The sequence below is a fragment of the Daucus carota genome, chromosome 1 (genome assembly GCF_001625215.2).
Source record: "Daucus carota subsp. sativus chromosome 1, DH1 v3.0, whole genome shotgun sequence".
NCBI classification, from domain to species: Eukaryota; Viridiplantae; Streptophyta; class Magnoliopsida; order Apiales; family Apiaceae; genus Daucus; species Daucus carota.
In genome coordinates, this window is record NC_030381.2 from 28,878,436 (window position 1) to 28,950,524 (window position 72,089).

At 35.4% G+C, this 72,089-nt stretch overlaps 5 protein-coding genes and 1 non-coding gene across 7 annotated transcripts; 3 read left to right on the forward strand and 3 right to left on the reverse strand.

Annotated features, from left to right (window-relative positions):
• The first annotated feature begins 4,067 nt into the window (after positions 1 to 4,067).
• On the forward strand, positions 4,068 to 6,688 carry LOC108192244 (receptor-like protein 46). The gene has a single exon (XM_017373256.2). It carries the CDS (start codon positions 4,097 to 4,099, stop codon positions 6,551 to 6,553), a length of 2,457 nt encoding a protein of 818 aa, XP_017228745.1. The 5' UTR covers positions 4,068 to 4,096; the 3' UTR covers positions 6,554 to 6,688.
• A 426-nt stretch (positions 6,689 to 7,114) lies between these two features.
• Positions 7,115 to 10,252, reverse strand: LOC108192737 (uncharacterized). The gene is made up of 2 exons (XM_017373258.2): positions 9,165 to 10,252; positions 7,115 to 7,477 (listed from the first exon to the last, which is right to left on the reverse strand). The coding sequence occupies exons 1-2, from the start codon at positions 9,545 to 9,547 to the stop codon at positions 7,417 to 7,419; spliced, it is 444 nt and encodes a 147-aa protein (XP_017228747.1). The 5' UTR covers positions 9,548 to 10,252; the 3' UTR covers positions 7,115 to 7,416.
• Positions 10,253 to 28,770: 18,518 nt separating this feature from the next.
• Positions 28,771 to 32,294, reverse strand: LOC108192506 (uncharacterized). Its single transcript, XM_017373257.2, has 3 exons — positions 31,863 to 32,294; positions 29,928 to 30,008; positions 28,771 to 29,311 (listed from the first exon to the last, which is right to left on the reverse strand). The coding sequence occupies exons 1-3, from the start codon at positions 32,025 to 32,027 to the stop codon at positions 29,102 to 29,104; spliced, it is 456 nt and encodes a 151-aa protein (XP_017228746.1). The 5' UTR covers positions 32,028 to 32,294; the 3' UTR covers positions 28,771 to 29,101.
• A 1,661-nt stretch (positions 32,295 to 33,955) lies between these two features.
• Positions 33,956 to 47,956, reverse strand: LOC108192300 (lysine--tRNA ligase, chloroplastic/mitochondrial). Of its 2 annotated transcripts, none has more exons than XR_001803594.2 (14): positions 47,646 to 47,935; positions 46,790 to 47,008; positions 45,269 to 45,377; positions 44,869 to 44,977; positions 43,874 to 43,931; positions 43,511 to 43,579; positions 42,089 to 42,196; positions 40,387 to 40,479; positions 40,147 to 40,251; positions 39,136 to 39,342; positions 38,574 to 38,668; positions 36,538 to 36,620; positions 35,324 to 35,500; positions 33,956 to 34,346 (listed from the first exon to the last, which is right to left on the reverse strand). XR_001803594.2 is itself a non-coding variant. In XM_017373259.2 (14 exons), the coding sequence occupies exons 1-14, from the start codon at positions 47,898 to 47,900 to the stop codon at positions 34,254 to 34,256; spliced, it is 1,788 nt and encodes a 595-aa protein (XP_017228748.2). In that variant the 5' UTR covers positions 47,901 to 47,956; the 3' UTR covers positions 33,956 to 34,253. The 2 variants fall into 2 exon arrangements, 1 of the variants encoding a protein (XP_017228748.2); XM_017373259.2 differs by having other exon boundaries at positions 36,538 to 36,628; positions 47,646 to 47,956.
• A 1,681-nt stretch (positions 47,957 to 49,637) lies between these two features.
• On the forward strand, positions 49,638 to 49,723 carry LOC135149969 (small nucleolar RNA SNORD34). The gene has a single exon (XR_010288324.1). It is a non-coding gene; the product is annotated as a small nucleolar RNA SNORD34 (small nucleolar RNA).
• Positions 49,724 to 67,020: 17,297 nt separating this feature from the next.
• Positions 67,021 to 70,010, forward strand: LOC108204987 (protein neprosin). Its single transcript, XM_017374720.2, has 7 exons — positions 67,021 to 67,588; positions 67,746 to 67,832; positions 67,916 to 68,173; positions 68,268 to 68,432; positions 68,557 to 68,610; positions 68,697 to 68,843; positions 69,226 to 70,010. Exons 1-7 carry the CDS (start codon positions 67,403 to 67,405, stop codon positions 69,601 to 69,603), a joined length of 1,275 nt encoding a protein of 424 aa, XP_017230209.1. The 5' UTR covers positions 67,021 to 67,402; the 3' UTR covers positions 69,604 to 70,010.
• Positions 70,011 to 72,089: the final 2,079 nt, after the last annotated feature.

Here is a 72,089-nt window from a genome sequence, read left to right on the forward strand (position 1 = left end):
CAGGTAATCATGCAACAATAATATCTTCTTTTTTTTTAAAAGCAAACTTATATTCATTAACTGCACTCTCCAACAAGAGAGAGCAGGAGGAGCAAACATAAGAATACCACTACTGGAAACTGGGAAACAACAATAATATCTGAGTAAATAACAGTATAATGGCCTGTAAAAAGAATTCCCACTTTGATGGCCATCCAAATTCAACGGTCTAATGGCTATATTTATTGTTTTAGAACACTTAAATGCATGCAGTGAAGACTGAAGTCATGTTAACTCTGTTACTTTATTAGGGGTGAGCACGGTTCGGTTTGGACGGTTTTAGAGGTCCAAACCGAATTTTTCGGTTTGGTAAATATACAAACCATAACCAAACCGAATGTTGTAAAAACCAATCCAAACCGAACCGATTCTTAACGGTTTGGTTCGGTTTGGTTTCGGTTTAATACCAAAATATTAAAAATATCATAAACTTTTATTAATTTAAAATAATTCCATGTGCTCCCTTTTTTTGTCAGTTAACAACATACTTAATAAAAGATAAAGATGAAATTTGTATAATTATTTGATATAAATAATTTTATATGCTACCCTTATACGTAGTTATGAAAACAAATAATTCATTTTATTTTAAAACTAAAAAAAATATTTTATTTAAAAGACAAAAAAAAAAGGGTCGATTATTAATGAGGAGTAGATAAAATAAGAATGGAGAAAAAGGGGAAGAATAATTTTAAAAAGTAAGAAATATCCATAATATTGATCAACACTTGAACACTTAAATACCTAAATTAAATTTATAAAATTAATTACATAACATAAGTGATAACGGTTCGGTTCGGATATTTCGGTCGGTTTGAAAGTGAAAATCGAAACCAAACCGAAAATTTTCGGTTTTCTAATTACCAAAACCAAAACCAAACCAAACCGTAAAGAAACCGAAACATTCGGTTTGGACGGTTCGGATCGGCCGGTTTGGACCGGTTTCGGATAATTATGCTCAGCCCTAGTCTTCTCACAAGTATAACAGCCAATAGACTATATAAATACAAATATACAATAACAAATACACGCCCACGTACTATTCTATACACGTGACTATGAGTATCATGTTAGAAAGCCACACGAATATGAATATTGTTAGACAGTATGTGGTCAGTGTTTTTGGCTTTCGAGGGGAAAAATATGGTCGGAATGATAATTTAAAACGTGAAAAATTTTAAAATTTTAAAATCAATTACAGAATTTATGAGAAAATTAATATTTACGTTTTAATTCTGATGTCTACCTTCAAAAGCTTTCTGAATTGAATGTCTAATCAAAATTTTTAGTTTAATCAATCATCACCTATTTCGCCAATAGACGATATATGTTTGAAATGTATGATGAAAGAGGCGGCACCTAGCACCAAAACACGACCTGTTTTTTTCTCTCTCACAATTCTATGACTACGAAGGTTTAGAATTTTTATCAAATAAAAATCATTACGCTATGAGTAGACATAATGATGTTTATATAACATAAGCCTAAAAAAGTCATGATTCTAATTCAATTAAAGAGGCGTTCAGTTCATGGGTTTGTGAAATGGAGTTTGTTAATTCCAAACCCATGAGAAAAATAAAATCTCAAACTCATACCTTAAACCTCCGGATTTTTGATCCCCAAGTGGGGAGGTGGGTATGAGATGCATTTATTTTTTATTTTATTTTTGTCTCTATTTAGGTAACGAAATATTAATGTTTGATACAAAATTAAATCAATGATGCAAAAATATATTACAATAATAATTTTATTAATATTTTAATTAATATATGTTAATAACTTATTTTTTACAAAAATTGTATATATTGATTCCAGCATTCAACCAAACACATGATATCAGATATGATACCTCAAACTCATACCAGATTATCCGATTCCTTATTCCAATTCGATACCACTTCTCAGACCAAACGACCTCTTAGAGTTTTTAACAAAATCTGAAATTTTATTCATATTATAATTAGTCTCACTTAATTGTTAAATATTAACTGGCTTTCTGATTTCGTTATTTATGAATTCCAAATTCATTTATCCTTTGAAATTATCTTTGTGATTACAGATGTTTGCTAGCTGTATGGTTGCAAATACGAACCATATTTTTGTAAAAAGAATTTAAGAAAATGATATTTTTATATTTTTTTGTTTTCAAATTGTATTTTTATAATTTTTTTTTTGAAATTGACATTATCTTACAATAAATTTTTTATATACGGGCATTTGTGAGAAAATTCCTCAATTTAATATAATCGTTGAGTATATCATAATTACACAGAAGCGAGGAAGAAGAAGGGTAGGAAAGTGAACATGAAAGGGAAGTGCTTGGAAATCGAATTAATTTATGTTATCTTGGAAGTTAATTTCTTTCAGTACATATTAGTTTATCGTTGTAAAAAATAAAAATTAAAATAATATTTTAAGTTTAGAGGAAAAGGACCAGAATGTTGCAAGTCAAAGTAAACACCTACAGTATGTGTTAAAGTAAACTACACGTCTACACCCGAGTGTCACAATAATAACGTTGATAGTAATTTCTTGCAATATCATGCACAACTAGGGGTGTTCGCGGTGCGGGCGGTGCGGTTTTTCTCTAAAACCGCGGACCAACCCGCATATGCGGTTTGGTTAAATTTTCAAACCACGACCGCACCGCGTAGTATTAAAACCGCGTAAACCGCACCACGTAAATGCGGTGCGATGCAGTGCGGTTTATGCGGTCCGTGCGGTCTAACAACGTCAATTTATATTTCACAATAAATTGAAAAAGTGAAGGTTAAAATAAAATTACAATATTTAAGTTGAACAATTCCTAGAAGTTAAATTACATAAGCAAGTGGAATTACAGGAAGCTCTGTGTAAGTTTTGATTAAATGACCAAATATAAAACAAATAGGTTGGTGCAACCTCATAAAACTAAACTAAATAGGATAAACAAACTAACATGACATTTGAACTGTGACTATAAAATATATAATGCAGAATAAGAATTATTGACATGGGACCAATAAATTTCCATAATGGGTGAAAACTAAACCCAACAAAAATTTCATATAACAATATACGAGAAAAGCTAATACATTATATTTTATAAAATATAGAGTATATATATATACCTATATATATATAAGAATAAAAAATTATATATTATATTATTATATGCGGTGCGGTGCGGTTTGAACCGCACAACTTAAATACAAAACCACAACCCACACCGCACCGCGCGGTTTGTCAAAAATCAAACCCGCGACCACACCACGAAAATTAAAAACCGCATTTTGTGGTGCGGTTTGGTGCGGTGTGGGCGGTTTGTGCGGTGTGGGCGGTGCGATGAACACCCCTATGCACAACTTCCACAGCCTACTGCACCTCGTTGACTATACACGGTCGACTTCACGAGTCACCCAATTTCATGAATTGATAAAAAAGATTGCTCCAACAATGTCCTAGTGATGCCCTATATCACTCGGACAACCCATTCAAACCCTATTTTTGAGGCACTCTCTCTCTGCCCTATCCCATATTTTATAATAAATTTTTACCAACACTCTCTTTCTCTCTCTATTTTATATTATGTTTTAATGATGAAAGTGAACTTTTAATAATAAAATATTAAACATATAGTGAAAATAAGGCACATTGTTGGAGTTGAAGTTACTAGAATATGTCCTAAACTACTAGGACATAATTTTTTATATTATATTTAGGGCTCCAACTAGAACACTGTTGGATTTGCTGTTACTACCTATGATTTAGCGTAATTTATAATTTAACGTAACTCATGTGATAAACTGAGGGTTTAAAATGTTTTAAGGCTTTTTAATCTGAGGATGGAGGGCTCGACACGTATTTTAAAGATTCTGTTAAATATAAATAATTTATTTATAATTTTTTCTTAAAAATCTAAATATTAATTTTTTATTTAAAAAAAAACTGTTGAAAATGAAACTGTACTTAACGAGAGTTTTAAAATATGTATCGAGATTTTAAAAGATTGTGGGACCGAAGCACTAGTATATATAGAAGTATATCCAACTCCACTCTCACAAAAGCAAGCACATCAATGGGCAAGCCACTGAGCCTGATCACACCACTAGTGCTTTCAATTTTCATACTCATGTTCATGAAATGCTCATCTTGTCCTGCTCATCAAAAACAATCCCTTCTCCACTTCAAAGCCTCCATCCTCACTATCTTTAATTCCTCAAACTCATCTTCAGAAACATCCTTTTTTAGCTTAGACTCATGGGACTCCACTTCTGATTGTTGTAACTGGGAGAGAGTTATTTGTAGTCCGCGTACTCGTGAAATAACAGCTCTCTACCTTGACTCTCTGCTTCTCATGCCTAGTGACCAACCCATTGTGGTGGATTCAAGAATCTTGGACCCTGTTTTTCGCATTCGATCCTTGATGTTTCTTGATGTCTCCTTGAATAATATACAAGGAGAGATTTCAGGGGAAGGGCTGGCAAATCTTAGTAAGCTAGTTCACCTTGACATGAGACAGAATGGCTTGGTTGGCTCGATCCCGCGACAGGTTTTTCACTTGAGGTTTCTGCGGTTTCTTGATTTGAGTAGTAATTCACTGAAAGGTGGATTGAGTGGTGAAGTTGGCAGGCTTGGAAATTTGAGGACATGCAAGTTGGATGAGAATTTTCTTGGTGGAGATATTCCTGCTGAGATTGGGAACCTGACAAAGTTGCAGCAGTTTTCTGTCAGACAGAACCAGTTTTCGGGTGGAATTCCAGATTCAATTTTGGATTTGAAGGAATTGGAAGTATTGGATTTGAGGAGTAATCAGTTAGTGATGCAGATTCCAAGGGAGATTGGAAGTTTGTCCAACATTTCGACCTTGGCATTAAGCAAGAACTTTTTCACAGGTGTCATACCGCCTTCTATACGCAACTTGAGCAAATTAGAAACTCTTCGGCTGGAAGATAATAGGTTTTCTGGCGATATCCCTGCCTGGTTATTTGACATGGAGAGTTTGAAGAATTTGTTTCTTGGAGGCAACCAGATGATCTGGAATAATAATGTCAAGATTGTACCTAAGTGTCTGCTTTCCCAGCTGTCTCTCAAATCATGTAAAATTGCTGGAGAGATTCCAGAATGGATTTCCACTCAAAAGAATCTTGATTTTCTTGAACTGAGTGACAATGAGCTCACTGGAAGATTCCCTCTTTGGCTTAGTGAGATGGAAGTTGGAAGTATTCTGCTGTCGGATAACAGGCTTACCGGGTCAATCCCATCACGCCTTTTTCAATCCCTGAGTTTATCAATTCTGGCTCTGTCAAGGAACAATTTTTCAGGGGAGTTGCCTGAAAATATAGGTGAAGCAAATGAGATCATGATACTTATGCTTTCTGGAAATAATTTTTCAGGGCCCATTCCTAAATCAATTGCAGATATTTATAGACTCTTGCTACTGGACTTGTCAGGAAACAAATTCTCTGGCAACACATTCCCAATCTTCGATCCTGATGGCTTACTTGCTTATGTTGATCTCTCCTCTAATGAACTATCGGGTGACATTCCCGTTTCATTTTGTACAGAAACTAAGATTCTTGCACTAGGGAATAATAAGTTCTCTGGCAAGTTGCCAAGGAACTTCACAAATATGAATCAGCTTGAACATCTCGATCTTCATGACAACAACATTACAGGTGAATACCCAGAGTTTCTTTCCCAAATGTCTAGTCTTCAAGTTTTGAATCTACGCAACAACTCTTTACATGGCTCACTACCATCCAAGTCATTCTCCAACCAGAGCAATCTTCGTATTCTTGATCTCTCCAACAACAATCTTGGTGGAAGTATCCCTTCAGAGCTGGGAAACCTAATGGGAATGATTGAAACCCCCTCTACATCTTCATTAACCACAGATATGTTCACCTTCTCAATTGAGTTTAAAGACTTGATAGTAAATTGGAAGAAGGCTATACGAGGTCTCTCAAGTCGTCGCCTTGACATCTACTCTTTGCTGGACTTGTCGAACAACAAGTTTTCTGGTAACATTCCATCTTCATTAGGAAATCTCAAGGGACTGAAACTACTCAGCATCTCCAACAACAGACTCTCGGGAAATATACCACAAAGCTTCGGGGACTTGGAGAGTGTAGAGACACTAGACCTGTCAAACAACAATATCTCTGGTGTGATCCCGCAATCATTCACAAGGTTGAAACAACTATCTGTATTGGATGTGAGCAACAACAAGCTGAGTGGGAGAATCCCACAGGGCGGGCAAATGGACTTAATGAATGTTCTGAACTATTTTGCTAATAACAGTGGACTCTGTGGGGTGCAAATCGGAGTAAAATGTCCAGATGATCAGCTAACACCCGAGGCAGACGAAGAGGGTGATGATTCTGAAAAAGAGCCGTGGTTCTTGTGGAAAGGAGCGCTGATTGGCTTTTCACTTGGCTTCGTTTTCTCAGTGTTGATGGCATTTCTTGGCGGCTACTTCGTTTTACCACCACCACCAAAACCAAAGTACCACTCTGTTAAGTATAGGTTATAAAGAGTGTAATCAGTTAAAGAACTCATGTGTTTAGCAGCTAGAGCCTTGTATCATCAGAGCTTACTACATCTTCAGCACTATCAATATATGCAACTCATTCGCTGCAACCAAAAATAATATCAACTATTGTACTAATATCATGTATTGAACAATCATGAAAACAATGTGGCATTGTCGTGATTGTCTGTGTGTGATCATGGCCATTCAAACCTTCTTAACTGTTAGACTGGGCTCGTTTCAGAAATCGGTTCTTTCCTCATGTCTTTATTTGACCTAGCTATGCATTTAAAGAGCCGAGCCGAGCCAATCAACTGGAGCAAACTTGGGGAACATTGCTTATGCATGCAGGACAGTCCCGAGACTGCTGATGGGTAACACAGTCCCGAGAGTGAGCTCTGTGGCATGCAGGATATTCGAATGTTCCATTGTTATGCTCCAGGGGATGAGACAATCTGATTGAACACTATAAGCTACCACAAATCTAACCACAGGCTTCAGAATAGTACTTTCATTAGTACTGTATCTATGCTAGAGTAAACAATATGCCAAAACAGACAAGGGGAACGATCAAATTAACTGTGATTCCATTATAAGTGTAAGAATAAAACACAAGACTAGCAGGAAACAGTATGTTCATATTCTCGTGAAGGCACAGGAGTACCCGGGCCTATTCTCCGCAGAAATTATTATATATGCCAGCCAGCAGCAGCAAAATAAGAAAATAATTTAATGACAGATTTCAGCTTCGATGCAACCCCAGTATATTCCATGTATGTGCTAAGTCTCCTTTTGTTATGCTTTGCATCTTCGGGAATTTTGTAACCGTAACAAAAAAATTGAAGAATAGGCCAATATAGCAGGCATCAAAGAATGACACAAACACAACCTCTGCTATCTTCATCATAGTCAATATCCCAGATTTCACTGTTTGCAAATACATGGCAAATTACAAAATTAGCATATGAAAGTTGGCTTACAAACAATCTAACATATTACAATACATAGGACCTTCCTGTACTTGCCAAATTCTTAGAGTTCTAAATGACGAAGAATGTTTAATGACCGTTTGCTATATATTTTATCTTAACCATTGCATCAGAACCAACGTATGAAGAGTCGACTAGAAAAATAGTCATACTTATATCCTTTGGAACTTCCTAAGATTATCTGGTATCTGGCTTTTTGAAAACATTGGATACAAGCTACCAGGTCGCTAAGTCACTAGCTAGAAAGCAGCTTCTCTTTGGAGTCTGGGTACAACTAATATCTTCTACATGATGAAGAGGATACCATTTTACTTATTTCCTTGCTACTTAAATTCATAATCAAACTAAAAGATTACACACTAGAAAATCAGTGTGAACATTACAACTGAAATTGTACCGTATACCAAGACCTTGTGTTGTGCACTTGTGCTCCAACTAATTTACATGTTAATAATAGTTTCAACTTCATAAGGCAGATCTTGACTCTTCTATAAAAAATTTTTGCTAAGTGACTCTTCTATATTTACTCACACTTCTCCTAGGTTTCCATCTTATGAGAGGACACTTGCTGTTTTAAAAAGTATGATAACATGGTCCACGCCATCTGCAACTCCATTAAATAAAACTTTCTTGGAAAGGCACTGAAGGGAGAAGCAGCTATATTAACTCTTTGGCAGCCTTGTCTAGCATGTTTCCAGTTTAGTTTTTCACATCTCATTTCCTTAAAATGAAGGTATATGGTTACTATTTCCTTGATTTATACAACAGTGCGCTAATTCTCATCCTTGCTCATGTCAATATAGTCAGACATATAATTCAGGTAATGTAACATAACTTGAGACACTGTCTAAATCAAAACAAAAGATCTTCCTCAAATCTTTATAACAAACATGACATGAAGAAACAAACTTACAAGTCAGCTTCTAACTTGCTGTTTCCAGTGAAATGAGTGACTTATAAGTTGATGTCACAGAAGTAAGAAATAGGTACTTATTTTGAATCTGCAATTTGACTTCATAAAAATAAAGTTTTTAAATTACTTTTACTTGCAAGTAATTGGAGTAACTTTAAGAGACAGATAACTTCTTTTAAGGTAAGCAAACAGGCCAATAAATGCTTTTCAAAAAAAAAAAAAAAAAAAAGCTTTTCAAAAAAAACAGGCCAATAAATACGTTCCACAAGAATGTGAAATGAGATACTAGGCGAAATGTGTTAAACCCATCTACCGAGATCAAATTGATATGGATTGCATTGCATACAGATCCGTTAACAAAGGTATCTCGACCTTAGGAGAGGATTTAACCAAGAAACATAGCACAGGCTTCTTCCTTGTCAACGAGCAAATCATTCAGAATTTTCGCATTGTAAGTGACATTTATCTTATCCTAATACGCAATTATATAAAACTCGTTAATCTCCTCACTAACCTCTTCCTTGAACAAATGTCCCCTTTACTTGAGAACATAAATTTCAATAAATACATTTCATTTGCAGACTTAAATTATAGTAATGAAGCTGCAATGCATCTTAAAAATAAAGTTGCAAATTGCAAATTGAAAGTCATGACATCTAATGTATATATATAACTAAGAACCATAAGCAAAAACATCGAAATGAGTACACACCTGGATTCAAACTCTTTGATATCGGCAAGGTCTTTGCCTATATTATCCACCCATTGCACACTCTTCTTTTCGACATCATGAGTTGGTTCCGAAGCAGCCTCCTTATTTCTTCTAATACAGCTCCTAAGAACAAGAACTTCTGATTCTTTTTGCAACTTGTCATCATCTACACAACTCTTATCCTGATCAGCGCTATTAGTATTATCATCAGTAGCAGCAGCAGTAGTAAGAGGCTCAGCTCCTAGAGGAAGGACATGTGGGGTATTATCCAATTTCAAGGGTCCAGAAGTGTAAAGATGAGCAGCAGCAGAAGGCTTGCAGAAGCAAATGAATGAAGGACAATGGATCTTGCAAAATAAAACCCTCATGAAAATGCTTTTCATTAACACCACCTACTTCATTTCCACCCTTAATTCAATCCATTCACCAATCAAGAATAATAAAAATCTCAACTTTTTTCAAGATTTGCTCAGTAACTCAGAACTTATAAGCCCTCTTGGATTCAAACATTGACAGATACCAATATATTAAATTTATATCTAAAGAGAAAGAGACCAAAATCAAGGATATTTCAAGTCTGTGTATATATATGTATGTATCTCAGATAAAAAATGGCATATGATAAATTCTAAATCTAAGAAGAAATGGGCATCTCTCAGACCCAAAGAAATCTGGAAAATATATACACACATATATAATCAAGAAAGCTCTATTTGCTGAATTATATACTAGTGTTTTATTGAAGACATCAGACAAGACATATTTTGTAATCTACTGAGAGAGAGGGAGAGAAAAAGAGAGAGAGGGAGGGAGAGAGAGAGAGAAATGACCAGTGTGCCCTGTATCAGAACATCAAGGATGATCAAAGTGCTGGAACACAATGCAAGTATACAACAAGTAAAAGGAAGAATAATAGAGATCAGAAAGCACAAGAAAAGAAGTTAGCTGTAAAGTTGAACAAGGAGAAGGTGTAATTTGATAAAGAAATAGGAAACCAACATTCTATAACATGCTGGTAACTGCTGTATACACCTTGTACAGGTGGTGGTTTTGTAATAGTAACTACCATCTTCATTAAAATGGGTATTGCCCTCTTGTTCAATCATCTTTTTTCTATTACAAACTCGCTTTTTCACCAACCATTCAACCAACATATAAATTACTCCCTCCGTCCCATTTTAATTGCTTTTGACTTTTTTACACGTATTTTAAGGTGTTAAAAAATCATATCTAAACATAATCATTCTTTATAAAATTTATATCAAATAAAAATTTAGAATCTAAATTTTAATTTGATATAAAAATTGAATTTTTTTATTAAGTGTAGATATAGATTTTTTGCATCTCAATATACGTGTCAAAAAGTCAAACATCAGTTAAAATTGGACAGAGGGAGTACTATATATTTTTGCTTTTCTATTAGTATGTTATTTAATCTCTTGTTATTCTTTAAGTGCAGGACATGATTGTGCATGTGTGTTGAAAGAGCGATGGATCCTCAATTTTTACTTTAATTTTTTTATTATTTACCAATGCATTTTTGTATGATAAAATTTGTTGGAGCATTTCCAAGAGGGTTAATCATCTAAAATTATAGTTAAGAATTTCAAGGTTCACTCCGGTATTATGTATAATTATATTATTTAAAATTATACATTTTAGGTTTACAGATGTAATTATCTCAATTTTAATTATCTATAATTTTAATCAAGAGGTAATGGTTGGAGTGTTCGAATTTTTACATTATAGCGAAACTTTAGTTATCAATAACGCTGAATATTTACTAGTTTATGAATGTAAATATAGTGAATTTAGAGAAGGTAATCTTTTGGTATCTAACTTGTTTTGTATTGTGCCAAATTGCCATTAAATAGCCCACCCTATTGTTGTTCTGTTGTATGTTGTTGGCTTTTTCAATATAAAAATAAGAAATGATTGATAATTTAAGCTTTTGTAACAACTTTCCATTCTATATTCTACTCCCTCCGTCCCATTTTAATTGACACTTATTCCTTTTTGGGACGTCCTAAAAAGAATGAACCTATTAAACTTACTATTTTTGAACACTACTTTTCACTATTACACCCACTACTTTCTTCCACTATCTCTATTCTATAATAATATAAACACTATTACACCCACTACTTTCCTCCACTACCTCAAATCTATTATTAAAATTTTGATGGGTCCCACCACTTTACCAACTTTTCAACCTTTTTACTACCTTTTTCTTAATCTCCGTGAAAGTCAAAGCAGTTCAATCTTTTCGGGACGGAGGGAGTATAAGATTGGTGAATGACATCCTCTCCTGGTATTCAACTTCGTAGTTAGGAGGTGGACAACTTTCGGTACCTTGGTGATAACTCCTTTTCTCGTCGGGGGTTCCAATGCACTGTTCCGGGAAGCTCAGGTCGCGACCTAACCTGCAAAACAACGCCGCACGGGGGTGTGTCCCGTGAAGCGCCTCCGGCGTGATAATCAGTGATTGGAATGCTTGACAAGTAGGGTAATCAGAGAGCCGAAACTCTAAATGTGCGAGGTGTGATATGTGCTTTGTATGCTTTGAAGAGTGAATATTTGTGATAGCCCAGAGAGAGAATATTTAGAGATGAATATTTTGTGTGTTGTGAGCATGCTTGATACTAGTGAGGCCCCCCCCCTCTTTTTACCTGTGAGAATGCATGTATTTATAGTACATCCATATGAGCACTATTGAGCAAGGAGTACAATTACTATAGTTAAAGTCATGGCCTTACCTGCAGTGCACATCCATGCTTCCTGTCAAGCTACAGTTGAGTCAATAAGAAGTACAATAGTTAAAGTGTTGTTGTCCTTGTGGCATGGGTGTATCACATGGGTGTGCCGTGTGGTGTTAGTCTTTGCATTTATTGCTCCCTAGCTTTGTATATAATACTATAGATATTATTAAATGATAATTATGCATGGTACTATCATTGCCCCCCTACTCCTTCCATTTGCTTTAGCGGATGGGAGGAGTAAGTAAAAAAGAAAATCGAGTTGGGACAAGTTTGAAGAAAAATAAGTTGTTTGGGTGCTTTTCATGTGTTGGGTGCGAGCAACACGGAAAAAGAAAATTTTGTGAAAGAATTGGTGCTTGGTTGCCCCCCAGTGTTGGTTGCGGACAACACTCGGGAAAGAGAAAAATTTTGTGAAAAAATTGGTGTTTGGTTGCTTGGTTGCCCCCCAGTGTTGGTTGCGGACAACACTCGGGAAAGAGAAAAATTTTGTGAAAAAATTGGTGTTTGGTTGCCCCCAGTGTTGGTTGCGGACAACACTCGGGAAAGAGAAAAATTTTGTGAAAAAATTGGTGTTTGGTTGGCCCCCAGTGTTGGGCGCGGACAACACAGAAATAGGAATTTTTGTGAAAAAATGGTGCTTGGTTGCCCCCAGTGTTGGGCGCGGACAACACAGAAATAGGAATTTTTTGTGAAAAAATTGTGCTTGTATGAATTTTGTCTAAATGTGGGAGAATATTGCACGGATGCACAAGACTAAAACATATATATGATGAGAAAGCTGGTGTTGGTTGTAGCTAGCAAATACGTATAAAGTGGAGGAGCTTGAGAGAGATTTCGGTGACGACATAATGAGAAGAAATATAAAATAGTAAGTAGTGCAGGATATAGCAGTCCATGAGTGATGGCAGTGTTAGATATGAATGGAGGTAGCGGACATAGGCATATTCTGTTGAACACACATACATGTGATTGTGAGCTATTGGAATAATTTATTCTGTTTATACAAGCTAGTAACTGAGGTGATGGGCCGGGATGAGGTGGCGGGCCCGGTAGGGGTCTGGGCTAATAACAGTAACAGATAGGATGGTTGGTGGCATGTGTTGGTGTGTGGTAGCGGGATGCAGAATTGACACGAGGTGGCGGGAGGCTTTTATGGCGGTCCAAGAGAGAACATAGGTGAAGGTAGCGGACAAACATATATATATATATACATATATTACTACTGGTTGTGGTAGGTTACAGAGATTGCGGACTGTTGTTGAAGTGAGCTGTTTTGTATATTACTTAGTATGTACCGCTTTTATAATATTCAAGAATAAAGGTGGCGGGCCTAGTAAGGCTATGTGATGGGCTTGGCTAAGAGGTGACCTAAAAATGATGTTTAAGGAAGGGTGTTGTAGCGGGAGAGAGCAGCCTGCAAGCGGCAATTTGTGATGAGCTTTGGTAGCGGTACAGGTGATATAACATGCATGGAGCCACAGATTAGGTTAAAAGATGAGCCCGCCTCGGAGTGTTAATGGGGTAAAAAGAAAAAAAGAGAATTGCAACTCTAGGTGAAGTTTACTGAATAATATAATTTGTGTCTTTCAAGTGATAGCGGACAATGACTAAAAATAAAAGATTTGATCAAATATTAAATCTGATATTGTGCTCCACATTGTGAAAATAGTGATGAATATGCTAGAAAAATATGATTATTCCTGCAATAAAATAATTATTGGACAGAGTAAATAAATTTGTAAAAATTGCAGGGCTTGATTTAATGCTTTAAATGTGCATTAATATTTTCTCCAAATGAGAATAATATTTTTTACAGTAATATTAAGAAAAATGTGTTGCAGCAGCCCCTTAAAAAAAAGAGGTAATTTGCAAAATTTTAGAAAATATGAATCTAAAATTGTTTTTGCTTTTTTTGCTTTCGATAGAAATTTGTAAATAAAAGTGTGAATTAATAAATGTAATGTGCAATTTTTTGAAATATTTAAATGTGAAAATGTTTGGCAAACAAACACAATTGTGACAAATATGCAATTATGCATTTAAAATTTTTGTATAACGGAGCATTAACAATAGTGCATCGGAGATTAAAAAATAAATATGTTGCGTCTTGTGCTTTAACGCCTCACTGGGCGCCTAGCAGCATTGCGACGCTTCATATCGAAGCTTGCGGAACGATGTCTCCCTTTCTTCGACACCCTCAAAGGAGCACTCAAAACCAAAAAACTCACATGGACAGAGGAGTGCCAAAAAGCCTTTGAAGACCTCAAGACGTACCTGACGTCCGCGCCACTCTTGACGACCGCGTCCCCTAGCGAACCATTGTCACTATATCTGGCAGTTTCTGACAAAACGGTGGGCGCGGTGCTTATTAAGGAAGCAGAAGCGGTGCAAAGGCCCGTTTACTATGTCAGCCAAACATTAAAGGACGCAGAAACCCGCTACCCCAATACAGAGAAAGCCGCCCTAGCCCTTGTCATGGCAAGCAGGAAGCTTCGTCACTATTTCCAAGGGCGAGAGATACGAGTCGTCACGAATCAACCCTTGCGCAAAATCCTCCACAAGCCTGAGCTGTCAGGACGACTTATTAACTGGGCGATCGAGCTCAGCCAATTCCACCTCACTTATATCCCGAGAACCGCGATCAAAGCACAGGCCCTGGCAGATTTCGTCGTGGAGTGTAACTTTGCTAAACCAGACGAGGAGGCACCGGACAACCAAAAACCCCTCCCAGTAGCGGAGGGGTGGAAGCTTTACGTGGACGGCTCCGCCACCAACACCAGATGCGGAGCTGGGGCAATACTCATTAGCCCGGATGGTTTTTGTATAAAACAAGCCCTTCAGCTCAACTTCAAGGCCACCAACAACCAGGCGGAGTACGAGGCCCTGCTTTCAGGTTTAGACCTCGCCCTAACTCTACAACTGCAAAATCTTACCATATACAGCGACTCCCAGCTGGTAGTTCGCCAAACAACGGGTGACTACGCGGTCAAGGATTCAACTCTAGCTCAATACCAACAACAAGTGCAGACCCGCTTGTCCGCACTCAAAAGCTACCAGCTCCACCAAATAGACCGGGAAGACAACTCATTGGCTGACAGCCTATCCAAACTCCTAGAGGGAGAATACACGACCTCAGACGGTCCCGTCTACTTTCTATCTCTCCCGCATCCCTCAACAGAGGCCAAGGAACAACTCAGCATCACGCTCAACGAGGACAACTGGATGACCCCTCTCGTCGCTTACCTCCGAAATGGAACTCTGCCAACCGAGCATAGCAAAGCCCGGCAGGTCAAGGCACACGCAGCCAAATTCTTCCTACAAGACGATGTTCTCTACCGACGAAACTTCGACTCCCCCATTCTCAAATGCGTCGATGACGACGAAGCAACATACTGCATGCGGGAGGTTCACGAGGGCATATGCGGGGATCACATGGCGGGCAAAGCCCTTACACATAAAATCTTGCGCCAAGGATATTATTGGCCAACCATGGCAAAAGACTGCAAAGCCTTTGTCAGAGCATGCCACCAATGCCAGCTCTTCAGCAACGTCCCGCGCGCAGCCCCCGCAGTCCCAGTTTCAATACTCTCCCCTATCCCGTTCGCTGTGTGGGGAATCGACATTATGGGACCATTCCCCAAAGCCCGAGGGGAACTCCAATTCGTCATGGTGGCCATCGATTACATGACCAAATGGGCAGAAGCCAAAGCACTCCGAACCATCACCCAAGAAGACGCAATCCGGTTTGTCCGTAACCAGATAATCACCCGGTTCGGTATCCCCACAACTCTCATCTCTGACAACGGGACACAGTTCGTAGGAAAGAAATTTACCACCTTCCTATCTGATCACGGGATCAAGCACAAAAAAGCATCAGTATGCCACCCGCAAAGCAACGGACAAGTCGAAGTCACAAATCGCATCATCCTTCGCGGACTAGAAAAAAGCCTCACAGACTCCAAGAAAAAATGGCCAGAACACCTACCCCAAGTCCTATGGTCCTACCGCACCACGCAGAAAACAAGCACAGGGGAAACACCATTTAAACTAGCATTCGGGGCAGAAGCACTGGCACCAGTGGAAATAGGATCACCGTCCTTCCGCATGCAAAATTTCAACATCAACGACAGCATTGAGGGAATGCGGACTAACCTAGAATTACTGGACGAGGTCCGAGCAGACGCAGTCCAGAAAATGGAGCTTTACAAAGAAAAAACAAGGGACTTCTTCGGAAAGCGGGTCCGAATGCGGGCATTCCAGGTGGGAGACTTAGTCAACAGAGCAACCGAGGCATCAGACCCGCGCCACACGGGCAAGTTAATGCCCAAGTGGGAAGGTCCATATAAAATAGCACAAATCATCCGTCCCGGCTCTTACAAGCTGTCCCACTTGGATGGCACGGAGGTCAACAATACTTGGCACGCAGAAAAACTCAAGAAATATTATCAGTAGCAGACATGTCCTAATGATTCATAGCATGTAAACGGACATCCTTTTGGACTTATATATATTATCACGATGTTTTCCGTTAATTCGCATCCTGATGATTCATCCAACAAGAAGCACATAAAAAGCACAGTATAAAAAGCACATCTCAACAAAAAGCACATAAAAGCACATTTACGCACAAGACAAAAGGACAACTTATAATATATAATCCATAGCTTACAAAGATCAGCTAACGGCCGCCGCGGGAACAGCGCTACCCGGGTCAAGCCACACCAACGTATACCAAGCATATTACAAACGCACACATACGAAAAATACAAACAACATTGGACCCCCGAAACATACAATGGGGGTACTTAGGAAATACAACAACTAGCATGGCGGTAACGACATCTAAAACGCCTCATCCTCCTCGCTCGAGTCACTCGCGGAAAGCTCGTTGTGTATGAGCTGCAACTGCGCCCAAATCGCACCACGGCGCTTCACCTGGCGGGCACGAACACGCTCCATCCTCTTGTGATAGGATTCATGCAGGTCTTTGTTCTTCTGCATCAACTCCTCAAGGGCACCCCGGGCACGGGTGCTAAGCGGCTCATCAATCCACACCTCATAGTAACAATCACCCGCAACACAAGCCTCCATACGCCGCCCAGCATTCCGGCCACCCCAGATAGTTTTCATCACCACAGGACGATCACAGTAACAGCGAGAGCCTACAAGATTGGACATGGTTAACACAATTTTTGCAGCACACAAGGATGAAGCAACAAAGGTGTGAAGGAGCATAATACCTCCGTTTCAGGAGCAGGCTATTTATACTACTCCCTCGCACGTGCCTGGCAGCCACCTGTCACAAAGCAAGCATATAACCTAAGGGGAAGGACGACCACCGCCATCCCTCCCCTAGACCAAATCCACACGCAACAACAAAAGTATAGCAAGGCATGGCCGCGTATCCGCAACCATGCCCTGACAACGGCAAGGCTCCAACCTGTAAACTCGAGCAAGCAACACAAAGCACAAGCATATACACGCAACTAAAAAGCAAAACAAAAGCATATTAAACGCACAGCCCAAATCCACAAACAAGTCAACCGCCATTGTACGGCAAATTACAATCCCAAAAGAATAAGTTCAAATAGTCTAACCAGCCAAGTTCAAACGTAACTTCAAAAGCAACAGTTTAGAGACAAAGGAGTTAAATGGTGGGGGTCTCGGTCGAGTCATCAACAAGCTCTTCATCTCCCTCAGGGGTGGCAGCTTCGGTTCCGGGTTGCTTCTCCGCATCAGCCATGACCGTGTCCGGATTCTCCCTTTCCTCAGCTACGGAGCGGGAAACCTCTGTTTCCTCGGCAGCGGGATTTTCATCCACGGTCTCCAAAACTTTTGGACTCTTTGTCCCAGCGCTACCTCCAGAGCTGCCACCCGCGCCCTCAAGCTCCTTCACCCGGTCAGCAAGCTTCTTGTTCTTCTTCTTCCTCTTGTGTGCCTTAGACTTTGCTTTCTTCAAGGAAGATGCCAGATCCGCTACCCGCTTCTCCAAAGCGTCAACACCGGAAGAAGAACCACCCGCGCCCGCCACTAAGCTCAAATACTCTGCACTTTCTTTCACAGAAGAGACTCCCTCTTCAAAAGCTTTGGCCAAGGTAGCCCGATACTCAACACTTGCCTGATATTTCCGGATGGCCATCTCCTCGGTGGGTCGCGACGCAACCATAGCTTCAGCTTCTTCGGCACGCTTACGCAGCTCGGTGAAAGTCCGCTCCGAGGCTGCCTCCTTCCCCTCCCAAAACAGCCTTTGGGTCTCCAACTCCTTGTCCACAAGGCCCCTTCGATCCGAAAGCACCTGCCAGTCAGCTTTGAGAGTCTCCATCTCTTGGGCAAGTTCTTTCTTTTGATCCTCGACTGCATGGCAGTTCTCCACCAAGGTCTTCTTTTGACCTTCAAGGTCAGCAACCTGCTTCCGCAGTGCGATGTTGTCCTGGCGGAACATCTCTCCCCGGGTGCTTAACGCCAAGTCATACCCTCGAGCCTGCAACAACCATCAGAAAGCATATCACACCCACATACACAAAATTAAAACGCTAAGTGCAAAAGCGACTGCACGACACATACCTTCCTGTGATGGAGCTCGGAACGACGCACCAGCTTTTTCCATCCCAACCCATCCAACTTCTCAAAATCATCTTCAGTGAGGCCAACCTGTCCTGGTGGCCCGGCTCCAAACAAGTTGCCTCGTCCCACACGACGGGCGTCCACAGGTCCCAACTCATCTTCGGTCCCGGACGCATCCCCAGCACTAACACCTGCTATCAAATCCACATTGCCACGGCGCTTCACACGGCGCCCAATCTGGGCACTCAAGGTCAACTTCCGACCACTGCCAGCACTGCGAACCCGTTTCCTCCGTCTGGGAACCTCGGGGGTCTGTCCCTCTGTTGTCGGATTCTCCAGCATCAATACAGTTGGCGTCCCGCCAGCCTCAACACTTTCTTTTTCTTCAACTACACGAGACGCTCCCGCCTCCACAGCTTTCCCGACAGCCTGTGTGCTGACCTCGTTTTCACCCTCACCGCCCAGACCATCGTCAAACTCGCCCACGGTGGTATGACCGCCACCTTCTCTCTCTTCGCTATCCGCAATCTCATGGATCTCCGGGCTCTTTTCAACAACCTCCTCATCATCCTCCGCATCCCCAAACACATCCTGGTTTTCCACTTCCTCACTTGGCACATTTTCATCCTGCTCAGTCGCGGGCTCCGCTTCATCCCTCAGAAGCAGCACACGACCACGACCCGCCGTTCCCGAGGCAGAGGCCCCAATAGCCGTCACCGCAGGTTGCACAACCGCGGCCCGGGTCGCCCTGGCAGACGCCCGACCCGGCCGGCTTTGAGCTGGCGCACGCCGCCTTGCCTGCGACCGGCCTTCACCTTCAACCCTCGCAGCGCCCCTATACCTAGGGGGATTTCGGTTCAACAGGCCCGTTAGCAGTTTTATCTCCTCTTCATCAGTCATGCCCTCCAGGGGTGGCAACTCCCTCAACCGCGGGTCCAGAACTACAAAATCAAGCGACATGTCACAAACCTACAAAGCAAACTCAACCCACACTTAGTAAAATAAAAAAAAAAATAAAAATAAAAATAAAAATAAAAACTTACGCAGATACAGTTGCAGCCTCCCATTCTCAAAGAAATCATTCTTGGTCCAAGTACTCCCTAACGCCTTCGTGATACCGACCAGTATCTCCACATCAACCGCGGACAAGTGATCCCGCGGCGCGCGATAGCTTTTCTCTACTTTCAGGACAATATTAGGCATCCATGCCAATTCTCTACCCGCCACCACCAGAAACTCATACTGCCAATCCGTCATACTATTCGGAAACTCAAAAGGGGTGTAATTCACAAGCTCTCTACCAATCACGCTGCTCTTATTAGCAAAAGGCAGCTCCACAAAAGGCTTAGCTGTGCTAGTCTTGATGTTAAACAAATGAAAAAAAGCCTTCAGAGTAGGCTGCTTCGCTAGCGCAGTACAGCTCGCTATAAACCAGTTAATAGCCCGGATCGCGTTGGGCGTGATCTGCGAGATAGAGCACTTCAAATGCACGCAGACGAGGTCCCACATAAAACGATGCATTGGGAACCTCAAGCCCGCCTTCAGCTGTTCGAGGGTCACACATATGGACCCGCCAGCACCACGATGATGCAACCTCTCCTCTTCCCGGGCAGGCCGCCAGCTATAGTCACTCCCAAACCTAAACAGCTTCGCCATGTATGGCCCATACTCCGCCACGTTGAACGTACTCCTCCTCTGGAGATGATCACAGCCTGCCAGCTCTTGCTCCACTTTGGCATTGTTTATCTCCACTGGCCGTATCTTGAAGGTCCGGTAGAAACTACTCTGATCCTCAAAAAACCTGTAATGCAGGTCTTTCGGCGGGAGTGGAATGGTAAACCGCGGAAAATCCCGCCATCTACCAGACAAACTAATCAGCGGCTTTGCCTCCCGCGTCACGGGATCAAAACAATCTTCCCCCGGCATGGCAGCCATTTCTTCTTCAGTACCCGGATGAATAGCTTCCAGACGCACCTCTTCAGCCACAGCAGTCATCAATTACCTGCAAGATGGCCACACAGAAAACAGCCCGTTACATACATCGTCTCAATCCCGTCAACACCGGCGGCATACAGACAGACAGAAACACATTTCACAAACAATCCCCTTTTGTTACCCGCAACCCCCATACAAGCATATTATCAAACACCTACAGTACAAACACGTGCAACCGCCGCATATTACAAACCTTAAAACTTCAACCTAACCCTAATGGTGCACAACCCGAGACGACAATCCCGAGGTCGGTACATCGCCCTCATACCGCAAACGCCACCGTGAAGACGGCAGCCACGGCAACAAAAGCTTCACTACTACCACCACAAATCAAAGACGAAAACACACACATTCAGACGATCAACATAACTAAAGGGCAAGACCTAACACACCGATCTACTCACACTACGGAGCGAAAACAAGATTACGACACTCAGAAACGCCGGCGAAGCAACCAAACACATAAAGCACAGTAAAAGCAGCAGCAACACGATGAACAAAAAAAAAAAAAAAAAAGCAGAGTACACAGACATCAACAAGATACGATTCAGCCGCAACATTAAAAGAAAAGACAAGCATAAGCTTGAAGAATCGCCGGCGAAGCTTACTTGTTAACGGAAATGACAAAGAGAACGGTTGCACTTTACTCCTCCGGACGACCTCTCACAACTTACAGATGAAAAAGCGGAGCACTTCGAAAAAACTAAAGCTTCAGACAAATATACTCAAAACTGGGTTTTAAGACATACATATATACTCCCACAATTACCAAGAGATGCATTAACTGCATGGCCACGTGCACACACACGATTGGCTCAGAAACTGCACCATCACACCCACCCCTCCTCAAAAGCCGCATAAACCGTACTTCATCCCCAAAAAACCCCCAACTTTGAAAACCGGTGTCTCTTCGATTACCCATGTACACAAATACATATACGCCACTCTACTTATCAAATCTCACCCACAACATTCTCGCATTCAATTTTATTCCCCATTTATTACCCACTTTATTACCAGTCATAAATTGGTCGAAGACAAAAAACATAAATACAAGCAAGCCAAAAGCCAGCGGGAAAGCAAAATACTTCACATATATATATTAAGATTCTTTTTAATACAAGCCAAAGCGGACTCAGTCCGCGACAAGGAAGCCCTACTCTACAGCTGAGACTCCAAGTCCGCAATGCGGGCTTGGACATCCACTAGCCTCTCTCGCAACTCGTCCCTTTCTTCCCGGGCCGCAGCCAGCCTCTCCGCCACCGTAGCCTCCGGCGCGGGTTCCGGACGGTCAATGGGTACATACCACCGCCCATTGACCTGCACCGCCGCTCGTCCGCGTCCCGGGACCAGCATCCTCTCATACACCTCCTCAAGGAGGTCGTCGTAGGGAAGGCCGTCCTCCAGCATATCGGCCAACCTCCTAGCAAACGGATCGGTCGGCAAATCATTGAACAAGGTCAGAAGTTCAACCCTCCTCATCCAACGCATCTGCGTCCTATAGCTCCCACTGGACACATCACTCCCGTTGCTAACAGAAGCTGAGGAGTTGTCAGACATTTTTCACGATACTTCCACAAGAAAAAGAACGATTTAACGATTAGAAGAGAGAAAAGAAGATAAACGCACAGATGAAGTGCACAAATGAACTTCTCCAGCCCTTATATAGCCACAGCCACAGCCCCGCAATAAAAGCAGATGGAGTTCCCGAAGCGTTCAAACTTCCCACAGGCGTTCCCTAGGTCAACTATAACTCAAACGCACCTGGAAAACCAGCGGTCAACAGTCTCCTCAGTGAATGTCTGTGCAGTGCATTTAATGCACGCGGACACCCACACCCCTAACGGTCACCCGAGTCAACTACCCGCGACCAGCAACACTGCCACTCCTAGTACCATCCCGCCAGCTGACTTCATACTTGGGGGGCACATTTTCACTGTACTTCAAATTTTTACAACTTCCCTCATTATTGGCCGCGTCCAATACTTGGGGGGCACATTTTCATTTTTCTTCAAATTTTTTACAACTTCCCTCATTATTGGCCGCGTCCAATACTTGGGGGGCACATTTTCATTTTCATTCAAATTTTTTACAACTTCCCTCATTATTGGCCGCGTCCAATACTTGGGGGGCACATTTTCATTTTTACTCAAATTTTTTATCTTCCCTCATTATTGGCCGCGTCCAATACTTGGGGGGCACATTTTCATTTTCATTCAAATTTTTTACAACTTCCCTCATTATTGGCCGCGTCCAATACTTGGGGGGCACATTTTCATTTTTCTTCAAATTTTTTACAACTTCCCTCATTATTGGCCGCGTCCAATACTTGGGGGGCACATTTTCATTTTTCTTCAAATTTTTTACAACTTCCCTCATTATTGGCCGCGTCCAATACTTGGGGGGCACATTTTCATTTTCATTCAAATTTTTTACAACTTCCCTCATTATTGGCCGCGTCCAATACTTGGGGGGCACATTTTCATTTTTACTCAAATTTTTTATCTTCCCTCATTATTGGCCGCGTCCAATACTTGGGGGGCACATTTTCATTTTCATTCAAATTTTTTACAACTTCCCTCATTATTGGCCGCGTCCAATACTTGGGGGGCACATTTTCATTTTTACTCAAATTTTTTATCTTCCCTCATTATTGGCCGCGTCCAACACTTGGGGGGCACATTTTCACTTTACTTCAAATTTTTTATCTTCCCTCATTATTGGCCGCGTCCAATACTTGGGGGGCACATTTTCATTTTTACTCAAATTTTTTATCTTCCCTCATTATTGGCCGCGTCCAATACTTGGGGGGCACAACCCTCATTTTTACTACGTGTTTTGTCCGCTTCAAAACTTTATCGCAGGAACTAAACTCAAACACAGAGGCAACACAAAGCGATACGCGAATAAACAGTTTCACATTAAGGCAGAAATCAAATTACAATCAGACAACGGGCTACTCCCGCATCGCAACTACCTAAGGAAGCTGAGCCCTCAGCTCCGCAATCCGCTCATCTACAGCTTCGAGCCTGGTAAGCAGGCCTTCCCTCTCCACCTCCGCGTCCCGCAACCGCTCCCGCACCGTGACACCAGGAGGAACCGGCGGGTTGTCAATCGGCACCATCAACCGCCCGTCCACCTCCTCCGCGTCCCGGGCGCGACCCGGTAGCAGAAGCTCATGGTAAACAATCTCCAGAGCAGACTCATAGGACTGCTCCTCGTCCTCCAACGCCTCCGCGATTCTCACCGTGATAAGCTCGGCCGGCAACCGGCGAATCCGGTTGATCAGGTCCTGACGCCGGCGCCACTCGCTCGACCGGCCATAGTACAGGTTAGAACTAGCTGCAGAGCTGTCGGAAGACATATCACCTGCACAAAACAAACCAAGGCAAGACGACCGGTTAAAAGTTCCGATCAAATAACAAAGCAAGAAAACAGATGATCACTACGCCGACAACGCCTAGACTCGAACACTCACCAATATTGCAGAGACAAGCTTTTACAAAGATACGCGATGAACTGAGCACTCTTCACCAAGATAAAACTCCCTTTATATAGACAGCACTCCAGCCCTTTGAACTTCAGCCGTTACTTCCCTAGGCAGTTGAAGCGCCAAAAATACACATCCATCACCCCCGTCAAAAGCCTCATACATGTATCTGTGCCAGTAATTAATTGGCACAAATATCCGCACAAAATACCATCAGTCAAATTAACCGTGCATGCAGATACGACATCAACCACTCACAGCACGCCACGTGGAAAAACCGTGCATTCCCCGTACGGAACGACAAGACCAGGCGGCAAAAGGCTTCACACCTTTTGAAAATTTTGAAATCTATGGCCCGGCAGGCACAACCCGGGTAAATCACGCCAATAACCCGCCACCTAAGCCCAGCCACTCACAACAAACACGCTCGCCCACATACAACCCGGGAGTGCACCTTTGCGGGAAGGATTTAACTTACTCCCCCCACCCGCTAAAGCAGATGGAAGGAGTAGGGGGGCAATGATAAGGTACCACGCTACAGTGGCCAACAGTACCCGCCCCCGCTACAGGGCTTGGAGATCCCCAAAGTCAGACCTCATCATTACCAAGTACAAGGCAAACAGGATAATAAGCATGCACAAATCCCAAAAGGACAGGAAAAAGGACAGTAGTTGCACCAAAACAGCCACCCATGCTGGGGAGTGGCTATAGACCCATTCCCGCCACTGTAGCAACAGTGGCGGCCAAGGGCCTATATAAAGCACTCCCCAGCCAAAGTGGAAGGTAAGTGAAAATTTCTCCCTAAACCCTCTCAAAAAAGCATCTCGCACCATACATTTAGAGTGAAAACTCTCTGATTTCCCTTACTTGTCAAGCACATCCAAATCACTGATTATCACGCCGGAGGCGCCTCACGGGATGTCACCCCCGTGTAGCGTTGTTTTGCAGGTTAGGTCCTGCCTGAAGCTTCCCGGAACAGTGCACTGGAACCCTAGACGAGATTTGGAGTTATCACTTGGTATCTTCTATGGCAGCTACTACCGGTTCATGGAAATAAAAAAGTTGTCAAAACATCCTATCATGTTTTGGGACGTAAATTCCATCAGTAAAGTGTAATTTTAAGTAAAAATATTTCGAGTTTAAGCCAGTTTCAAGTTGTTCAAAAAATGGTCCAAAATAATTAGGTCATTTTTAATTGAATACTTTTATTGATTTCAAATTTACCGACCGAGAACACTAACTTTCTTTGTCCGTTTTATACGAATCACTTTCTTTTTTAGATGTCCAATAAAATGAATTTTTCATTTTATATGGATCAAAGTAGCATTTATTTAAGATAATTAAATTTTTTTGTAATAAAAGATTTCATAAAATAGTAAAAATTCGAACACATCTTTTCTTATATATGTTTTTATTAGCATTATAACATTAAATATAAAGAAAAATAACATTAAAATTAGGAAATTTTGAATATCTTATGTAATTTTTAAAAATTGTATATATATTACTGAGAGGAGGTTGGAACAAGTTTTTGTTCTAAACCGCGGCGGAGAACAAGGGAATGGGGGATACCTTAGACCCTCAAAATTATATGATTCATTTTGTGAGAAAATTAATATGAAATTCATATTTAAAATAAATTTTGGAGTCTTATTATTTGAAATTAGATAAAATATAATTTCATAATCCTATTTTCAATTTTATTTATTCTATATGTTTTTAAACGACATGAATATATGTGTAATGAACAAGTCCACAATTGTATTTATAAATCGAAGCACACTATACAGTAGAAACTCTTTAAATTAATACTCCGTAAATTAATAAACTCTCTAAAATAATAAATTTGTCCGATCCCGACTTGGGCCAATGTAAAAAATTGAAAAACTCGATAAAATAATAAGATAATAATTTTTCGGGAGATCCCTTTATAATTTTCGGTCCCAATAAAATCATAAATTAATAATTCACAGAAACTGAAAAAATATATTATACTCTATTAAAATATATTACATTTACTATACAGTACTTCAAAAATCATTATTGATTTCTTATACATTTGAACACAGTAGTTACTAAGTTAAGTTGTCATTATTGATTTCCAATAAATATGAACAGAGTAGTTACTAATTTACATTGAGTCTCAAGGGTCACTGTAAGTTAATTCTAAGAGGTATAGACTAATTTGTCTTTTTGTTTGGTATGTACGGTGTAATCGGTTAAAAACTCTTTAAATTAATAATTATTAATTTATCGATAAATTAATAACTCTCTAAATTAATAAATTTCTCCGGTCCCGACATTAATAATTTATGGAGTTTTTACTGTATATTCTATAATAAACAGGACAATTATATTAATAATTATTAAAATTGAAGGATGATTATTGATAATAATTTTTAATAATAATTATAAACATTCCCTCCGTCCCTTTAGGTTCTATACATTCACTATTTGAGACGCTCTTTACTTCCAATAATTTATTTTTAATTTTTTTTGGAATAAAAGTTTAATAGTTAGATTTTTATTTAAAAAAATTCTAAAAATAAGTTATAAAACGATATTTTAGAGAAGCATTAAACTGTGTTCCACTCCCAGCGTATAAACTCAGTGGGACGGGAGAGTAATTAAGTAAATATAAATTTTGATAATTAAAATTTTATTTATGATCAAATTAAAAAACTATAACCTAACTACATATAACCTAACTTTCATGTAAATTATCCCGTAAAAGTATTTGTAAAGATTGTTTTTGCGAAGATGAAGAATGAAACTGCTTTACAAACCTCACGGACACAAAAGATTTGAAATATTCCAAAGCTTAGTGACCCTTTTAACTGGTATTTCTAGTTAGTCCGAGCCCGTGGTGATTGATTTCACAAGTTTAAAAAATAAAGTTTGTGGCATCTTCAAGTGGAATAATCATTATTCACGCACCAAATTGTCTCACAATAATAATGAATCTGGCATCAATCAATAATTTAATTAATTTTAAAGCCAAAGCAAATTATTCAAATGACTAATTCTTTAATCTTATTCATACGTGGTTGAACTTTAATTTTGATTAATATCTTGTTTCCCTCTCTTAAGCTGGACTGTTAATAGGTCGGGGGACTTAAATCCAAGGCAAATGCCGCAAATCTAGATGCTTTTACTTTCACACGTCTCTTTATCACCTTTCTCACTTTAATAGAGTATCATGAGTTCTCGGCCATGTCTACTTTAGTTGCATGAATAAAAACTACTTCTGACATCATTTGATCTATTATTTGCAAATTAATTAACTATTAATATATTTTTAGTAATTAATTATATCTATACATGTCCCTGTCTTCATTGCATATACTTGAATCTCTGGGCAAAGTATAAGCACTTGATGTCAAAGGATGCCTCACTTATCATTATTCTCTGATCAGAACGCTGGCGGGACCGAAATCTTAAAAAAAATTAAAAATTATATGCTATACAAAATCTCCCGAGACTCGGATATTTTATCAAATTTTAGACGAGCCCGTAACCTAGTTTAGGCTCTTGGACTTTGTTAATTTTGCTGCCGGATCTGAATTATAAAAGAAGGGTAAGGGTTTGTCTAGTGTGTATTCATGGCTAAAATTTATAAATTTGGATGGTTTTGATTGGTGTGGTTGTTGTAAATACAGGAAGAGTACATCATCATTAAAGAATGTAAGCCAATTAAAACCATCCAAATTTATAGTTTTTAGTGCTTAATATGTGTCATGAGCATACCACAGAAAAACCGATAAAAAAATAAGGATGTTGTGATTATAGACGAAAAAATTTAGTGGGGACTCGGATTTATCAAATTTTAGACGAGTTAGTAATCCAGTTTATATTCTATGGCTTTTTTAATTTCGCTGCCAGCTCTGAATTATAAAAGAATAAAGATGTGTGACTATAGACAAACAAAGCTTGTGTCTAGCAATTATGAACCGATTTTGACTATGAACTCGTGAACTTCGTTGGCCTCTTCTTCGGGAAATCGATGAGATAAAAGGTGAATGTTTAGTGGGGTAAAGGGCAAGAAATTACCCTTGTTTTAATTAGTAAATTTTTGTGTGAGTGTAGAGACAAGATGATGGGGTTGTGTATTCGATTGTGGAGGCAGATCCTCCTTCACTCTAGCTACTCTGTCCTACAGACATCCAATTTATTTTGCTAAAGAAGTGGCATGGGATATGAGGCAATCATAACAGCCTGCCATTTGTTTAGGGGCCTCGTTGGACAGCTTGTTTCTACCACTTGTAACCTCACATGCACTATTATTTGCTGCAAGCTCCATCCAGAAGATCTATATATCAACACAATGCTAATGCCATTCTTTTATGATTGTAATTAGCAATGTTATTACTCAAGACTTTCTGTTGGAACGCAATTTGTGACATAACTAACTGTGAATCTGTGATAATCTTAGAATAAATGTAAGCCATATGCACAATTTAACCCTGCTTGAAACTGGGTGGTCCTGACTATAGGCGAAAAAGTCTTACATCTAGGATCTCGAAATTTCAGAATCATCTTAATATAAATTTGTAGAACATATAGAGTATATACGAATTAGGGTCCCGTGAACTGATTTTGTCTGTTTCAGGAATTTAAGAATCATCTTAATATAAATTTGTAGAACATATAGAGTATATATATACGAATTAGGGTCCCGTGAACTGATTTTGTCTGTTTCAGGACGGTCCCTTAGAGCAAGCGGATCCTTTTCCTCCAATACAAAGATAATTAGAGCAAGCGGATCCTTTTCCTCCAATACAAAAATAATTATGCGATCATCAATTTAAAAGAGTTACAGCAACCATGGGAGCAAAGCTACACTTACTAAAATTAACTAACGGAAATATTAAAGCACTTATGAGCTACTAGGTGCAATTACCCCCACTGCCCCCGGTGTCCCTCCGTCCCTGGATTTAAGCATCTTTCCAGTTTTTGCTAGATACTTGTAAATTCACATTTGATTTTAAATCAACAAAACATTAACTTAACCACACAGTTCAGTAGCACCAAGTTTAGATTGTAATTTAAAACTAACAGGCTCGCATAGAGAGAGCTAAACAGGATCCTATCAGTCCATAGCTTGCTGAAGGATAAGGAAAGAGTTTTCATTAGTTGATCTCCATTTCCTGAACCTGAGAAGCAGATGGATTTGTATTAGTATCATCCGATGCCCCTGATTCAGTTTCATTTGCCAACGGTTCTGGCAGCTGATGTGCATTGTTCATATCATTCTCCGGCACCATTTCATTAGCTGACTGTTCTACTTCTGAAAGCTGCTGTGCATTGAGCACATCGCTATCTAGCTGATTTAGTTTGTCCTGCAAAATAGTCTAGTCGGATCAGTCACAATTGAAATAACATTGGCTGATGCATCTGCAATAGAACATGGATGACTTGTAGTTTTATCTAATCAAGTAGAAAGTAAATATGAAAATAGTAAGAGGTAGCACATATTTCGTGATTGTTTTGGCTAAATTGGTGTTTCCAAGAAGAGAACTGAGAGGCCTAATTATCCTTCAAAAGCCAGATAAGGGGACTTGGAAACATCATGTATTTGCGGATGGGCCCTTGTTCCTCAGGTCTCAACAGTTTCCATGTAACGCGTAATGGTTAAATTGATCTAAAATTTCTTTGATCCTTTTACATGCAAAGGATATACTACTTTGCCCCCTATGGCTTAAACTGTTAAACATTATACCCCTCTTAATGTGCAATTGTGACTCTTGCGGCTATTGAAGAACCACTAGAACAGAACAGATGCCAACTGCTAGCAAAGAACCATTTTAGACGGAAGAAATATTAGTTCAAGACAAAACAAGAAAATCCATTTTACTATAACCACAGAAACCTTCTGTAAATGGGGCTATGTAAGGTTAGGCCTTGTAATGAAGCACACACACAAGATTAATGTTCCAGGAAAACTTCAGGAAGAACCTGTAGATAAGAACATATGTCAGCTGCAGTAAGCAACATTCCGTTTTGCAGCTGCAACTGGATCCACTCGTACACTCCCGTCTGCAAAAACAAAATAATATCATCTATGACAGAACAACTTTACTTTTTCCGAGTACACAACAACCGTATATACACATTCTTTTAAGAGTTCAAATGGTCTTAGGATCGAGTAGTAATGAAGTACAGTAGCTATAATATTTTTAATTTTTGGTTTTCCTCTTTACCTTTACCAATATGTGATCAATAATTCATAATCACATTGTCACATTTAACAGAGAACCCTGTAAGGTAATACCTTGGCTTAACAACAAAAAGATGACAGAGAATACCGCGAGTTATTGTTTAATCACATGTAAAATTGAGGAGGAATGTTAAATATGTGATCCTGTCGAGGACTCTAGTCACAGGATAATTATGTAAACATATTTGAGTAAACTAGAGTCACTGGACTCGCCAAGATGAAAGCACAACTCTACTGAGCTGTATTACTACACGCGTAATCCGCACTAATGGTATTGCAATATTGTTTGCAATAGAGCTCAACAGTCCAGAATTGGGCTACTGTAATCACACTAGATGTGAACAAAAACTAGTAAAATTCTTTTCAATGTAAAATGTTGTTTTACTCCTTCGGGAAAAGGGACGCTAAGATATGTCCCTTACAAATCTATTTGTGACAAAAATGTTGTTAAGATATACATGTTTGAGGTTCTGGTAAACATTTATATCTCACTTGTGTTTCTAAGACAGAAATATCCATTCTTTCATACAAAGTCTATAGACCAAAGTTTACAATCTGTACTCTGAGATAGTATTGTTTCCTTTTTAATGCCTTTAGAAAAATCTCTCTTCCCTGAACCCGAGTGGAGAACTATAGCATTGCATATATCTCAAAGACCTTGAATTTCCTTATCAACAGATTCCAGCATCTTAAATAAGAATCATCTTACTAATATTAGTGTGCCCATGTCCAATGCCAGTTCCACAGAGGTGTCACATACCTCTTTGTGTGACAGGGTACGATGATCATAGTATCATACTCTAGTTTAAGCTTGATGGATTTCAAACAACGTTGTTAAGCTGTCTAGTAACAATTGTCTAAGGAGCTGAATATTAATTTATAACTTGTAAGTGTAATAGAAGCCAGAATCAAGAGAGCCCCAGCAGGAGCAGACGTGCTTCTAAAGATTTCGATTCTCATCTCCCCTTACACTTAAAATTACATCAACTGACAAAGAAAATAGTGTGATACAAGTTCTGCGCCACTCAAATTATCCAATTGTAGTCAAGGCCACTGTGTCCTTGGGCTGCTCACTCCAAACAGCAGCAGCATGCTCTTCATGACTCGCGAGCCTTATCAATTAATCTACATTTATTTATTTCTTTTTTTTCCTCCTTATTCCCCTCGTCTACTTCCTTATATTATTCACCTGAGCAACGGCAGGTTGCTTAGTTTCTTTGAGTTGTGCCATTCAACTCACAACTTTGCTACTCTTTATAGTATTCTCAGAACTAATGCCACAGTCTTTTTTTTTTTCAGCTAAGCAAATATATTATATAGACTCAACAGAAAACAACATCTTCACCAAGGTATACCCCCGGAAAAGAGGAATAAACTCCACTCTTTAGGACCAAACTGGAATAGCGAGTCCATTCAAATTAAACTACAGTAATCAGAAATTAGAACCCAGTCAGAAGTTGGTAATCAGAAAAAACAGCAAAACACTAATAAACTTCAGTAAATTATGAAACAAATGACAAATAAGTAATATTCCCAACTAAGAAAATCCAATTGCTACTAAGAGGCTACACTTGATCACAAATGGCTTTCTAAAATCATCCATTAAAAAGGAAAAGAAAAACAGTAACTAATATATAATAACTGAATAGGCTCAAGGAGAAAAGGGTTCTCACATAGGCATGTCTTGCACCAGCATCAAAAGCAACATGCCCATCAACAGCTAAGGAGTAGAGCTTAGTGAGTTCTGCAGCAGCTTTGTGGAAAACGAAGCTGAATGACTCATCGTCTGATATTGATACATCTACAACAGGATTCTCAACTCTTCTTCTTTGAGCCATTTTGTTTTCCCCTCAAACTTAAGTTTGTGTTCCCACTTCAATTGCACCATAAACATCTATAAGTTACAAGACAAATGGATAAAGATGTCTGATCAAAGTGACGAATTAAAATTAAAAATTATATATGATCTGCTTGCTTTATAAATTCTCCTTCTTACGTGTCAACAATTTAGAGTATAGTAGATCACACAAATGATGACAAAATCATACAACCAACTTCAAAGACATGCAAATCCATGCATCATGTGTCAAGAATGTGTCGGTATCGAAGATGAACACGTTTTTTCATAATTCAATAAGACATTTGTTGTTCGTAACTCTTACTGATGTCAAATGTTTTTGACAAAGATAAGAAAGTAGTTTGATAATCTGTAACCGTTGTTAGAGTCTGGCTTATATATTTTATAATATTAAAAATAAATATTTAAAAAGACATTAATTAAAAATAAAATATCCAATGCATCCCCACCCATCACATAATTATAAAAAAATGGTTAATTATAATTAGATATATTAAATAAATTTTTTATAAAGATATATCAGTAGTTTTTTTGGATAAAAATTATAATTCAATAAATAAATAGATTTTTACTTAATTATATTTGTTATCTCACAATAAATTATCATTTACATATAAAAAACCACATTTACAGAACTATCATTAATTGATTTATTTATACAAACAATACTTAAAATTATTAATTAATACACATAATTATATTCATATGAATTGAATTTATGACATCTTATGTAGACTTCATAATTATAACAAATAAAGTAGAACTCATAAATTTTCAAAAAAAAATAGAAATTTATATGTCGTGTGTGTTTTTATTTTTAAATTATATATAAATAGATATGATCAAATTTTGAATTATTAAATTATTAAAATTTTTGAGAAAAAATATTATAAATAGTTCACAACATCAACACCTGAACTACTTTGAATACACTTTTTCAAATAAATTAAGTAAACAATTAAAAATTATGTATGTTGGTGTATATTATAAATTATATCATTTCTATTTTTGATTTGTGATGGTTAAGTTTTCATCACGGATTTTCATAAGATATGTCAGTACTCTATCATGTTACAAAATTTAGTTTTAAATTGAAATTTTAATGAGATATGTGTTATATTTCTCAGTCTAATTATTCAAGCACACACATAGAGTATGTTTTTATTTTATATAAATAATTAAAATTCAAAATGGTTCATAAACATTTTGGGAAAATATATCTATATTTATCTCTTTTATATTTCTTCTTATAATCCACAAACATAATAAGCCATTAAGGCATTAACAGTGTTTTGCGACCGGCTTCTATCCCTGCTTTTATAACATTACTTGCGTCCACAAGGCTAATGTCCTCCTTTTGCTGCGCTTTTAAAATAACCTTCCTCTGATGAGATTTTTCATTTTTTGTAAATAAAAAGATAAAAATCTGCTCTTAATGAGGTAGATGAAGATAAGTTGTTCTAATCTCTACTTACAAGTCATTAATAGGTGAAAGTCTGTTGGCTCAAATGAACAACATATCTAAGTGTTGCTGACATAATGACATAATAACGTTAATACTAAGTATTAGAATTAATTGGCTATATCATACCTGTGACTGTGAGGCTGTGACAACTGGAGCCATTTACAAATTTAGAGAAGCCAAAACTTCATTTAACACCCATATGGCATCACATATTACTCATGCCTATCTAAATCATAGATCATACATATATATTTCTCAACCCGCTATCTTCATGAATCATGTCAGTCTCATAATGAAAAACTTGGAGCATGAATTTAGCATGACACTCCTGTCACAAATAACCTCAAGTCTATATAATGGAATTTCGATCAGTTAACTAAAAAGAAGTTAAGATTTTAGGTATGAGATGAACTTTCTTTTTCCATAAAATCCAAAACTCGGAATGTCCAACTGGAAATATGTATATATTAGAGTTGCAGGTTATAAAAGTATATAATATTGGGTGATTTCGAAGGTGCCATGACTATCACTAAGTAATGACTGGTAACTTACAGGTATTGAACTCCTCAAGCAAGTCTCAATAAGCTGACTAATTCTCTCTTTAACAACATAACCAACTTCCCACGCCAAAACTTTTCTTCAGTGTCATAGAAATGAAATAAACATAAATAAACCCTGCAGCAATTTCCACCACTTAGCAATTGTAGTCTAAAATGCATTTCCCGCAAATTCTGTATAGCATTATTGCTGAATCTTGAGGACTGGAAAAGCAATAACATCACGAATACTAGCAGAGTTTGTGAGGAGCATTACTAGCCTGTCAATTCCAAGTCCCTGTATATAAAAGCGTAGTTAGATATGCTCCTTCCATTTTTAAAAGATTTTCTTTTGCAATAAAAATGAAAGATTAGTTGGCTAGTTAAAATAAAGGAATTTCATGTTTAACTCGACATCAGAAGGAAAACAAGTGCTTTTACATGATATGTACTTGAAAACATCTTTCATCTGGCATGCAGGCATAGAATTTGTAGCTAAAGCCATATTATTCGTGTTGCAAGTACACTATATCTACTAATGCAGTTATATATATATTACGAAAGAAATATAAAAGATATGATGGCTGTAATAAGGTAGTGAATTTATGCAGGCTGTATATTTGGGATATACTCCCTCCTTTCAAATTTTCAATTTACATGTCCACTTTTAAGAAAAAAAATTGTTTCAAATTAGTTGTCAACTTCAACTTTCAATGCAAAATCATATTTCCAAAGTCAATTCTACTCCATATATCTTGTATTTATATTTCCTAGATCAATCTCATTCCACATATTATGGTCCTTTAATGCAATTAATTTGTGAACACTCACTTTTCTTAAACTGTGTGATTTTTTGGAAGTGGACATCTAATTTGAAACGGAGGGAGTATTTATCACTAAACCTGGACCATACTGAGCGTTCCACAGATAGAAGCCCTCTGAAAAATTGGGTTAGAAAAACGTGTATACATCAAAACAAACATAGGAGCAACAAATCCTAGCTGCATGGGTATTTCAGTTAAAAAATTGCAGGGGACTATCTGACATATTATCCCTCGTGACTTAGCGTAGTGATACCCCTTTTTGCTTTTCTCCTTGGTAACAAGAGGTCGAGGCCTCAAACCTCAGAAGAGGCATGTGCGTGTTAGTATGTGTATATCCGTGATTGGCATGTGGCTCAGGAGTTCAAGCCTTGGTGAGGACACGTGGGCATGAGTATCTGAATTTTTGTAATTTGACCAAACCCCAAAATAACTATTTAACTTTTTAACATACCATTCCTGAAGCGGGAGGCATCCCATACTCAAGGGCTGTAAGAAAGTCATCATCCAGATTTACGTCATAAGAATCATCATCACTTTTTTTTCCTTCTTCGGAAGACACTTCTGAAACTGTTGCAGCTGCTGCCCTCTTTTCATTGTGCTGCCTCACTTGCTCTTCCAAGCGTCCTCTCTGCAGTAATTTTGCAAAGATTTTGTATAAAACACATCTTTGTGTGTGTGCAGCCACAATACCAGAAGAACAAATGCATAGTTTGTAGAGTGTAGACATAATATTAACCAGTACTAGATATATAAAGCAATGATGGCAACCATGCTATATAAACTATACCCCGGGAAGGACTCACCACTTGCTTGGGACACCGAGGATTACCCAAGTAGGAATAGCCAAAAAAGGGGAATAAGACGTATATCAATGGACAGTATGGGCAGTACTAGTACCAGAATTTAGCAAACAAATTCTTAATAATTTGGAAACGTAGAAAACTGGAGAGTGGAGACACAAGTAAAGTCAAATATAGTTGCATGAACAAATGGGAATTCAAATATCATGGTGGCAACTATAACATGTGTCCATACCACTTCATAATTCTTGGTTAAAAACAGGACAGGGTCCTTAAGAACAAAGTAATGTCTTCTGAAGTGCTGACTCTTTACAAGGTTGAAAGACTATGGACAAGGTTATCTACGGCCAGATAAATATCAGAAAAATAACGTGACAGGACAATAAATTTTCTCATATAAAAAAGTTATAGTACAATTAATAAATACCTGTATACCTTATACTACTGGGTAACGAATAAAAAAAATTCTTAAGCTAATTGATATCTTGATTCTTGTGTACACAATCATGAACATTATTAAACTATAATCAGGCTTCTTCATGAACATTTAAAGCAAATTTGCTCATGAGCTTTTGAGACCAAGCTTGGCCTGGTTATAAGTTAAGCCCCAAACTCCAAGCCAAGTTCTTACTGAGTCAAGCACAAAGCCACTCAGGAGCGTTTTGGCTCATACAAAGCCCTATTTGCATAAAGAGCTTCAAGAGTGCTTCAGTAGTGACATACACATTAGAAAAAACAACTATAGAACATTTTGACTTAACTAGAACCTTAATTGCCTGGAGCGAAAAACTCCTTGGCTGTTTTTCTAAACAAAGAGTAGGACCAAGTGAAGCACAAGGCAAGGTCAATTATTGCTGCTGCGTACCTGATCTAATGGATCAGTCAATTCAGAGAAGGCATTTCCCAGTTCACGGCCACAAATGAACAGTTCAAATCTCTCAGTCAAGCCTGCATGCCTGCATTAACGTTAGCTATATTCACTATTCAGGTTCTCCGCCATATTTCAGGCAATGAACAACTACAAAAAGTGAACATTACATAAATATTTATCTATGATTATCAAAATTGAGTACTATTCAACAATTTTAAAAAGGGGAAATGCATCTCAAGACAATATTAGAGTGGATTCGAGTGTACTTAATGTAGAAAGATTGCAATTTTAAGGTGACATTGATGCTGATGTATGCTTGTTCAAGGGTATGGACATTATTCAGATACAATACAATTCCCTTAAAAGGGAAGCCTAAACCTCACTATATTCCTACCATAATTTCCATAGAAAAATACAGAAATGCTTATCCATTACAAAAACATCTAATAATGCACAATATGTATCGCGTCTTTCCTTCTTACTGATTCAAATAAAGAGTTATTAGTTTCCAAATGCAGCTTTTGCAACGAAATAATATTTGCATGCTCAATCTTCACCGCAGTAGAAAGGGCCACTGTACATGCTCCTTATTTTATTTCTTTCTCGTCAGACTTGACATTAAAAAGCCTATATAAGAGAAATTTAGAGTCTTCTTAATATCTACCCCCAAAATTTTATTTTCAATTTACAAAATTACAAACCTGGGGTGTGCTTCGAAACTTTAAACAGGTATCCCGAAAGAAAGGGAAAAAAAAGAAGCAAAGTTCAAGCCTTACTTAGCGCTAAAAAATTTTAAAAAAAAATCAAGCCATGTTCTGTCTACAGCATTGTTATCAAGTCGACGACTAGTCGTCGACTAGTCGACAAGTCGTTTTATAGAAAAAGTCAAGCAACGACTTATTTTGTCTGGCGACTTATGAGTTTTACCCGACCTGGTACCTAATCTGACTAGCAACTTCAGAATTACTCCCTCCGTCCCTATTTATCTGTCCACTTTGGAAGTAAAAATTTGTCCCTATTTATCTGTCCATTTATACTTTCAAAACTAATTTAATGATAGTTTTTCAAATATATCTCCATAATTTCAATTTTCAAGGCTTGACTTATTTAAAACTTGGTTGAATTCATGTTTTCAAGACATAAAGTAGGGGCATTCCACCATTTTCAAGATATTAATTAAAGGTATTTAATGAAAATTTTTATACAATCAATTATTCCTTGGTATGTGTTTTTTTTTCCAAAATGGACAGATAAAAAGGGACGGAGGGAGTAGGGTTTTTCAAGCAAAATCTTATGTTATTTTGTTCTGAAAAAAAAAATAAGGCTTTGGGCGGCTACATTAAGTCCGACTAATAGACTTGTCATCGGTGTGTAGGCCCTGATAACTAGCTCTGGCTACGTAATCTTTGTATCATTTTCAACATATCAGTATATCCCTAATCTTTGTGTCATTCCAACTACACATTATTTTATTTTGTTTGCTAAATTTCGACTTCACATTATTATTTCCTTCCTGTCACTACTTTTGGCTTCAGGCTATGTAATCTTTGTATCATTTTCAACATATCAGTATATCCTCAATCTTTGTATCATTTCAACTTCACATTATTATTTCCTTCCTATTACTACTTTCTAGCTTCACTTTACATTTGAACTAACAATCTGCTACGTCCTGTACATCTCACTGTTGCTTATTATCTTTTAATTTTGATTATTATCTTTTAATTTTGATTCAGACTATAAACTGATGTGTGTTCAACTATATTTTATTTATTAAATCAAGTAAACATATGTATATGAATGACTTGTCGACTTTTTACGACTAGTCGGCCGACTTGTCGACTAGTCGATTCCAAGGTATCCAGGCGCTGAGGCTCGACTTGGCGCCATGATAACCTTGGTCTACAGTAACAAGGCTATCAGAAAGTTAAAAGAATTAGTTAATTAATGTGTTGAGGTTAGTCATATTCAGTAATTAGAATATCGTAGGCATTCAGCAGCAAAACACTCTCCAGAACAAGCTCCAGTACCTTCTGTGTGGCTTAGCTAGAGGTGATATTTCAATAGGGTAGTCCAAAACAAAGGTTGGCTGTATAAGATTTGGTTCTACCACCGTCTCAAAAACCTGCACAAATGAATGAAGGTCGTAACAAAAAAAAAAACAGTGCCAACTTATAGCAGTAATCCAAAATAGAATACGACAGCTCTTACATAGGCTATGATGGCTATATCTTGTATGAAAATACAGGTATATTAATTCTTTTATTCTCTTACACTCTGTTTAAGCTGGGATGAGAACGTTATGTAATTGTACTAATTTGTGGGCCATTATTCAAAATTTCATTTCCTTCCAGCAACGTGCTCATACACATTTAAACTAGAGTTCAATCCCACCAATTTAGGAATGACTTCCCATTTCCAACTCCTACTTGTATCCTTCAAAAACATTATGACAGAAAATTTGCACCGTCTCATTTTCTTCACCCTCACTCTTTCACCTTTAATTTAAACAAATAAATTCTTTTTCATTCCCAATCCTAACATATCCCATAGTTATTGACTTTGTGCTTGTACAAGAAAGTGCAGGCTAACCTCATTCAACACATGACCAATAGATTGACATGCCCGAACTGAGTTTGCTTCTTGATTATTCGAACCTATGTTAAGTGAACTTAGTGTGACATCTTTCGCTTTCTCAAGATCACTACCAAACTCAGTAAAATCAATTCCAGTAGCTTCTTTCACAAGATTATGCATAGTTTCTCTCCTCCAGGGTCTTTCAAGGCATATTTCTACACCCTACAAGTAAAAACAAAGTAGTTCAGAGAACTGACCATAATATATTTATAGTAAAAGGTACACCAAACTGAAGCGCAAGCCAGAACAACTTCCAACTATAAGTTATACCGCATACAGGTTAGCAACAAGGGAAGACACGTCCTAGAAAAATGATTGCAAGAGAAAATAATTTAAAAGACCAAAAGTGATTTTAATAAGATAATTTTAACAGATAAAAATGTTTTACTTAAATAAGACCTGGCAAGTTTGATGAAAACTTGTTAAATACCTGAAAACAACTAGATCCAGTGGGCTGTAAACAATATTTTCTCATCCAAGATTCATATGATATGGACATATATTTTGAGTTAAGCTATAGTTTCAAGCCAGGAGCGGAGCAAAGTGGTGGCGTGCAGTGGTGACCGCCACCTTAATGCCCATAAGGCCATAACATTCACAAATTTGGTTCTAAAATTTACAACAAAAGAATATTTTGTTTATTTTAATCTTGTACTTCCAAACTAGAATTTAGGAAAATTTAAATTTGTTCCCCTCCAAATATAAATGCCATTTATAATAACTGTTTTGTTAACGTTGATAGTTATCTATTAATCCAATAATACGGAAGCCATATTTTGACAGGGCTTAACCTCTATACAGGAGAATTATGATGCAACAAAACACTATTCAATTTTATGCAGTAAAACTATCAAGAATATAATAAAGGTAGTCTTAACAACTTAAGCCCTAGAGGTACATCTAATTGACAGCTAGTTAATTAACGTCCACCCACTACAGAAGACGAGTAAATGACCTCTCTCCTACCTGATAGTCAATAATAAGTTTTCCCTGAACTGCTAGAGCACATCGAGTTACAATTTCTTCAGCCATGTTCATCATGCTTTCATAATCTGAGTATGCTTCATAGATCTGTAAAGAAGATAATACTAGAAGTGATCAGAGGTGGCATGGTGGGAAATGAAAACTGTAAGTACTCATCATACAAGAACAAATTAGTGATATATATATATATATATATATATACTTCAAACCGAGGCACATTACCTCTATTGTAGTGAATTCAGGATTATGACGAGTAGAAATGCCTTCATTTCTGAAAATTCGGCCTATCTCATACACTCTTTCGAACCCTCCAACCTGTAATGTTGGAATAAGTATTTTTTGCAAATATACATCAAATAAGCTGTAATACACAGGACATATAAGAACCCAAAAGGTTAAAAAATATAATTCCAGACATTACAGAATAGATACTAAGTAAAACATACTCCCTCTGTCTGCATATAAATGAAGTTTAAGGTTTTTGCACCGTAATTAAGAAAAGTCATTTATACAGCTTAAATACATTTATTTTTACATAGAATTCTTAATCTACCCTTCACTCTTTTTCTAGGAACCTGGGGAGACATTTTCTTGTACACCCATAAACAATTAAACACTGACCTCAGAAATAAAGAGACGTACATGCAAAAGTATTTTATCTTAAATACGGTGCAGTTTTTTCCTAAAATCACAAACTAATCCGTGTATGCAGTTTGGTAAAATTTTCAAACCTCAACCGCATCGCGTAACATAAAAAACGCATAAACCACACAACAAAAAAGTGGTGCGGTATAGTGCAGTTTATACATTTAAAATATATATTTAGATGAAAATAAAAACAAAATTTTATATTATATGATATTGAAATAATATTTTTGAATGAAATTACATTTCAATTTCAAAGGTATTGTGCCTACCGAAAGAAACACAAACTAAAATTATTAGAAACAACTTTAAGAGGAAAAGGTTTAACAAATATATAGAACAAAATTAAAAATATAATATTATAGAAATTAATATATGTATAGATATATTTAATAATTTTCTTATATATATAGTTATAAATTTTAATTTTAATATGTTGTTAAGAAGATTCAAACCTTTAACCGGTGGAAGCATCTTAAATCTAAACATATTAAAAGTAATGTAATATTAGATCTAACGGTTCAAATCTACTTGATATATGAGATATAAGATCTAATTGCCTATAATGACTAACCAACCGAATTTATATATATGTTCCTCTTAGAACCATTAACCTAAGAACCATTAGAACTTTCTAGTATTAATAAGGGTTCTGCAGCAGAACTGCACATGCAAAAAGTGTCGTGTTTATGTATTATATTTTAAAATTATTTTTGAACGCACACAACGATGCAAAAAACATGTATTTAGATTTAGATCCTGAAAATCTGCTTAAAATTTAGGGTTCTGCAGCTCAACCTTAGTGGTTCTATGGTTCTATTTTAAGGATTGGTTCTCTATTGAGCGCGACCTTACCATATATAATCTATAAAGTTTTAGCAGTTTCGTTAAAAGACATATATTAATTATTAATTAAAAAGTTGTAACAAGTACCTACTTTTCTGTAGAAAACTTAATAAATTCTGAGCTAGTTTTGTGTGGTAAAACATGTAAGATATGTTAACATGTGTGAAGTGGGCTTCAAGCCCATAACCATAACAAGAGATGGATTGAGCAGGCTCAATTCTAGAGACAAGTGTTCACAACTTCTGAATTTGTTGGCCTGATGATAGTTACATATGCAGAAGTTTAAATTGTGTGCACACACATACAAATGTGCAAATTAAAAGGAAAATTATCTAGACCATAAAAAGACAAAACGCATTTCAACTGAGGATAACTGTGTATCTAAATGAAATTATAAAATGTAGCAACACGCAATGCATTTGATGGAGCTCACCAGCATTCTTTTTAAATGGAGTTCCGTTGCGATTCTCAAGTAAAGATCCCTACCAAGAGAATTATGGTGTGTAATGAAGGGCCTCGCTTCTGCTCCACCAGCTGCTCCCTGATAGATTAGTAAAATTATAATAAAAAAATTACAAATCCAAGCCAGCCATTAACATATCAGATGATTAAGCAGTTGCCTAGAAGTGCACAAAAACAGAAATGAGGAGAATCAAAGTAAAAACAAAAAAATGCAGCAATGTCACAGCACACTCAAGGTGATACTTCAGGCAATCAACTAAATCAAAGATAGAAAGAATCAAGGGAAGATCAAGAGTGATGCTTATGCTACTATAATTAGCTATATTTGTAAAGGTATGTTAACAACTTGAACAACTTTCAATTGAAATATTCCAGGATAAAAGAATAGAGTACATCAAAAAATTACAAGATGTGGGAAACCGAGCTTTCAACATATAGAAAAATGGCAGGAGACTAGAATTGATTATTATTGTCCCCTACAAGCAATAGACTAGTTCCTTTAATTAGTAAAGATGCACAAAGCAAAGTCATGTAAATTCAATTGCAGACCACATTTAAGTAATTGATACTGTAGACGTTTCCAGGATATTGTGATCACACTATTATCTACACAAATTACAAGTCAGGAGGTCCTAGATCTTACACGCAACAGTTCAACAATTTTTGCACTTTTGACCTTTGTGGTACATTGAATTAATGACTTGCAACAACTAGATTGTGTCTTTGCTTCTTTAAATGTGCCATAAACTAGAACAAGGAGTATGGTTTTAGATCAATTTAAAAATAAAAATAAAAAATACTTTAGAAAAATTAGCGAAAAAGTATGTCTCCTATGAAACATGAGATATTCTAGGACATTAGACCTCCGATTTTCTTGCAATCTTAACCATAAATACCTGATTGAAGATACTAAAACATATAGATTTGTACTCATGAAGTGAATAAAATATAAAGTACAATGAATAAATGAATAAGTGAGCCTTTTGGGTTAAATTAATATGCGCAATTTCATTCACTTTGCTGCAGTGATTCAAGAAATATCAGTTAACTCAACCAGCTGGGAAAGACTTTTTGTGGGTAGACCTATACAAGTAAGAAGTTTAATCATTCATGCTCCACTCAGTATATTTTTGAGTCCATTTGTAGGCAAATCTAAATATCTTTGAAGATAAGAACGCGCAACCCCCACCAAAAAAATATATATATACAAAATTCACCTTGTCCCCTGTTTATCTGTCTACTATGCATAAAAGCAAGTCAGTTTTGCATAAAATCAACCAAGGTATTTCAAGATAAGTATTCCGCAGAATATCAACAATGTTGACCAAAAAGAACTTGGAAAAAAGACAAATGTCAATTCAATAATATAGGAACGCTAAAAAAATATGCAAACCTGTAAAACTGGCGTTTCGACCTCAATGAAGCCTAAAGATTCAACTGTCTTCCGTACTTCTGATACAACCTACTGAATTTGTGCAAGGTTAGCATACAATTTCAACCAAGTCACGACTAAAATAAGACCAGAACAAACTTTACACAGGCAGTAAGCAAGAAGACATAACACAAAGCAAACAAGAAGTCATATGTAATAACAGCCTCAGAGACTCAAGAGTGGCAGGTACTATCAACTCTAAACTAAATATACAAATTCAGAGCACTTAAATACCAGCCACTACATTCTACTTAAGTATATAGCAAGGATTCAAGAAATGAGTATACAACAAATACACACACACACACACACACACGAGGTTACCTTTGCTCTTTTACGGAATGTATCAGCTACCTCAGGATTTGCAATCATATCAACATAGCTAAATGAAGAAAAAATATGTTAATATATATTAGCAATAAGATAATTTGCAACACCAACAGAACTAGCTTGCAATAAGGAAGACTCGTAGATAACCACAAATTGTTGCCAGGAACTAGCTTCCCAAAAGTCCTAATATAAGTTGTGCTATATATATTTGTGAGAAGACAATCGAGTTCCCTAAATATGAAAAGAAAGGAAAATAATTAAGAAATTACACATCTTCCTTTTAATAGCCATTTAAGACAACTTGTAGTATAATAGCCATCTTTCAGCTAACTAATTTCCATATTATTTCATTTTCAAAAAAATATATATTTCTCACCATTATATCCAGGGCAAGAAAAACAAGAAGCATGGGATGTGGCAGAATGAATGAATATTTCTGTGGTGGATATGGAAGGAAATATATATAAACATGGAAGAGGGGAGAAAGATGAAACATATAAGCAATTAAAAACGATAGGTTGATGATGAATATCATACAAAAGCTACTCAGTCGTAGGGCACATGTCTCTGACCCTCTTTCCCTTATCAATCCCGGTACATTGTGTATAAATGAGTGTGTTTCTTACGATAAAGGGCAAATATCAAAAGGTAATTTGAACTTAATTACCAAACGAACAAAAACTAGCCAAATATAGGTAAGGTTTAGCTCGACTGGTACGGGATGTGTTCAAACGGAGGACAGCCAGGTGCCAGGCTAACATTATGTCATAGTAAAGTCCCCAATAAAAAGAGTACTGGGTAGCACTATTGATTAAAAAATGTTCAATTAAAAATGGAAGATTATATTTTACATGACAATGATTACATGACAATGATGCCTTATATGTGTTTTCCTAGTGATATATCATAGTGTGACACTGCATTATTAAATCTAGCCAATTACATAGGAAACATATTTCTCAAACAAACAGGATGTTGGTAAAACATACCGCTGCCGATAGCGCTTATCGACATCTGTTAGACCATGATATTTGTCTGGCAGTGGAAGCAATGATTTAGTGAGAATTGAAAATGAGTTTAAAATTACAGAAAGTTCCCCTGCAAGAAAATAAGAGAAAGAATGGTCATATCAGAATTTTCATATAGGCACAAAAAATAAAACAAATATGCCAAAAAGAGGTAGACTGGTTACTGGTAGATAAACCAAAAAAGTACTTTATAAGATATATTAGCACAAGAGGAAAGTTAACAAAGATATCCCAAAGCAGAGTGATTTTAGTTGTATAATTACAAATCAAAATAACATCTTATCCTGCATAATGCACTACATAAATGCAAAAAAAAAAAAAAAAAAAAAACATTTAGGACAACATAATTTATAAAGTTCACCTTTCTCTGTCCGCTTTATGGAACCACTGGCCCCGAGAATATCACCAATATCAACAAGTGCCTTCAACTGGTCAAACTGGCTTGCAAGCCTATCCTTCTCACAGTATAGCTAAAACCAGAACTGATGATTTAGGACAAGGAACCCGATTTGCTTTTCTTAAGAGAAATAAGTCACTTATTTTGGAAAAGGCACATAAATATGTACTTCTTCCTGAAAATAAGTGACTTCTTTCTGCAAATAAGGAATGGTAAACACCTATTAAATATTTTATTCTTAAAAATATTATGTAAATGTCAATTTTTTCCTGAAAATAAGTCCTTATTTTTTTCAAAAAAGTCCAGAAACATGCCAAGGACAGGAATACTGGAGGAATAAATCATGCGAATTCACAGTAACAAAGCCAAAAAAGGTGAATGCGTGATGATAATTGAGTGACAATCATTTGAATCGAAAGCTGCTAAGAAAGAAATCCTGCTTTTAACAACAAAGACAACAGAAATTAAACTCCTACATAGTCAACATTCAAAAATTATTTTGTTATGAAAATAAGGGTTTTTTTATATAAGAATTATTTTAAAGGCCTAAATCAGCTGACATAGTAATTCAAACCAGAATTTTTTTTACTAGAAATCAAAAAAAAATATTTGAACAGCAAAAATATTTCAGTTTGTGAAATTAATGTGCCATGTCAACATTTTAGTCTATTTTGGTATCTCTGCGTTTTGAAATCCAAGTGTTGATTCACTTAACAAAATAATTATGAACCACGTAAGTTTTTTCATATAACATATGAAAATAAATAATTTAACATCAAAGGTAAGGTTCGGGAGGCATCTAAAACAGAATCAGAAAACCAATTAAGTCAGGAAAACCCGGAAAAAATTGAAGAAGGCTCGTGTTTAAAGTTTAAAGAATACACTGACATGCAACAGAAATTCATGTTCAATGGGTTAAGTGACTCGATCCATGGATCAATTGCTTAGGCATATTGTATAATATGTATGAGAAGAAGATAAGAAATAAGTTATCTTATTGTTTCATCTCTTTTTCTGGAATGATCATAATTTGTAGATACTACTTGGAAGCCACAAAATTTCTAGGCTATGTTGTCCGCGCTTGAGATATATTTAAACGCTGCAAGTCTATAAATAATGTTTATTTGAGGATACAAGAGTAATCTTAAATCATACTTAAATTATGAATACGATTGGCTTTGCAACAACACTCTTTTAATGCAAGTACTGATCCGACAGAACATATAACCATAACTTAAACTCAACATGCCAAATTACCATTGTGCTACAAAACCATAAAATGGAGAGAACAGAATAGAAAGGGACAGAAATCTTAGCGCAAAATTAAAAAATAAAAACTTTCAAATCATGCTCCCTTATGGCCACGCATTTGGGAACAAGAATGATGCCAACAAATTCCTAACAGATCAACTATGCTATAGTTTATCAAAATAAACTTTGTTATAATTATAAAAATAAAAAATAAAAAAATGCATACTGCCTAACCTGAATTGTCCCTGAATCATCTCGTAAAGTCAAAAATGCAAGTTTCCCAAAAGCTCTGCGAGCAACAATCCTTCCTGCAATAGAAACATGATCTTTCTCATCATTAGACTCTTGGCCATTTTCAAGATGTCTGTATAACTCTTGCAGCTGATTAGCAGAATGAGTCCTGTCCCACTTATAGGCATAGGGTTCAAATCCGGTAGCTCTCAACTCCTCAACCTGTTCATAAAAAGGTCAAAATACATTTATTAACAAATAGAAAATGAGGGTCCAAGCATGGTAAGTACAATTTCCTATCAGTTTCGGTAAATTATTGGTAAATACAACTTAAAATGTACAAATTCAACAACTTAACAATAAATTACTGCAAGTCACGTTTGCAATGGATAATGTTCTTTCCTAAGAGATTAATAAAAAATTACTTTTACTTATTACACAAACTGCAACATTGTAAAATTAATAAGAAATTTACAACTTACAACCAGCAGCTAAGTAGGCACCGTAACTATCAACACAAAGTTCAATACACACCTGTTCTACTAGTGTCACAGAACTCCAATACATGTATACAACACCACCATACAATCAAAAACAATAAGAAAAATTAGCTGATTTTGAATTTCCGCAAGTGCATCCACCTAAACCTCTAAATTAGTTACGACACAACAATTACAAATTTATCAACTAAACCTAATAAATACGAGTCTAAAATATATGTATTAAACTGGAGTGTGTAAATTAGGCATATAGCACAGAAATTTGATAATCGAAATGAGAAGACTAAAATGCCTAATGAAGCGAATAATCAACATTGATAAAATTGAATGAAATGGATAGACAGTAGTAGAAGCAATACCTTTTTGAGACGAATGGAGCGAATTGCGTCTCTATCGGAAGTAGAAGATGGAGTTGCGGAGGTGGAGGACCTGCGATTCCTCACGGCGGAGGCGACGGTGATTGAAGGCCGAGGAGAGCGGGCCAGAAGAAAACGAGGCGAGCAGAGAGGTAAAGTAGTGAATTTCGAAGAAGACGCTAAGTGGAAGAGGTGTCTCAGAGGATGTGAAGAAGAAGAAGAACAAGATAGAGTGTGAAACACCCTCAGCGCCTCCATTGTCTTCGATTTTAATTCGCTGCTGCGAAATCTAATTTATATCTAGGTTCAGAAAATCAGCAAAAATCGTTTCAGTGTTGGTATTTTACTTATAACAGTAAATAAAAATCTCTGTTTTCAAAAAAAAAATATTAATAATATGCAACGTCTTTTAAACATTAAATTTTTAAAAATTAAAATTGGTATATTATTTTAAAACTTATATAAAAAATTGAGAAAATAGATTTGTTTGCCACTCCACTTGTTGTGTCTTTGAAAACTTATCACTCAACTAAAATATTTTACTTTTAATCGCTGACTTTATGTTTGGATTTATATATAGCATTAATAACATAAAATGAGTCGATAAAAAATTCAAATCATAAAAAAAATCGTAATCAGAATTCTATAAATTCATTAAATCATCAATATGGAATTAATGACTTCAAACAATTCATCCTCCATCATAAGATAAAATCTAATCGAATGATATGATGTATTATTCTTCACTACTAAAGTTTAAATCGACTAATTTAGCTTAAGATATCTCTTAATTTATCCTCATAAATTTTAATAAATTTATCTTATTAAAATTTTCAAGATAAAGATAGATAAATAGAGAGCAAAACTTAATTTTCGATTATTGTCTTCTGTAATGTATCATTTTATGTTATTATTACTCTATTTATCCTTCTCATTTGTTTACAATTTATTTTTACTTACTTAGCATGCACTTTAAGACTCTTGTAAAACATAGTTTCATAATTTATTTTTGATATTTTTTTTTGTGTATAAAAATTCAAACGCTAGATTTTTATTCGGAAGAAATAATAAAATAATATATGAAACTTCATCTTTTAGAAACTGTAAAATACGTGTCAAACTCTTATCAACCAAGATAAATGACATAAATAATATATACATATATATATATATATATATATATATAGACGTATATCAAATCATCAAAATATTATAGACTATCATTATATTTTTATAACGCTACAAAAAATTAAATATAATGCTAGTAGTTAAATTCGAACCTAACTTTAGTGTCAAGAAAATCTGGACCTAATATTAGTGATTAAAATATTTATAATTGAGTGATAAGTTTATAAAGACACAATAAGTTGGGTGACAAAAAAATCTATTTTCACCAAAAGTATCCCTGGTTTATTGTGAGAGAAAATTTTCACCTCCCCCGTTAATCTGTCCAAAAACAGTATAAAAATAAAAATCATTAGAATTGGGGCAAGGTGTTTAAGCCCGGCAGTGGGAACTATTGAAAGAGTTGGTTCAGAATTGAGATCCGGCCCAGTCCAATAAACGGGTAATTAGGGTATATTGAAATGTATATAAAACGAGGGGTATATGAGAATGGGCAGGAGGCTAATTAGGTATTGCTCTTTCCCCTCTGATATATACTTGTGTGTGTGGCGTTCGAGCTGTATATAATTTCTTGGCTTGATGTTTTCTTGATTCAAATTTATACTACTCCCTTTTGCTAAATTATGGTCTTGAAACAAGAAATGTAAGTGTATATAATTATGTTGGAGAATCCATCGTAAGCCTGTGAGGATTTAAAGATTTGCCTACATTGTCTGATGTTGACTGACTGAGTGATCTTGTTTATCTGAGGCTTTGTAGATGAAACAAATCCCCAATTATCTGTGTTTAATACATAATACTGTGTGTGTTTTTGTGTTTTTGAGTTAGTTGAGTTATAATCCTATGAAAGAATACTATCTGTGGTGTATATTTGGCCTGTGATGAAGGAAAGAATTGCCTACATTGTCTGATGTTATTTAACATGACAGAGAGATATTCAATTGTCTGAGGCCTTGCTACTCTTTTCAAAACTTGTAGACGTTCAGCTTGTGCTGTTCTGAATCTTTAGGTGAATCTCATGAAGGTTCTGTTTTGTTGCTTTTACCAGTTCGTATTCACCAAATGTTTCAAATTTTTTCTCAGTGTCATGAGTTGAATTTTTGTTGAATCTTCTTTGAAGTTCTTTTTGTTAAATCGTTGTCCGAGTCGACTTGCACGCACCTCGATTAATCCGGTTAAGCTTAGGCATACTAGCACACTCATACCCTGAGTATGATAGTCCACTCACTCCTGGAGTGTCCACCTGGAGTGTCCAGAAAATTGAACTTGTGATCTCTGTTTGTATTCGCAGCTAAATCACCTTCATGAACAACATGTGTTACTATTAATTTTTTCAATATGTTTTTGATAAATAAATTCATTTTTTTAAAAAAGAACAGAATCAACTCAATTATTTTGATTTAATCCATATGATAATTTCGGTCCGATTTCGGGATCAAATGCTTGGCCGAGCACAACTTATAATGGGGTCGTTTGGATGCGCTTAAAATAATTTTAAGTGCTTCTTGTTTAAGGTAAAAAAAGTGAAGTAGAAGTTAGAAGCAAGTTAAGATTTATAAGTGATCAAAGTGTTTGATAAAAGAAGTAGAAGCCATAAAACAAAAATTAGTATTATTAATTTTTTTTAATTACTTATTAATTTTTTTACACAAACGATATAAATAAATATTTTTGACTTAAAAGCCCGACCAAACACCCACAATATAACACAAGTTGTGTATAAAGTTAGACTTTTTTTTTTTCCCACTAACAATATAAAGTTGACATTAAGTGCTTCCTTTTATCCCTAACTTTCCACCTCTTTACCCTTTTCTCTGCTTCAAGCATTGCTTATGATTACTCGGCGACTCAACATTTATAGTACTGTGGTGCATTGAGCTGCCGACTCTCCTGTTTGTTTTTTTTCTTTTCTTTTTGTGAAAACCTCTCTTATTCTTTTATCAACTCCTCTACAAATTGTATTCCATATATAATTTGATATATTGTTAAAATTACGAAATTTTATAAATTTGAAATGAAATTTAGAAAGAATTTAGTTTTATGCGGATGGTCAAAGTTGATTTAGAATTTTGTATAATTACTAGCTTATAAGCTGTGCAATGCCTTGGATCTTTTTAATTATTTTATACAATTTTATTCTAAATATATTTAAAATGAAAAAAAAAAAGTATCCAATAATAAATCTTAATTTTAAAATAAATAAAAATTAAATAGGAAGTTATATTATTATTTTTAGGCAGAACTATTTATGTACTAACTTCCTATCTCGTCCTTTTGGTCACCTTTTACTTTTGACCTTTCTCTTCGTGCTTGATTAGTATTATTGTTATATTGTTCGCAAAATTTCATTTTTTATGACCGGCTCATTGTTAATCTTTTATGTATTTTTAAATATATTTCATGAAATCGTATGCTCATTTTTTATCTCTCTGATATATTCATATTTTGATATGAACAAAATTTTACAAAATGATTTTTACAAAGATGAAAGGAGAAATAGTGAGCCTGATGTAAAATGATTTGTATTCAAGATTTTGGCCGGTTTTAAATTTGGAAGATTTTGGTGTTGCCCCGGATGTTGAAAATTCTGCTATGTATAATATTTTTAATTAATTTGTATTTGTATGGGAGAATTTTGTATGTAATATCAATTTCTATTAGGATAATTTCATGTCTTTCTCTTAATTTTTATGTTTATATGTATTTGTGTACCAAAATTCTATACATGTGACGCCACCTTCTATTAGATTATATTTTTAAATATATTTTGTGACGGTGTGGTTTATATGCTTCTATAATTAAAACAGGTAGAAAATATATATTTTGAACTTAAAAAAATCATAAGCATGTGAAAGGTAGAATTTGTTATGAATTAAGAAAAGGAATAATAAGTATGAAAGTGGATATCAGTTGTCTTATAGAATGGAACAAAGTTTTGTTCTAATCTAACGGTGCTTATTTGTAGGGATGGCAGAAAAATCCGATCTGAATGGATTCCCGACTGTTTCGACCCGAATGGATTTTATCGAACCCAATATGTTGGATTTGGATTTGATTTTTAGACTCGAACGAATTTGGATTTGGATTTGGATATTAGGTATTTTGTATCGAAACCCGACCCGAAATCCGAATCCAATCCGAACCAGATTCAAACCCGAAACCCGAAAAAAATCCAAATATCCAAATATGTATGTATGTATGTATGTAGAGTATACTAATATACTTTTTTTTTCAATTTTAAATATACTTAAATTTTGTTTATAATATATATAGATAAAGTGTGAATGTGTATATTTTTGGGCGATAGTATCTTTTTTTGTTTAGCTAATGAATAACTATAAAATTTTATATTCTATATAGTGAAGATTTGTGTTTATAAATTATTAAATATGGTTCGAGATTTTATTAGTGTGTAATACTTTATTATTAGTGTAGTTTAATTTTAAATATAATGAAATTCAAGGGCAACAAATCAAAAATAATATTTTTACAATACTATTTACATTTCGGGATTCGGGTTTTGGATAAACCCGAACCCGATCCAAAACCTGTGGATTTGGATTTGGATTTGGATTTGACATGTGAAACCCGATTAGATTTGGATTTGGATTTTAATAATAATTTGAATTTGAATTTGGATATCTCATATATCCGAACCGATCTGACCCGTTGTCATCCCTACTTATTTCTTCACACGATCCAAAAGATGATAAACTTTTGATAGTAAGACAACAATATAACCAATTTATCTCCTTTACGCTTATTATATATAAGTATATAATGTGAAGTCTCTTGTGATAGAGTTAATTACCTATCTTTCAAAATCTTATAAATTTGACCGGATCTCAACATATATAAAAATTAAAAATAAATTCATCAAAATTAGATATTTTTATATAATTCAAAAAAAGCAAGCAGCATTTAAATGCTACAACATTCTAATATTGTTTAGGAAATTTCAATCTAATACTACAAGATTTTGAAAAATAACATAAAATATTATTTCTTTAGTTTCTAATTAATGGTCATATTTAACGTTTTAAGTTATATATGCAAATAGGCTCGATAGAGTTATGAATAATATACTAACTTTTAATAAACTAGTTGAGAAGCCGCGCGTTGCGGCGGTCTATAAAAATTACATTAATGATTCATAATTAATATTTATAGAATAAAATAATTTTTTGATTGTCTATAAAAAGTATATTAATATTTTAAAAAATTAATATTTGTAGGATAATTTAAATTTTATATTATAAAAATCTTGATGTAATACCAATACTAATATATAAAATTGTAAAATTGGACTATAATTTATGGTGAAAAAATGAAATAAATTTAAACACGTAATTAACAATTTAAAGCACGACGAATCTTAATTTTATATGTGTGTTTTTTTTAAAAGTAATCATGTTCTTACATTGTCACCTTCTTCCAAATTTTTTGAATTGATTGTGCACAAAAACATGTAACTTAAATCCGTGAGATAGCGATCTATAACTATCCTTACTTGTAACAATTTTTATTTTTTAATACTGTATAAACAGCTTTCACTTAAAAGTTGCTTGAATCCTTGACCAAAGCATACAGATATTTTCCTCTATACAAAGTAAATCATATAAAAATTAACAAAAACAAACATGTCCGATTAACAAAACAAATATTATAAAGGAATAATCAACAAACATACCTCACTGATAGTTAATTTATTGATATCATCCATCAATATCATGTTAAGACTATATTTTTTTCCCGTATTTGGATTTGTCGACTTCAACATAGCGGTCAATAACTACCTTTGCTTGCAACAACTTTTATTTTTTTTAATACTGTATATACAACCTTCACTTATCGTTGCCACTTATCGTTCCAGAACAACGGCACCACCGAGTTAGAAATCGAGCAAAGAAACTATCACCAGAGATAGGTTGGGTTGTGATATTGAGAGAGGGGGGTTATGTTTAGGTGATTCAAAACCCTATAATCTACCGGGGTATTTATAGATGCAGAGAGACTTGTGTGCTATTCTTTCCCATAAATAAATAATCTGAAACAAAATCAGATTAAAACTTTCAAGCTAATATATTCCATAAATAATTTGAAACAAAATCAGATTCTGAAACTTACTTTTAATATACCCGAAACTAAAAAAAATAATTCTAATTTTTGATATTTTTCATTTAAAAATTCTAGAAAATCAAAAAAATAGCACGGAGCGATGTGAGATGTGGCGCCCTCCAAACCCGGGTCAGAAGTTTGGGGTCCACAACATAACATAAACCTGTAATTAATATAATATATGCAGTGACCCTTAGCTGTCCATGGATCGCAACAGGTTAAAGTATAAAACAAGCCATAGCATAACTTTAATTATTACAAACCCAATCCCAAAATATAAACTTAATTCTTACAAGCTTACACATCATTTGTGTCTTGTTATTCAAACTAGTACATATATATAAAAAGCCAGGTGCCGCTGATAGCTCTCTTCCTTTCCTAGCCTGGAATCCTGGCCTTACCACTAGCCTGAGGGTCATCGTTACCAACCTTCTCTGCCTTTACTGGAAAGAACATAAAATACCGCAAGAGTGAGCTAACCAGCTCAGCAAGTATAACAATATCAATTTAAAAATATTAATCATAAGATGAAGGAAACCAGTGTCTAAGGGAATCAATATCAATACCAAGATTTGTTTTTAAAGTACGATTAGAATTGGATATTAAATTTATTTTTAAAAATCAAAGGTTAGGCTACTGATCAGTCAGACACTAACCCCGAGCAGGTCCCACCATGCTCGTTTACTGGATCCAAGGCACACATTGGCCTAAAGCGACCACTCATCTGGTCTGACCATTCATTTGGTCCAAGTTTAGAAAACTATCCAATTCTATCACAATCAAGATGATCAACAATATTATTCAATCAAATAGAAACATCAACATCATAAATAAATTTTGAAGCAGAAGCAGACTACTATTCAAAGTGTCTCAGATGTATTTCAGAAGAGAAATGAGGACAACTTCAGGGTTTATCAAAGAATCAGATAGCGCATGATTGGATGACAAAGTATATCAAAGTTTAGTGTTTATATGAAGGAGGGTTCTAGGTTCACAAACAGGATCCAAATATAAATGAATACTTTTAAGGTCAAGAAACTTGAGTTTATGGAAAGAATCAAGCAACTGTAAGATATATGTCATAACAAACGTTATTTGGTGTTGATCAAGTGGTTAAGGTCTGAAGGAGGTGTAATTGATAACTGGTTAAGGTATCGAGGGTATGTTCTTGAAATGAAATTAGGTTCGTATGGTAATCATTTAGAAGTTTTAAAATTTGAAGGTTTACAATTGAAATAGGTTTCGTAGCAGGTATCAAAGAATCTGGTCATAGGTTCAAGAATCAATAAAGTAAGTAATCCATAATATAATTCAAGAAGTCTGGTTGAAGGTTCAAGGATCAATAGGATAAATAATCCATGCAATAATTCAATTGGTCACAGGACTTCATCAGAGAATTCACTAAATAATCACAACAGATACAACATATAATTGAAGGAAAGTCTGAGGGAACTTGCCTTATATAGCTGATCTCAAGTTTCAACTACGCTTGCTCGCTATACTACTCTATCACCACTTGCTTTCCCTTCCTACGTCTCGCTTCTTCTGCTAATCACAACAATTCTTTATCAATATATGATCTCATATTATTCTTATTATCACACCTTCGCAACGAGTTCCTAACTACCCTTCGTTTCATTTAAATCCGACTTACGGATCAAAAGATATGTCAAAACAATCCTATAATGTTCATGTAGACACGTAACACATCAATCAGATATGCCATAACACGTATCACATAAGATATTCAATGAAATTTATTTATCAAAGAAGGTTTGAAGTCAAAAGGATTTTTCTGGCATTTGATATGGATTTTAGAACATTTTTCGGAATTAAAACGGGTCAAAGAATCATTTTATAAATAAATAATTAATTTTGGATACTCGAAATCAAGTCCGAAATCATTTGAAAACAATTAACGAGCTTCACACATATTTTAGAATAATATTTTAAAGCTCGAAACTATTTTTCGAAATTTTAAAATCATTTAAAATAATTAAATCTAATTAATAAATCAATTAAAATCAATTAATAATTAATTAAAACAATTAATCAATTAATATTTAAATTAATTGACCAATTATAATAATTAATTATTAATTAGAAATAATTAATAAATTAAATCAGATTTATTTTTGAATTAATAAATAATTAAAAACTATTTTTGAAATTAAAAATAAATGATTTTCGAAATAAAATTTAAATAAATAAAACTTTTAAAAGATTTTGAAAGTTCAGGGTTTAAAACGCAAGAAACCAAACTACAGTATCACTAATGCATCGTTTTCATAATTCCAGGTACTAAACTGTAATTTCAGCCGTCGGCCGACTGTCACTCGCCGGAGACGGTGTCTCAGGCCACCTCCGGCTACCAGGATGTGCAGATATGCACTAGACGCTGCCAGGAACACGTTGCCGTGATTAAAAGTTGCAGATGATCAGAGAAATGGCCGGAAACGAGGAAGAACAGTCCGCCGCCGGCGGACTGTTTTCCAGAATCCGGTGGCTCGTTTTGGGGCTCCCACACCACTTTTAAACACTCATACAAGCTCATAACAACGAGACAAACAACATGGTAACCTCAAAACATGCCCAGATTCGCTAAATAAGAAAGTCCCAATTCTCAATTAAGAACATTCATACGAATTTAGAACCCTAATTCTTAAATTCGACAATTAAACCTCAATTTAACTATGTTAATGAGCTCCAAATCAAGCATATGATATACCAAAATGATCAGGGAAACATTATCTACAACATACAAACAAGAAATCACATGAACAACTTCAACATCAAAAAGTCCTAATTTAATCTTAATTTAGTACGAATTTAAATCCTCAAATCCGAACCTACCTGATGTTTCTGCACTAAAACTGATGCTAGATTTGGATTCTACTCGTCAAAACCTTCGATTTAAGTACTTGAACGCCAAAATCCGAGTCCGATAACGCTTCCAAATCCTCGTTTGAATCCCAAGAACACGAAGAACACTCTCTCGATAAACCCGTGTTTAACTGAGATTATGATTTCCCTAATGAATTAAAGTGCGGTTAAGGCTATTTATAGTTATGAAAATTAATACCCCTTTGGATCATATATGACACAAAAATACAATGTTTAATAGCTTTATATTAATAAAACAGGTCCAATCGGTACCGGTTTTCGAGATAACTATCAAATCGGGGCTTTTTAATCAGTCATTAGTATGCGGGTCCCACTGCAATTATTACAAGATAAGGATGAATCAAAATATCTAGTTTCACGTTTATCGAGACAACCAGATAATTATCGATAATTTAAAATACCGAAAAACTCCGCTGGACCGGCTCCGGAACAAACCGTACTCCGGATCGAAAAAGTCAAAACATGAAAAATGTCCGGAATATTCAAATTAAGCTAAAGGTGAATTTTGTTAAAATTTTCGGGAAGTAAACTCTCGGTACCGTTACAGGTTGACGGTTTTCGAAAAATTAAAATAATTAATAATTAAATATAATATACGTAATTAAATCCATAAATCAAATATAAAATCATACAACAACACATAAATCGATATGAAAATATCTAAATAAACTATATTTCATACTGAACATATAAAAATTGATATTCCTCAAATTTAATCAGAAATGCATAACTAAATTAATAGAACAGGAACCAATTAATTCACTGAAATTCATATAATATTCATTAATCATCCAAATAATTACACGGATAATCCCAGATGTTACATGAGAGGCGCCACCTACACGCCCCTCGCTTCTCCTTTATATAAGTATATTGATTTCTATGAAATTTTGGAAATTATAAAGCCTTCTCGATTTCAAATATAAATAGTCAAATGTAAATAATTAGATGAAATAAAGGTATTAAGAGCATCTTCAACCGTGACAAACCCTTAGCTTAAATCTTAGTTGACATATCAAAAATAAAAATTATAGTCAACGCCTTCAAAAAACGACACTTCAACCATACCCAACCCTTATTTATAATTATAGCCAACCCATGGATGACTATATTTATCAATCCATTGCAGCCTGTAAGAAATATTTTAGAAGATTACACATCACTTATTATCATATTAAAGTGATAGATTTTATTTATAACAATATAAATTTTTAAATTATAGCGCACTAATATAGTCAATACCATTGAAGCAAAGTGTCTTACAAGTTCAGCAAATTTTACATAATATTCTACCGATCCAATTAAGTCAATTATTATAGTCAACTCCATCATGAAAGATACTCCAAATAAACTTTTAATAAAAGCACAACCAAACTCATACCGAGATCATCCAAAAAAACAAGCACCGCCAAGCTCACAGTGACATTGGGGCCGTTTGAGTGAGTTTAAAATAAATGCTTCTAGCTTAAAATAAAAAAGTGGAGCACAAGTTCAAAGCAAGTTAAGACTTATAAGTGATTAAAGTGTTTAGGAAATAAGCAGAAGTCCTGAAATAAAAGGTAGCATTCTTAGCTTTTTATAAGTGATTTTTGACTTTCTACACAAACGGTACAAATAAGTGCTTCTAACTTATAAATCACAAGCCCGGCTTTTAAGCCGAAAACAAACACCCCCATTATCTCTAAAAACGTGTGTACATAAATAGCAAACTAGCCTGAAAGTGCCCTAAATTGGCGATAGAATATCTTGAATGAGTATTCGATTGTAATTTTAAAAGAATTTTTTTTTTTCATTTATGAAATTTGAGCGTATTCAATCCGGATTATTTAAAATCCACCAAAATATTGGGATATTTAATTAGGAATTCTAATTATACTACAAAATCTGGCAGTATTCAATCAAGATTTGAAATAATGCTTAAAAATCTAATGATATTCAATTGAGATTGTCTAAAATTCATTAAAATTTGATAGTATTCAAATGTTCGTGGATTTTTTTGGATTTTATAAATTGATGGATTTTGTGAGATGTCTTAGTGTATTTTAAATTAGTGTGAAATCCCACAAAATTCATAAGATTTTGAAACATTATGCTAAAAATCCGCACAAAATCAAAATCACATACCGCCAATGAAATTTATAGATTAAAAATTACCCATTGAAAACCAAACACCTCTTCAGTATAAGTAACAAATTCAAAGTTGGAGATGGTTGATGATTCAGTCTTCTTTTGTATGCAATGAGTAAGAAAAGGTGGCATGATGACAGAGCGATAGCAAACATGATTATAGCAGAACAAAGGAGTCTGTATTTTCTACATAAGTGTTCTATAACAACTTTACGACCTCAACATTATATTTATCCATCGACCATTATCATACTTGTTCTTACTTGAGGTACGATATAATAAAGAAAATATATAGCAGTATAACTAACACCAATGATCCAATAAACAATTATACTACTACTTGTTTAAAGTTTCTTTCTCAAATCTCTGTCAGGCATCAATAAAATCCCCCATAAAGATTAGTATTTATTTTGAATAATATCAAATTGAAAAATATACTAATAATGTGAAGAATATGGTGTCCTCAAGGCAAAACTGGGCCTAGTATGTAATGAGTAGTGATGTAGCTCACATGGGCGATGTCCACATGCAGTACAGACATGGCATACCACTAGGCATGTGCCCTAGTTTGTATAGTATCATATCATGACCTGTTTATTTGTGGCCTAGTCCATTTCTCACCCCATTCACATTCTTTACTTATCGTGTTGCGTCTCCCATTAATTTCGTAAAAGCAACAGACCATAAGATTTGTGTCTCTTTGCGAATTTTGCAATCATGCTATCATCCTCTCTTTCTTCTTTTTTTTTTTGGCTAAATATGCTATTATCCTCCTTATTTGTACTTATGTACATTAAGGGAAAAAAAATGTGGGAGTTTATGAGGCTTTTTGGACAAACTCAAAAAAACTGATTTCTAACTTAAAGTAAAGAAATGTTAGAAAAGAAACAGAAACTCTGAGAGAGAAGTTAGTATTCACAGCCTCTTAAAAGTGCTTCTACTTGTTTACACAAACGAGTCAAGAAAAGTAGAAACGAAAAGCAGATTCTGCTTCTCGTAAACAAACAGACCCTATATTAGACCGGTATCTTATCTCCCCACTTTATCCAAAATATTAATTAAACCAAATCAAATATATTCTTACATGTTAGTTTTTTTATAGATTATTTGGCATGAAAAAAATTCAGGCCTTACTTGGAAATAAAGAAATTCTAATTTTTGAGTTTTTGTTTTGTACAATTATTTGGCATGACATTTTGTTTTCTATCAATTCTATCAGCAAGTTTTTACAAATTGAAAATATGGACATTGATGTTCTTCTTATACAATTAAAAAGAGCTGATTTCTTATTTTCAAAAGTGCAGGGAGCCTGATTTCGTAAGTGGAGTGAATGAAGCTAAGAAAATTGCAATTGAGATGGGATTAAACTTAAATTTTTGTGAGAAACGTGCTGAAAAGAGAAGAATACAGTTCGATAAATGTGGAGAAGAAGATGTTATTTTATTAGCTGAACAATCTTTTATAATGAATCACTTCGTATGCTATTAGATCAGGTCGATGCATCACTTCAATCCAGGTTTGAACAATTTCAAATATATGAACAGAATGTTGGGTTCTTATATAATTTAACAAAGTTGAAGTGCTTAAGTAACTGTAGTTTAAAGACTTCTTATATTAATCTCAAAAATTTTTTAAAGAATGATTCTGTTTCTAATATTGATAGAAATGTCCTAATTCTTTAGTTAAGAATTTTAAAAGAATGCTTACATGTAGAAGTGTAAAAGGTGATAGATAGGTTGAGTTATATATCTGAAAAGCATGGGAGGTTGTTATCTAACTATCACAATTGCTCATAGAATATTGATAACCGTCCCGGTTACAGTGACCTCTCCGGAATGAAGTTTTTTCAATTGAAAATTGATTAAGTCGTATCTTCGTTCTAGAGTGCTTGCAAATTCTAATTCCGAAGGCTTGATCTATGATTTTGCTAACAAAAATGTGAAAAGAATAATATTAAAACATCGTTCGGGTAAACTTAAAAAAAATGTTTATTGTTTAAAGTAACAAGTTAATTAGAAATGAGAAGTAAATTAAAACTTACGAGTGATTAATATATTTGGGAAAAAAGTATAAGCCCATAAACAAAACTAGCATTATCAGTTTTTTTAAGTGTTTCTGACTTTTACACAAACGGATCTAACGAAAATAGAAATAGGCTTCTTATCGTAAGAAGCCAGAAGCATTGCTATCTAAACAGGCACTAAGGATTAACTTATTACTAGGGGTGAAAAATTTTATGACTTAATGCGACATGATGTAGTTCAGGATCGGTCCTGGCTCCTGGGTGGTAGTGTTAGAAAGCCGTTTCCCAGTATTTCTTTTTTGATGGAAGTCAAGCCTGCAATTACACCCGGATCCGTCAAACTTTTAAGAGGAGTACTTGTTTTAAATACCAGAAATTATGATTAAATTTTATTTTTCAATAGGTGATTCCGCTGGCCAGAGCTCTTGACCAGAATCTCCGACAGTGACCCTACGTATTCATTCATGATTTTGAGTATAATGATTCGGAACATCGACTCGAAACGAGAAAAATGCAATGATATGGAAATGCGACACTACCAAACCCCCCTCATAATTCAAAGGCTTGGTAAATCATTGAAGCTGCTGGGAAATTTAAGCTTCGACACCAACAAAATGTAGTCAAACTAAACTCAGCAATTAAGTAGTCTCCGTACGAGGCTACAAGTATGTACAAACAAGTTGAGTTATGTATAATAGAAAATGATTTGGTGTAGTTTTTGCACAAACAATTTCTAATACTGTGAAATTTTGTGAATAACGAAAACAATGTTTGTCTTTTGTACTTTTTACTAACCCATATGAATCTGTATCTGCGACTACAAATATACTACTATACTCTTTGGAAATTGTGTTGTCAGTGTTCAATGAAATTGACCATAATTTATACACATATGGGAGCACTGATGCAGTCTCATGTTTGATTTGACCATTGTCGCATGCTCATATTGAGTTCTTAGTTTTTCTTAGCATCCATAACTCCATTAGTTTAACACAAATCGAGTTTTCATTAATTTGATTGTACAAGCTGATGTTTACGAGCATGTTTGTTCTTTGCTTATTAAAGCGGGGACTTTAAACTAAAAAGTGTTTGTTATATTATAAATCAGAGACTGATTTAAAGTCAAATATGTTAGAAACTGAGTTAAAGCATATACCTTCCTTTTAAGTGAATTAATTTTTTCAAATTTTTTATTGATAAAATTTACTTATAAAACATATATTATTTATAAATCATTTTTATTTTTATTATTATATTTTTACTAACTCATATGAGTCATTAACAAATCAAAATAAACCACACAGATATTTCAAACTCACATCTTAAACTCACCAAACGGATTTTATATCACCAAGGTTTGGCCGTCACTATTCATTTCTTAAAAAGAATCATATTTATATAATTCCACGAAAAATGTTACGTACCTAAATTTGTTCTCAATTTGTTTTCCTAAATCTATGTGACAATGTGTGATTGGTTATACTAATAAATAATGAAACTCTTGTATGCACATTAATCACCCAACTACAATCTATCGTATATCTGTTAAGTCATTAAAAAAAAAAGATTCGAGACAAATTTTGGAGTCCTAACATTACCATACGATAGTAACTGTTGCCGGAGCTGGGGTCGGTGCTGCAGCTTTAGGGAATCCCCCGTTAGTATATATGCAACTGTGGTCAGGGTTTGGAAATTGGAAGTGTGAAACTGAAAAGAATCTTTGTTAAAAGGAAACTCAAAACAATACATGCACATTAGTACATCACCAATATATTAGTATATAACAGTAATAATAACGTGGTTGAAACTCCACGTTCTGAAACACTGACGCTGCACAGGGATGATTCTCTTGCTGATGTATTCCAAGTTCTGCTATACATTATCCCCTTTTTTTAATTAATTCTGGAAGATTATTATAAAAATGAATTCGAATTATTTGTGTATAAGTAAATGCTCTTCGAATTCAACAAAAAGTCGACTCAATTCTAATTGGTTGTATATAAACTTGTACTACTCTTGGTTGTTATTAAACTGATCTTAAAAATCATTTTTATTTGATTAAAAGTATGGATAAACTAATTCAGGAAAACATCAAATTTAATTTGAAATAAAAAATTCGACCAGGATCTTATTATTTTGCGTCCTCAGTAAAATTGTATGCTGACCATTGACATATATCAAAATACTCATGTATTGAGCAACCATTGGATTCCTCCATTGCTTTACTTCTATAAAGGCCCCACAAGCTAATTATATAAGCAAACAGATTTATGTATTTAAAAGTCTGATTCGCCACACGAACATGCACATGGAGTATTGACGCTTTACATTTTTACAATGCACGGTTATCTTCGAGAGCATGTCCGACGGAATTGCTAAAGATAATAATATTATATTTGTAAAAGGGTTCGCCTAGTGTGTGCCCATGGATATATGCCAAGCACTAAATTTTATAAGTTTGGGACATTTTGATTGGTGTGGTTGTTGTATATGTAGGGATTCCACCATTATTAAGAAACAAAAACCAATCAAAATGAGTCATACGTGTGAATTTTAGTGCTTAGCATGTGCCCTAGAAAAACCGATAAAAAAATACAATCAATCAAACTTAAATATTCAAGCCAAACAATATTCTAGTATCCGCTCACAAGTGATGCCTAAGTCTAAATATTGACAAACACAATATGACTATGTGTATATAGTCATATCAAATTTAGCTAAGTCATGAGAGCATCTCCAATATACTCTTAGTTCAGTCTTCAATATATTTATAAAATATTGATTTTTAGTGGGTTAATGTGTGTTTATCTCCAACAATGCTCTTCATATTCACTCCTTATCCATTTTTCTATTATTAAACATAGTATGCAATCATGATAGTACAAGAATAAAGTTGTGAGAGAAAGAAAATATATCATATAACATTGGTTAAGAGTCTTTAAGAGCTCTTAACAAGAGAGGTTAGAGAAGAAACTGAGCATCTCCAAGAGCCTCTTAGAGAGCCTCTTAGAGCTTCTCCAAGAGACTCTTCATTTAGGCTCCTAACTTGAGATTTGAGGAGGGAGAGGAAAAATGTTGCTCCAAAAGACTTTTAGTAGCTCTTTAAATCACTAAGAGCCTCTTGTTTCTCTCTCCTCTCTCCTCAAAATTAAGAGCCACCACATTGCTCTTAACTTATTTTTTCACAATAAAAAAATCCTTCCCTCCCATCCACCTCCATCTTTCCCTCTCTTTTGTTATAGTGGAGCCCAATATATGATTAAAATATGAAATAAAGAAGAGATGTGGAGAGTATTGTTGGAGTTTACACTCTTAACTTTGTCCTAAATTGCTAAGAGCCATATTTTTTAAAGGGATTTTCTATGGTGTGCCCAAGGGCACGTAATAGTCCCTAACTCCAATAAAAATAATTCCATTTGATTGGTGGATGAATAATAAATGTGAATGGCCCCCTGCATTCATATCAACTCTACCAATCAAAATAGCTTATTTTTATAGAATTTAGTGTTTATTGTGTGCCCTTGGGCACACATTAGAAAGACCGTTTTTTATATTATATTTAGGAGCCAACAAGGAGGCTCTTGGAGATGCTCTTAGTTGGCTCCTAAATATAATATAAATAATGTGGCTCTTAGCAATTTAGTGCAAATTTAAGAGTGTAAACTCCAACAATACTCTCTATATCTCTTCTCTATTTCATATCTTATTCATATTGGGCTCCACTATAAAACAAAAAGAGAGGGAAAGGTGGAGGTGAATTAGAGTGAAGGAATTTTTTATTGTGTAAAATTAAGTTAAGAGCTATGTGGTGGCTCTTAACTTTGAGGAGAGAGGAGAGAGAAATAAGAGGCTCTTAGTGATTTAAGGAGCCACTAAGAGTCTCTTGAAGCAACTTTTTTCCTCATCCTCCTCAAATCTCAAGTTAAGAGCCTAAATGAAGAGTCTCTTGAAGCAACTTTTTTCCAGTTGCTCTTCAAATTTAAAGTTAAAAGCTTGTATAAAGAGGCTATTGGAGATGCTCTAATCTAATTCTGATATACACTAACTCTAATCAGAATTCAATTCACAAATCTAACTCAAATAAGAATTCAATTCATATTAGGTTAACACCCAAAAATCCCTCCCACATTTTATGACTAAGATATATGTTTTATAATAATTATCTATACGTAAAATTATTTTTCTTATATATTTCGGATCAATCAAGCTAATGTTATTATTGTAATGGGCAATAATGGGCTGTTACATAATAGTCCTCCCCTTTAGCTCAAATAATTTCATAACCGAATTACCGGTCACCAAAAGACACGAACGTCCATTCGTCAATGTTTCTTCTCAAAAAAGAATTTTTGTTTCTCGTTCTTCCGAATTTTGAGTGTCGCTAAATTGCATTTAGTGACCTCCAAACAACCGTTCAACATTAAAATGGTACATCCGTCTACAAAATCACGTGTATCAACCTCGAGTGTCTTTCCATCTGATGAGTCACCTTATCCTTACTTTCACAATCGTCCTCCCTTTAAAAGAACATCACTAATATCATCCAAATAATTCACCTAATTGATTGAACCATTAAACAATTATGACGATCCCTGCCATCTTCTTCCATCATGATTGGTTCACGATGCAAATCAACCGTCATACCTTTTCTTGATTTGTTGGTGTAAAAAACCAGAAACACTTGTAAAAAGTTGAGAATGCTAGCTTTTGTTTTAGGACTTCTACTTCTTTCCCAAACAGTTTAATCACTTATAAGTTTTAATATCATTTCTAGTCCACTTCTTTAATTTAAGGAAGAAACAATTTTTTAAGCTTACCCAAACGGTCTCATATTCAAGTATCCGCCCACAAGCGACATCTAAATCTATATATTGAGAATACATGACAAATACAATATGATTATGTGTATATAATCATCTCAAATTTAATTAAATCAGAATCTAATTTTGAAATACACTAATTTCATTTAAAATACAATTCTGAAATCTAACTCAAATAAAAAATTAATTTATAAAAAATTAATATTCATATATCCTTCTCATATTTTCTGACCAATACACACTTTTTATAATAATTGTCGTACACATACAAAAGCCATTTCGATGTTTTCTGCATCTGGATATGATCAACTGCCGGATCATTTTGATTTTGACGATCAAAGATACAATGAGATACTTCTGAATCTAGTCTAATTTAATTGATAAGTTCAAACTAAAAAATTTGGATGACCAATGATTTCAAAAAATAACGAATAATCACACAAGTGCATATTTGATAAATAAGAAATATTTTTATATTTTCTTTGAATATAAAGTCGAAAGACGAAGCACTCCTGAGAGCATCTCCAATAAGAGTTGCCAAGAGGTTGCCAACTCCTACATGACATGACAATCTTGGTTGCCTACCTATTGGAGTTGCATGGTTGCCAACAAGTTGCCAATCAAAGTTGCCCTCATATAGTAAAATCACATACATTTCCTCAAAAGTGAATACATTTCTACTCATTTTTGTATTTTTCATATTGTTATCATTTATGAATGGGACTACATTAACAATTTTTAAAGTTGCCAACTATTGGAGTAGATTTTTAACAAAGTTGCCAATAGTGAGATGGACGAGAGAGGAGATAAAATATTAATATATAAGATGATGTGGTAGAGGTTGGCAACTAATTTGACAACCTCTATTGGAGATGCTCTAAGAAGTATCGAATAGAGCAACAAGAAGTTGCAAATTTTAGTTTTTTTCTTCCGCTAGCACTATTTCTTTTAATTATCAAATTTTTTAACTAAAATTACGTGGACATAAATAATGTATGAATCCTAACTAATTCATCATTTACAATTCACTTATTTATTTTAAATAATAAATAGCTTCTTATAAATTTAGTTAAATAATCACAAAGTATATTATGAAATTATAAAGTAACCTAATATTAAAACACTTTATATACATTTCTCTGAATTATAATTTGAGAACTCTCAAAATGAACTGTACTTCCTTTAATACATACACACTCGTCCTTTTCTCTCCCAGACCAACTCAAGAACTTTTTATAATGACAATAAATAATAGGAAATTGATGTCGCTCCCGTGTTCAAAAAAACAAAAAACCAAACTGAAGAGAGAGGAGAGAGAGTAGAATTGTGAGGGCTAAAAAACAAAAATCTGTATTTGAAAGATGAGCCTGAGGGAGTGAAGTGTTGTTTTTTAAGTTTTTACTTGGAGAGAGATATCTCTGTGTGGGAGAGAGAAAAAAGAGAGATAGAGATTGAGAGAGAGAGATAGAGCATTTTGGGTTTTAGTGGGTGTCTTAGTTTGTGCTAGTAGTGTGTGTTTTGAGTGGTGGAGCTGAGCTTTAAGCTCAAGAACATCTCATAAGCAAAAAGCAACAAGCTTTGAACCAAGTTTATTTCAAGATTTGAAGGTGGGTGGGAAAGGGCTTAATTAGTTAAGCATTTCAATGGCACCTCTTCACTTCATTTCTTCAAAAACACCCTCTTTCACACTCTCCTTGTTTTTCTTGTTCTTCTTCTTCACTTTGTGTTGGAGTAGCCGTGTGCCCAGAGGGACTGGGCTTTCTAGGCAGAAGCTTGAGGTTCAGAAGCACTTAAATCGACTCAACAAGCCCCCCATCAAATCCATTCAGGTACATATCTTTACATCTACTCACATTTTTATGTATGTATTGAGCCTTATTGGTACTTTTGTTTGTTATTTATGTTATATTGAGCATTTGTGTTGTGTTTTGAAATTTTGTGTATGGAAAAGAATAGTTCTTAATTATTGTTGTTTTGAATGAGCAGAGCCCAGATGGGGATACCATTGACTGTATTCCAATCTCACATCAGCCTGCTTTTGATCACCCTTTCCTTAAAGATCACAAAATCCAGGTACCCTTTTTTATTTTTGAGAAAATGAGCAAGAAATGAGGCTTAAAGTTGATGTTTTGTGTTTTTGTGCTTTGAATTCTCAGATGAGGCCTAGCTATCACCCAGAAGGGTTGTTTGATGAGAGCAAGATGTCAACAGAATCTAGCGAAAAGGCGAAGCCCATGTCTCAGCTTTGGCACATGAATGGTAGATGCCCAGCAGATACTATACCTGTGAGAAGAACAAAGAAAGATGACATTTTGAGAGCAAGCTCAGTTAAAAGATATGGTAAAAAGAAGCATAGAAGCATTCCTAAGCCCAGGTCTGCAGATCCTGACCTTGTTAACGAAAGCGGTCATCAGGTAGCTTTGATTACAAGCTTTTTTGCACTCTTATAAGCAGTATGTATACATGGTTTCTAATTGAATTCATTGTATTGTGATTTTAATTTTCTAGCATGCCATAGCTTATGTTGAAGGGGACAAGTATTATGGTGCAAGAGCAACTATAAATGTTTGGGAGCCAAAAATACAGCAGGCTAATGAGTTTAGTTTGTCACAAATTTGGGTTCTTGGTGGTTCTTTTGGTGAAGATCTTAATAGCATTGAAGCTGGTTGGCAGGTAAACTTTATATTTTGGTTTTGTTTATGGAGAAATTGCAGAACAGCTTGATTATGGCATTCACATGGCTCTTTTTAAGGTATTTCTATTATTAGGTCTGACTGTGGCATGTTCTTGATAACAGGTCAGCCCAGATCTTTATGGTGATAATAACACAAGGCTTTTCACTTATTGGACTGTAAGTCCATAATTTATCATACAATTCGTTCCTTTACTCACTTCAACTGGATTTCACAAGAATACTCAGAGTTTTTCTTGATGCAGAGCGATGCATATCAAGCAACAGGGTGCTACAACTTACTCTGCTCAGGCTTCATACAAATCAACAGCGAAATAGCAATGGGTGCAAGCATCTCCCCGGTGTCTGCTGTTCGAAATTCTCAATATGATATCAGTATTCTTGTTTGGAAGGTGAAATTGAAACCTTACCTGGCCATATTCTTAAAGTTTGAACTTTTGCAACTGACTTTTGATTGTTAAAATTAATTTTTTTCAACAAAAGGCTCCATGATAGTGAAATCAACACACAAGTATACAGCTTAATGATTAATTAGTTTGTTTATTTGAGTATAGATTGTGGAATCATATTCCCATAACTTGAGGTTGTGGAATCATATTCTATAGACTCTAGAGTAATTATTTTTGAGCGGTCTTAATTTGATCATTGCTCCGTGCTTAGTTTAATAAGAAACCTTTCTTTTAAAGTTAATTGTTGATTATGGTGTACGCATCTTCATCCAAAGCTTCTTCTTGGTTAGTTCTCAAGAATCATATGTATTTCATCCATGTGTAGGATCCAAAAGAAGGAAATTGGTGGATGCAGTTCGGCAATGGATATGTACTAGGATACTGGCCTTCTTTCCTCTTCTCATACTTAGCCGAGAGTGCCTCAATGATAGAATGGGGCGGTGAGGTTGTCAACTCCGAGGCCGACGGTCACCATACCTCAACCCAAATGGGCAGCGGAAGATTTCCAGAAGAAGGGTTCGGAAAGGCCAGCTACTTCAGGAACATCCAAGTCGTCGATAGTTCCAACAATCTGAAGGCTCCTAAAAACATCGGCACATTTACGGAACAGTCCAACTGCTATGATGTTCAAACAGGCAGCAATGAGGACTGGGGTAGATACTTTTACTATGGAGGGCCTGGTAAAAACCCAAACTGCCCATGAGAGAAGTGAAATGCAGGAAGAAAAGATTCCCATTTCTCCCCATCTCTCTCCCCTGTATTATTCATCTCACATCCCTACCTCTTTCTCATCTCTTTTAACATACTTTTATTATATCTTACATATTTTCTTTAAATTTAGGTTTGAGTTAGTGAATGTGGTGGTCCCTTGTTTTAAGTAGTGGGAAGTTTTTGACCCTTTTGCATTTTTGTTGTTTAAAATCTTGAAAAGTGGTTCTCCATGTAAGTGGTTGGGGAAGTGGCCAAAGTTTCTCAAAAGTATAAAAGAAGCAGGCCCCTGTCTTTTCTATCTAGCAGCAGTAGTAGTGTATTTTTATTTCTTTATATTCTCCTTGCTTTGTTGGGAGTTGGGAGTGCTTTGCTACTCAATTGGATGAATCAATTTGCTCATCTTGGTTTTGGAGCTTCTCTATCCATTCATTTTATACAATATTTGTATTTCAATCAATGTTCATTTTGGTAACATACCAGAGAGACATGCAACGGGAAGAAAAAGGGAATCTGTACCTGTACAATTTGAAAATTGAATTTAAGCCCTTGAACTCTTCAAACTTGCAAATCAGCATGTATGGTTGCGCAATTCTTTACACGGCAAGACAAATAAAATAAAAAATCATACGAAAATAATGTTTGGATTTATAAAATACGCGATTCAGATTTAGTGGTGTGCTTGGCTTTATCTTTAGGTACACGTCGAGTAAATGACGAAAATAAATATATGAATAATTTTTTTTTTTGTGAATTTAGGTTATATAATAAAATTTATGAGTAATTAATTTGCAATTCAGTAAAATATCTATTATATATATAAAAGAATAATATGTAATAAATTTTTTTAGTTTCATATTTTTTGCCAGTATTTATGTTCGTGTCGTGTGTCTACATGGTAGACATGAAAAAAATAATTTTTTGGTGTAATATTAAATCGTGACTGAATTTCAAATATGATTTTATTAATGGTGTGCACCCACCGAGTGAATGCTCATTCCATTTTTTCTGTTACGATATTTGTCACAACAAATTTAAACACATTTATATTAAGTCAATATTATTTTTTCTTTTTCATAAAACTTTAATATAATTTTTCGTTCAATTCTCCCCTCAACTCATTCCATCAAGTGAACACAGCTAAGCGTATAAATGATTTATATGAAAAATGAAAATACACCCTACAATATACTCCTTCCGTCCCGTTTTAGTTGTCACATTTGATTTTGTGTTGGTCAAATTGACCAAATTTTGACTGAAATTTATTAATATTTCATCAATTGAAAAAATTAAAAATATATGTGATCAGAAATAATTTTTAATCTATTTTAAGATATAATTTTTAGTTTTTTAAAATAATAAAAGAGTCATTTATAATCTTTGATCAAAATTTAATCAATTTAAACAACAAAAAAATAGAAATGTGACAACTAAAACCGTAGATAAGGTGTATATACTACACGGACGAATTGCGAGGTCGCCTGCTGTGTATACACACGCAGGCATGAATCATTCCACTAAAGAAAAACATCTTTAGATTTCAAGTCAGTGGAAAAAATGTTGTCATGTGTAACAAGAGATTTAAGGTTCTAAGTCTTTGAATGCACTTGAACCTGCCGAAATTAAGGGAAACTAAAGTGTTTCATTATCTTCTTTTTCTTCATTTATAAGATTAACAAGCATAATTAAAGGGAGATAAAGTAGAGTCATAATTTGCTAATGGAGAATGGTAATGGTTCTCAGAATATGATTATCTTAATTATGTAAAAGTTGGCTTTGGATAGGACATGCAGGTATGTACGTGGGAAAGAAGTGGTGAAAAACACTTTGCAAAATGACATTTATGCCAAACTTCTTTATGTAAAGAGGTCAATGCCTTCATCAATGAACATCGAGGAATCAAAATTAGCTGCTTCAATTGTGGGGACTTGGTGCACACTAGCTGTTTGTAAGGCACAAGCTTCATATTAGAATCACTTTCTAAAAGGACCATACATTTGTATCCCCGGAACCATAGGCCAACTAGGACCGAATCCCATGCCGAACAAGAAATATATTAGTTTTATCATATTGTCCTTAGATATCAGTAATTCCTTTTCATTTCAGCTCCTGCTAAGTTAGAATTGTTGTGAAGGAATTTGATCAACACTCCTATCTTGAAAACCGCTTAGTCTCAACTCTCAATTGTCCAGAAAAGTTCACAACTAAGTACTCCTTCTGTCCCAATCAATTGTATACGTTTCTTTTTCACTGCTCGATAGTCGACACGCTTTTTAAGGATCTTATAAAACATATTTCTACAACTTATTATTAAGATTTTTTTTTTTATAAAAGTATAAATGTTATACTTTTATACAGAAAAGGAAAATCTTAAAAAAAATTTACAAAACTATACTATATTGAAGCATTAAAGTCCGTGCCGCGCCCCGTCCCCCAATGTATACTATTGACTGGGACTGAGGGAGTATCAATAATACACGC

Bases quoted from the DNA above. Each gene is read 5' to 3' on its own strand.
- LOC108204987 (XM_017374720.2), top strand. From the start codon at position 67,403: ATGGCACCTCTTCACTTCATTTCTTCAAAAACACCCTCTTTCACACTC. The intron at 67,589-67,745 runs GTACATATCTTT...TTGAATGAGCAG, and splicing joins CCCCCATCAAATCCATTCAG to AGCCCAGATGGGGATACCAT. The intron at 68,174-68,267 runs GTAGCTTTGATT...TTAATTTTCTAG, and splicing joins TTAACGAAAGCGGTCATCAG to CATGCCATAGCTTATGTTGA.
- LOC108192300 (XM_017373259.2), bottom strand. From the start codon at position 47,900: ATGGAGGCGCTGAGGGTGTTTCACACTCTATCTTGTTCTTCTTCTTCT. The intron at 40,252-40,386 runs GTAATGTGCCTC...TCTTCTTTACAG, and splicing joins CTGAATTCACTACAATAGAG to ATCTATGAAGCATACTCAGA. The intron at 39,343-40,146 runs GTAGGAGAGAGG...TTTTACTTGTAG, and splicing joins AACTTATTATTGACTATCAG to GGTGTAGAAATATGCCTTGA.
- LOC108192737 (XM_017373258.2), bottom strand. From the start codon at position 9,547: ATGAAAAGCATTTTCATGAGGGTTTTATTTTGCAAGATCCATTGTCCT. The intron at 7,478-9,164 runs GTGTGTACTCAT...ATTTGCAAACAG, and splicing joins ATCAAAGAGTTTGAATCCAG to TGAAATCTGGGATATTGACT.
- LOC108192244 (XM_017373256.2), top strand. From the start codon at position 4,097: ATGGGCAAGCCACTGAGCCTGATCACACCACTAGTGCTTTCAATTTTC.
- LOC108192506 (XM_017373257.2), bottom strand. From the start codon at position 32,027: ATGGCTCAAAGAAGAAGAGTTGAGAATCCTGTTGTAGATGTATCAATA. The intron at 30,009-31,862 runs GTGAGAACCCTT...TTGTTTTTGCAG, and splicing joins CTGGTGCAAGACATGCCTAT to ACGGGAGTGTACGAGTGGAT. The intron at 29,312-29,927 runs GTTCTTCCTGAA...ACTATTTTGCAG, and splicing joins ACATATGTTCTTATCTACAG to GACAAACTAAATCAGCTAGA.